Source organism: Halichoerus grypus, chromosome 4, assembly GCF_964656455.1.
Source record: "Halichoerus grypus chromosome 4, mHalGry1.hap1.1, whole genome shotgun sequence".
Lineage (NCBI taxonomy): Eukaryota > Metazoa > Chordata > Mammalia > Carnivora > Phocidae > Halichoerus > Halichoerus grypus.
Genome location: NC_135715.1, coordinates 3,278,138 through 3,350,018, shown reverse-complemented (window position 1 = coordinate 3,350,018; position 71,881 = coordinate 3,278,138). Strand labels below are relative to the sequence as shown.

The window sequence follows — 71,881 nt, the reverse complement described above, 5'->3', positions numbered from 1 at the left end:
GACTAGCAGCGTTCCTACAGATGGGAAAGGGTGAATCTGGAACATCCAGTTTCACAATCTTTAACTTGTAGTTGGCTGAACTGTAGTAAGAGGAGCAAGTCTTACTTGTTTTTGAGAATAAATACGTTACACTTTATACACACTAAAAAGCACATGGCTTAAATTATGTGTAAAGCACAGGCTGTGGAGTGCATACAGCTGGAAATATTTGGCCCCACAGTAAATGTAGCATATTTGGTCCAGAGCATTCGTATTATAAATATATGAAGTGTTTATGTGACCTGCTGGTTGCCATTAATGCACCACGAAAACCCAACAAATGGCAGAGTTTTTGACACAACCTCACTGGTATCCATGCAGAGAATATTTATTCGTGGTGTCTCTTCAATCCAGTGCCTTGGGAACTTCTCGGTCTTCAATTCATGAATTGCACGTGGGCTTGGTGACCCATGTGGGGATGAAGATAAATTAAGTGACATCATTCTACAAGACAGAAAGCAAATGAGACCAAATATATATGTGTAAACTCTAGTTACCAACCTCCTCGGTGATTCCCTCAAACATTTGACTTGCAAACCAAATGTAAAAATAACGTGACCAAGGGCCCTGACTCACTTCCGCTTGTCCACGGACACCAGGTCCTGAATATGCTCTGCCCTGTCTTCAGAAGCTGACACTATGGGAGACCTGAGCCCAGAGCAAGCTGCCGCCCTTCCCTCTCACCAGTTCCGGTGCCCAAGGACAGGAAGCTGCCTTGCCGGTGGATGGAGGCAACGTCCCCCCCAGATCCCCAGTTTCTTAGGAATCTGCAGAGTCCCCAAGTACCACCTCACTCTCCTGGATCTTGCAACAAAATACAAAATGTCATAAAGCAATTGTGCCAATGGTTCTCAAGAATTGCTCTAAAGTTTTATCTTTAGCTTCTAAACTTGGTATCTCAAAACTTCATTTACTGGTGCAACTCGAGCCTCTGTTCTTCACTGTCCACATCACTTGACGGCAACGGCTATGTGCGTATCCTGCTTACCATTTCCCACTCAAGCCAAAAACTATTCTGGCCACTTCTTTCCCCTATCCGTCTCCTCTAATTTTCTTTTCTTAGCCCCTGTGCACCTGCCTGATCATCTGTCAGGGAAAAAGCGGATGTATGTGGCTCTGAGTGCTCCGCCTCAGGGTGAGGGCAGCTGAGCTGGCCCCCATGGAACATTCTCTTTGCACGGTGGCTTGATGCTCTTTACAGTTGGGACTGAGGGCTACACACATCCCATGCTCATGGATACATTTTGGCCCAGGGATCATGTAAATTACAATATCTGGAAGTGTCCCCAGATTGCGCCAGGTGAAGAAAGTGCAAAAAGAAAATGCAGCTGCCAATTAAGTGAGTATATCGAGAGAACCTTACTCACCAGGATTTGGTTTTATGTGGGTAGATAAGGTGTGGTCGTCACTTACAACTTGACAGGTATGGAAGGGCTTGGCGGGGGCGGGGGGTGGGAACCCTCGAAGAAAATGACGGGCAAAGCTGTCTCTGGCAAAAGCCAATTTCCAGTTCCAGGGAAAATCATGGTTGGATCATTGCACTTCAATTCATGTATTTCTTTGTTTTAACTTCATTTGTGAAATACAGTGCCATCGTTCTACTTAATGGCATTATAAAATAATCAGTGAAACATGGTAAATTTGAATTATCTGTGCACATCTTGAATCTCCAGTAAATAATAGAGGAAGGAGAGGTGAAAATCTGAAAACATCCACGGGATAATGGAACCAGGAGCCATAATCAACCAGGTGTTTGTGGGGAACAAATCATTCCATAGACAACTTGATTGCTTTTTTGATGGAATTACAAGATTTACAGATGAAAGCAATGTAGTTGATGTAATACGTCTAGAATGACAATTAAAATACATCTGATACAGTATTGCACAAAATCCCACTTGCAAAATCCATTTGTGTATGTTGGGACTGTCACTGGAACAGAAAGCCTGGCAGAGGCTGCCAGTGAATGGGTAGGAACAGAGGGTACTATCTTCTCGTTCCATACTTTAAACACTAACTCACAAAAACAACAACAAAAATGACCTTTGATTCTGAGTTGAAAATCTGTTTAAAAATCAACAGTCAAAAGATTGTCATACATATTGACCTTGTTGAATATCTGGAATTTCAGAAATCGTGCCAACAATTGATAGGACTTTGGATCATCAACCACAGTTTCTTGAGCAAAAACAAAGAGTCCGGGGATCTAAAGAAGCATAGCGTTTGCCCTTGGAGCTCTAACTGAGGACAGTCTAATTGATGTGTTGGAGGCATTTGCTAAAAAGTGACTCACAGTGAAACAGAATGCATGCTCTGAGGACACAGCAAGAAACAGCCAGGAATTTCAGGGCAGAGAGGGATGTCAGAGAGAAACCCTAATGTGAGTGGCTTACAAGAGGTCCCAGTTGCAGTGTGAGTCCAATGGGGCAACAGCGTCTTCAGTGACCAAGCACCTACCACACTTCATAACATGCCTGGGCAGGTGAAGTCTAGCACAAAGCTGAGCAAATGCAGGACACATGCCGCGGAATAGAAATCGGAAAGCATAGGCTTCCCAGCTGCAGTGTGGGGTACTAAAGAATAGGAAGCGACGTTTTCAATTTAGAATTGTAACATCAGTCCAAATACCACGTGGCAGGGAAGAATAATGACCTTTTACAGCCTGTGAAGACCTGGGGATAGAATTCAATGCATATGAGGAAAAAAACGAAGCATGCATCTCCAGTTAAAAGGATTAATAAACCAGGAAATAGAATGAAAACCTACTACCCGGGTCTGCAAAGCTGCAAATGTACAGATGTAAACAGGGCTGACTACCCACCCAGGCTTGGGGACACGGTGTCGGTGTGGGGATCAGCCAGGCTTGGGGACACAGTGTTGGTGTGGAGATGAGCCAGGCACTGGGACATGGTGCCGGTGTGAGGATGTGATAAATAAAGGAGAGGGCCTGCTTCATTATACCAGAAAGAAAATGATCAGGCTTAAAATCAATAAATAATGATCATGGTTACAAACATATGGAGGAGATAAAAAAAAAAACAGAGCAAACACCTATAAGGACTGAAAGCGCTCCGCTCTGGGGACGGGACTGACGGACCGGGAGGAAGGGGTGAGGCAGGGAGTTGCTTGGGTTTGTCTACATCTTTCCTCGTATTGGATTTTGCTTCTATAGGCATGTATTATTTGAGTAAAAATAAACATCTAGAACAGACATCAAGGCCTACCTATGATAGAAAAAAACAGAAAGAGAGACAAAGACAGAGAAAGAGGAGGGAGAGAAAGACAGACAGAGAGACAGAAAGGAGGAAAACATCACGTGGCCGAGGATGTGTTTGGGGGAGGGTATTGTTGAAAGAAAAGTTCAGCAACGAGGGCCTAGACACATCACAGGGCTCTCAGACCGAAAATTCCAGATCCAGCCCTAGGAGCTGACAGACAAAGAAGTTAGAAGCGATGGTGTCTTCAAAGTTTGGATTCTGGACTCCTGGGAAAATCCTGGTATCTGGGGAGTTTTGTTTCTATTTTTTTTTCCCCTAAAAATAATACCTCTCAAGAGCCACTAGTAAAAGCAAAAACAATTATGACCATAATGTGACATTGTGGTGTGCCTATGGCCTCTGCCGGGTAATGACGTGGGCGCCTCCCGTGCATCCATCATGTGGGCAGGACACAGTCGTGAGTTTGGTCCCACTGACAGCAAGATGCTCTCCCTCGTGCGGTGGAAGCCCCCTTTCCTGCTTGCTGGGGACCACAGCTGAGAATGACCCAGGGGCGGGGCTTCTCCTCAACTGCCCTCGACCCGACGGGAGCCACAGGTTATTCCCACCTGCCTCTGCCTCCCAAAGAGGCAGCCTGCAGCCGGCAGCCGACCAGCGCAGGAGGACAAAGGCCCGCTCCGTGCCTCTAGCAGGGACCGATGCTGTAGCGCAGACCACTTTCCAGAGCTCCCCGTGGGATCAGTCATTGCTCTAGCCGAGAACACAGCCTTCCCCGGGGCCTCCTTTTGGTTCCCTCCCTCGCTTTCTCCCGACGGTATCCCCTCAGTGAATCAAATGCATCCAAACCGCCGTCCCAGGCCCTGCTCTAGGGAGCCTGGCTAAGAATGGAGCTTGCGGAGGAGGATGCGGCTGCACAGCAAGGTCAGTAACTCGTGCAAGGGCCCAGCTCCGAAATGACACAGCCGGGATTAAACCCAGGCTCGCCAGGGAGGAGCCCGAGAGCCGAGCGGGAACGAGGCCACCCTGCAGAGAGAGCAGGGATGAGAAGGGGCGCCGAGGCAGTCCCAGCCCTGGGTCTCCTCGGCCCTGCGGCCCTCCTGCCTCCTACCCTTCAAGCAGGTCAACCCCGTGAGGCCGTAAACTGTCATTGGGCTACATTTGGCCCCATTGAGTTTCTGCCACTGGCCACAAAGAATTTAAGACAGCATCCTTAACATAAATAGGAAGTTCAGGGGTGAATCGTTATCTTGTTTTAGAGACAAGATAATTAGCCTGTTCTCGGACACATTTAGGTGGAGATGCCCAAGGAACGAAGAAATTTGTAAACAGCACTTTGCTAAGAGAAAGAAGAATCAATGACATGAAACCTGGATATAAATCTTGGGCTGGGTACTGATGCTTTCCATTGAAATAAAGTTGTAGGAGGGGTGTTTCCCGGGGAATCTTTCAGGCACTGATATTAATAGGGCTGTCAGATCCTGTGAATAAAAAGAGAGGACACCTAGTTAAATCTGAATTTGCCCACAAACAGTGAACAGTTTTTTAGTATGAGTTGATCCCATGCAATATTTAGGGCAATCTACACTAAACATGTTTCATTGTTTATCTGAATTCCAAATTTAACTGGGTAGCCTGTATTTTTTCTAACAGCCCTGTTAGTAAGGCACCTTTGTAAGCTCAATCTCTGAAGCTGCCAGATACCACGATTATTTTGTTTTATCTTTTAAAAAACAATTGCTTTTCTAAGACATTGAGTAGGTACAAGATGACGATAAACTATATGTAGGTTATAAAGAACAGCGATGGAATGAGTGCTCTCATGCCCCCCGGCAACCACTCCCCATAACACGGGGGGCCCCCGTCCACCTTCCCCATCTCTGCACAGGCTCCCGCCATCACACACCGCCTTAGCGGTCTGCTCAGCATTACTCTTTTTTTTTAATATTTTATTTATTTATTTGACAGAGAGAGACACAGTGAGAGAGGAAACACAAGCAGGGGGAGTGGGAGAGGGAGAAGCAGGCTTCCCGCTGAGCAGGGAGCCCGATGTGGGGCTCCATCCCAGGACCCTGGGATCATGACCTGCGCCGAAGGCAGACGCTTAACGACTGAGCCACCCAGGTGCCCCGGCATTACTCTTCTAACTGTGCAGTTTATCATTTGCGTGGACTCCTACGTAAAACACGTGCAGAATAAGAAATCCTACAGAGAAACCTATACAGCCACCGTCCGGGGCAGGAAGGTGATCAGCGCCGACCCCCGGAAGGTGCTGGACCCTTCTCTCGTGGCATTCAGCTCCCTCCTCCTGCTGACAACCACTGTCTGGGCTTCTCATGAAAATCATTTTCTTGCTTTTCTTCACAGTCTTCGCATCGTCATGTATATTCCACAGCAATATAACTTCATGTTGCCTGTCCTTGAAACTTGCACAAACGCAATCCGTTACTTAAAGTGGCTATTCTGCATCACTGTGGCGGAGCTGCTGTCCCAGAGTACCACGGCTGGACAACCTAACCAACAGAGCTCCGCCACCCAGATTCTGGGGACTGGAAGGGCCAGGTAAAGGTGTTGGCAGGTTTGGTGCCTCCTGGGGCTGCAGATGGTCACCTCTGCTGGGTTCCTCATCTGGCCTTTTTTCTGTGCATTCCTGGGTGTCTCCTCCTCTCTTTGGGACACCAGCCATATGGGATTAGGGCCCACCCCAATGATCTCAGTTTACTTTAATTATCTCTTTAAAGGCCCTACCTCCAAATACAGTCATACTGTGTGGGGGAGGGGGAGGTGAAGCCCTTCAACAATTAAATGGGGGGAATGCAATTTAGCCCATACCACATTTCCCCCACTCCAATACTGTATTTGTGGAGTTTGTCCATTTTGCTGGAAACAGTAATAGATTGCTGTCTAGAATTCCGTTGTGCATCTCTACATAACTTTACTGTAACCATTTACAGTTGGTGGACATCCAAGTTATTTCCAGGTTTGCTTTTATTAAAAAAACACCACTTTGTACATTTCTTTCAATGCGTATCCTCATGCACAAATGTAATATATAAATACATTACACATGGTGGAATATTACTCGGCCACAAGAAAAGAATGAAATCCTGTCATTCACAAGATTGGACCTGGAGGGGTTATGCTAAGTGAAATGAGTCAGACAGAGAAAGACAAATACCATATGATCTCACTTATACGTGAAATCTAAATAACTAAACAAATAAGCAAACAAAAATGGAAACAGACTCAAACACAAGTAATAAACTAGTGATTGCAGGAAGGGAAAGGGGAGGAGGGTGGAAGAAACAGCTGAAGGAGATTAAGAGCTACAGACTTCCAGTTATAAGGTAAATAAGCCATGGGGATGTAGTGTGCAGTGTAGGGGATGTGGTCAATCACGTTGTGACAACTTTGCATGGTGACAGAAGGGAGCTACACTTACTGGGGCGACCATTTCGTGATGTATATAAATATCAAACTACTATGTTACACACCTGAAACTAATACAATATTGTATGTCAATTATTCTTCAGTTAAACAAATTTGTCATCATCAAGTTGTAATATTCTCTTATTGTTTTAGTATCTTTTTAATGTGTACAGCAACTATAGTTATAAACCCTCATTTCATTCTCCATAGCTGGACCCAGGCCTTTTTTTTTTCCCTTCACCAATGTTTTGGTAATTTATAACTATTTCTTTTTTTTTTTTTTTTTTTTAAGATTTTATTCATTTATTTGAGAGAGAGAGCGTGAGAGAGAGAAAGCACGAGAAAGAGAGGGTCAGAGGGAGAAGCAGACTCTCCGCTGAGCGGGGAGCCCAACACGGGACTCGATCCCGGGACTCCAGGTGAGCCGAAGGCAGATGCCCAACCGACTGAGGCCCCCAGGCGCCCCTAACTATTTCAATATATTCTGTATTGTGTTTATTAATTTCTTCTGTTTATATTTTTACCTTATTTCATTGAAATTACTTGGTAGTCTACATAATTCCTGAGATTGTATTCGCTGATTGATTTTCACCATTTCTTCCTCAATGCACATGAGGTTGTACACTTCTCACTAAGTTTTGTTTCCTTGCATCCTGCAAGTTTTGCTGTGCAGTATTTTCATTATCAGTAAGTTCAGAGTATTGTATTTTCTATGATCCAACTCAGATTTTTTATTTGACTCCTGAGTTCTTTGGTAATGTACTCCATAACTTCCAGATTTGCCTGAGTTTTCGGGTTATCTTTCAGTTACTGGTTTCTAGCTTAATTGCATTATGTTCAGGGAACATACCCTGTGTGATTTCAGTCCTCTATAATGTATTAACATTTGGCTTACCGGCCCGGCATCTGATTCATTTTTATGAATGTCTCGTCTATATTCTATGTTTAAGGGATGCTGTGTTCTAATATGAGCCTGCTTTCTTCATCATGTTGTCCAAAACTTCTGTATCATTCTGTGTTGTCTGCTTGTTCCAACACAGTTACTGAGATACATGTGTTAAAAGTCACCCACTGTGATTATCTGTTTCTTCTGTCACTTTTTTGCTTTACAGGTTTTGGCACATATGAATTATTAGGCACATGCAAATCCTAGGTGGGTTTTTTTGGGGGGGGCATGGGGAGCGGGTGTATTTAACCCCTTATCACTACATGTAACCTCTATCTATGTCTATTAATGCTTTTTGTTTTAAAATTTATCTTATCTCCTATTAATATTGCTACATCATTTTTCTTTGGTTAAATTTCACAAAATGCCATTTTTTAACTTTTAACATTAAATCTCTTGGAATGCTTATATCTGTTAGATTTATTTTTTTCATTCAGTCTGAAACCATCCTGGTTTAACGAGGCATTTCATCCCTTTATAGTTAGCAGAATGGCTGATGTGTTTTGATTTATATTTACTAGTTAATTTTATGTTTACTACTTGTCCCAGATTTGTGTATTTCTTCTTTCTCCCTTTTTAAAATTGATTACTTGTTCATTCCATCTTTTTCTCCATTTGTCTACAATTATGTACTCTCTCTATTCTTTTAGTGATACTCTAGAAATTGCACCAGACATGGCTCATTTACTCAAGTTCAAAGTTAACCAAAATACTCAACCATCTGAGATTATATACAGACTCTAAAACAGTGAGTTTGTTACCATCCACCCTAATGAGAACTGTTAATTTTTGACTAAGCAACTTCTCTCATGTCTTTAACCCCATAAGAAACCATAATTTTTGTTTTATCCACTCCATATTCATCTAGATTAACCCACATTTTTACCACTTTCTGCTCTTTATTCCTTCCTTAATCTCAGACGTACCATCTGGAATACCTTTCCTTCTGCTTAAAGTGTATCTGTTGGAATTACCCTTAATTAGAGTGTCTTGGAGTCAAAATCTTTCAGCATTTGTTTTTCTAAAAATATATTTATTTTGTCTTCATTATTTTAAGATATTTTGTTGGATCAGAATTACAGGCTGGCAGTATTTTTCCCAAAAAACATTGAAGATATTCCATTATCTTCTTCCCGTTATGACTGTTGATATAACAGAAAATTCTGCCATTCCTCTGGATATAGATTTTGAACCTGAAGTCCAGGGTTATGTGATTTTTTTTTATACTGCCCTTTTTGTGAGGGCACTGTTAGTGCTTGGCCCTGGCATTATGGGAGGCAAATGGTTTCAAACCCTAACCCTGGGGACCCTTCCTCTCATCTCAGATCCCTGTATTTACATGAAGACCAGGCATCAGCTACCGTCTGGAACCCCTGTCCTCTGTTAACAACCTACTCAACGCTCAAGCTTTTCAATAGTAGCTCTTGTTCTGGAATCTTCAGGGTTTCCTTGACTTTCTATTTAATTTTTGTTCTCCTTTTTACTTAGCATATCTAGGTATTTGTAACAGGAGTGTTCTACGCCAATTTTGCCGAACATGCTGCTAGAACCAGGAGTCCCAGTACCGCTATGTCTGTCTAGCTTGTATTTAAATTTTTCCAGAGCATGGCAAAATATGAGAAGCTTCCCAATTAATTCGGTGACACTTCTATAAGCCTGATGTATTTTTAAAAAATTGTACTCACAAAACAGGAGGAATTACCGGCCAATTTTCCTTATGAATAGAGATATTTTTAAAAATTAGCGAATGAAATCCAGTAGCATATTCCATCATAATACATCATCTTCAAGGAAAATTTGTTCCAAGAATACAAGAATTGCTTAATCTTGGGGTACATATCAATACTATTCAACACGTTTCGAAGAAAGAAGACTTGAAAATACTTCTAAGATAATATTAATTTTAAAAATCAGAGGATATTAATAGTCTTTGGAGAATAATTCCATTTTTATGCAAAAAAAATATGTATCTCTTTGCAGCCCTGTAAAAGGCCAAGATAAACACACAGAAATACTTACAGTGCCTCCTCCCAGGGGCAAGACCACAAGTGACTTGTTTTCTCCATAATATTTTCCTCAGCTTTCCAAAGTCTCTGCAATAAGGTAGGTATTACCCATCAGAAAATACCTCCATGGTAAAGTTTCAGAATCTCTTGTCAACCAGGCAGATCTAAGCCCTCAGTCTGGCCACAGAGACCCCTCCGATTGTAGGAATCTTCTAACACTTTTCCAAAAAAAGGACCTCTTAAAAAAGTCCTGCCACACCCAGACATCATGCTCTTTCTCTGAGCCATTTTATTGCTCAAATTCTTTGCTCACAGCATCTACCAAATCAAATGTTTTCATTTAAATACTAGCTTCATTCTGGGGGGTGCCCTTCTGGCTCGGTCAGAAGAGCATCAAATCTTGATCTCAGGGTCATGAGTTCAAGTCCCATGGCAAGTGTGTAGAGATTATTTAAATAAATAAAACCTTCAAATAAATAAATAGATATATAAATACTAGCCTCATCCTGTTCCCTGTAGTAGGACTTTGCCATCAGATACAACATGGAGTTCTTTATTTTTTTTCCCAGTCTCTATAGCCTTGAAGTCCCCTCACACAACTTGGTATTGAATTCAGTAATAATATGTCATTTTTCCTGGTGACTACTTGCACATCAATCCAAAACCAGCTTATGCATATCAAAAGCACAAACTTTTTCATTGTTTTCATATATTTTATGCTTTTCATTTATTTTATATTTCAGTTACCGGCACATTCCATAATTCAATACACAAAATCGATAAAACAGGTGGTAAACCTGGCTCATTGGATATTAGTGAAGAAACAGCACTCTTGAGGGAAAAAAAATATGAAAAAAGCCCAGCACATTCTTTTGGCTCTCCACTACAGCAAGACAAACAGCAAAAATAAAATTTAAAAGAGAAGTACACCACAAAACTATGTGTGCCTTCGGTGAAAGTAATCTGATACTAACTTAAACAATCAAAATGTGAAATACGCAGTCCATTTCCCCTCCTCCTTTCTTCCCTCCCTCCCTCCTTTCTTTCTCTCTTCTAATAAAGCCCTGATTATTGAGCAACTGAGGCAAAAAAGCTGAATGACCGACTTGCAATTTGCTGGGATGGCATCCACAAACATCACATGAGCTGTAGGCTCGTGCTGGAACCATGAGCCCAGCAGACACTTGGTTACCTAGACCATTAATGAGTACAAAAATCTATGTCCTTATTGAGAGGAATAAATCATTATTTGCAATGGAGGAAGCCCATCTCCCAAAAGTTAACCCAAGGCTGAATGTTATTTAATCAGCTACATGCTTCCTGAACAAAATAGAAATACCCGGGCATAGCATGCCACAGGAGAAAAGTGTGACTAACTTATTTCATAGGAAGCCTGCACTAGGACCTGTCTGGAGTGTCTAGTCCTCACTTGGCACCTGATAATGTCGTGCGGGTCTGTTCTTCCAGTCGTTTACTAGATATTCGTCCTGGGACGATGATTCCACTCTGTGTGCTGTAATGTACCCATACTGGGAGCGGGGACATCTGGTCTGCCTTAATGACTTCCCAGACTTGGTTGTGAGGCTGGCATATATGAAAAGGCTTTTTAAATGACCAGATTTCGTAGGTTAGAAGTAAGCGGTGCTCAGATGATGGCAGTGGAGAGACTGCATATACGTAAATCTGATTTAGTGTTGCTTTATCTCCTACCAAGAGTGAGGCAGGTGACGGGCAGGGGCGCTTGCAGCGGTGGGGACGACGGCAGGCTCCAGCTCGCGGCTCTCACCAGCAGCGCGTGTGAAGACAACCCTCCCACGAAGCGCTACCAACGCTGAACAAAGCGCCGAAAAGGAGGCAGGTAAAGGATTCACAAGCACCCAAGGCAGCCAAGACCTGAGAAACTCGGGCTCCAGAAGGAAGCTCAGTTCCACGCAGGGCTTTACCCTGGTGGTCTCTGCGATCTGTGGTCTCTGCAGGGGCCAAGCGAACAGGCAGGAATCTGCGGCTCCACATGTCCAGTGTCTTGCGGGTCACCTGCTGCCCACACACGTGTCTCCCCGGATTCCCGAGGGCACCCCCTGCGTGTCAGAGAAGCCCCCCGGGCAGAAAGTGAGAAGCATGTGACGTCATGGGGGATCGGCGTCTCCGCAAAATTCACGTCCACCCATAACCTCAGAATTTGACCTTATTTGGAAATAGCATCTCTGGACCTGGAATCAGGGTAGATTCAGATGGGGTCATACTGGGGAGGGTGGGCCCTCCACCCGAGTGTCCTTATGAGAAGAGGAGAGGACACAGACGCCCAGAGGCGGCCTCGCATGAAGATGGGGGCCAACCCCATGGCGAGGCCTCCAGAGCCCGGACCCCGGCTGCCCCCCACACGCAGGATAGGAGGTGCCATCCTCCCCCGCCCAGTTTGTACTCATTTGTTACAGCAGCCCTGGGAAACTCACAGACATGGTGGACTGCAAATAGGGGCTGGGGGCTGGGGCCGCGGATTCTCGAAGCCGCCTGAAGATCGAGCAGAGCAGGTGGCTGCCGACGACAGTTTGCTGCAGCGCCCAAGAGCTCCAACGCCCCAGTCCAACCCGGTCCTCGGCCAGTTTGGTTCACTTCCTGCTCTCCAAGACCAGGTGCCTCTTTCCACGGACTTCGTGTGCTCCGGGCCCTACCTGCTCCACCTTTCCCCTCTCTCCAGGATTCCAGATTGGTCAGGTGAGGTTGTGGCGCTCCCCAAAACATTTGACAGCTCACTGCACTCTCCCTCCTCTTGAACCATTGCTCTGACTTTACACAGGAAGACGCAGAACCCCCGACAAGCCAAAGGCTTGCCCAGGCTCAGCCAGTGGGGGAGAACAAGGGACCGCATTACAATCCCAGACCCTCCTGCTGTCACCCATTGCTGCATCCCTGGGGCTGTCTCCGTCCCCTCTGCGTTTCTGTCTCTGATGGGGTGAAAGCATCGTCTCTTTCGCAAGTTGTTTTTTCTGGGGACCAGGGCCATAATTGAAACTCCTGTCTCTCCCCTGATCAGAGGAGGGGAATTAGACCGATTATGCCTGCCACATGTCTATTAGGGAGCAAAATTACATTTGATCGCTAGAGATTCATTTGCAGCAGCAAAACTGACGCTCTTTTGTACATCTGACTTGTCACTAGACTGGTACAATATTATTGATTTAGACATTGACCCTATATCTTTGAGGGCTCCTTTACCCTAATGGTTTGTTTAGATTTATAAATCGATTATTTTGATAGCTCCAGTTGTACTAATAAACTTTCTCACATCGAGTGAAAATCGGCTTGCCGTGGTTTCATCGTCAAGCCGGTGGCCGGCAGCCCTGATTGAGCGCAGCCTGTGACATGCGGTCACGGTCGTTACGGGGAAGCTGGGCGCTCAGCCTCTGATTTACAACAATTTCATAGCCTGCTATCTGCTCAGTTTGTATTGTTCCTGGCAGTTAAACAGAAAGCCCTAATTTACAGAGAGGGAAGATTTAGAGTTTCTAGACTTTTCAGTTTTGGGAACGGTGGTTGCTGGCACTCCTTAAATTCAGAGCATGCTCCTCCCCTTTCCCCCACCAAGTGAGGTCTGCAGCTTTTACTTAGACTGAAACCCGTCAAAGTCAATGATTGGAGGAAGTTCCACAAACTGCCAATTCTCATTCCTTCTCTTCCTCCATCTTTCTCCAAATGCATCTACTGGCTACTTACCTCGGTTGTATTCATTGGCCTCAATCCTCCGCATCTCAGTGAGTGAACTGCCTGAAGTGAGTTTTTCTCAGCAAAACCAAATACATATTGTCAGGCTTTGATATGTATTGACATTGTTTCTTGTAAAAAATGTCTATGGATCACCTTTTCATCTATTTTCCTGTTCATTTGTTGGTATTCTTTGAGTCTGTTTGTCTGTAACTTTGATGATATTTAAATGTTGTCTTTCATTCACAAAAGCTATTCTTGAATCACTGTCTTCAAAACAACAACAAAATACTTTACAGAGATTATTGAGCATTTGCCAGGCCCAGTGCTTGCTACTGAATGCATGAGGGATCAAAGATTTAGAAACATAACCCCTGCCTTTGAGGAATTCACAGTCTGGTGAGAGAGCAAGCATATGAGGAAATAATCTAAATTCGTTACAAGTCAGTTAGGAGTAGGTTCCATTGCAAATAACTTGGCTTACTAAAGTAGAAATTCCCTATCTGTCCAGAGCTGATGTGGTGAATTTGCCACCAAAAACCTTAGGGACTCTACCTACTTCTAGTGCACCACTCCATAATCTCTAGGGTGCATGCCTTATCCTCATGTTCCAAAAGGGTTGCTAGAGCTCCAGCAATCACAAGTATATTCCAGTGAACAGGATGGATGAAGGACTATGAAGAAATAACAAGGGGTATACACAAGTTATCTATTAAGTAAGATTCCTAGACACTGTCGGTTAATACATTTGCTTACATTTCATTGGCCAGAATTCAGTCATATGACCACACTTGCAAAATATAACCTTACTAATCAGCAGCCACTTGCCCAGATATAATTAAGGATTCTATTTCTATTAAAGACACACACACACACACGCACAGACAATAAGGGAGAACCATTTGGTTGAACTGTATGAAACTGCTGATTTTTGACAGTTCTTGATCCATAAAAAAGTCAATTACACATAGTTCACCCTACCAGTGGTCTCTGCTACATGGTGAGTGCAAGACTGTGCGTGTAGAGAAGAGAGTGAGGACACAGTAACTGCTGGAGGATCTCCAGGAGGCTCCCGTGAGGATGTGATATTCGAGTTCATTCCAAAGGATGAGTTCTATTTACTAGAAGGCAGAGAGGAGTGTGGAGCCCAGCCACAGCCCGGATTTCCTGAATCATCAACTAGAGGCCTGAGCCCTGATGTGCATTTGGACGGCTTGCAGTTTAGGGCACATGCTAAGAAGTGGGTGGAAGATTTATGGGACTGGCCTGGAAGTGGGTAGTTGCCGTGCTATGAGGTTAGGTCCTGTAATCAGTCCTGTAATTAGTAAGGATGCAACGGAGTTAGATTTGTTTTCAGAAAGAATAACACGGAAGGGGATGATGAATGAAATCTACACCTTCACTTTTTTTTTAACTCCTGAAAAGGATCTTTTTAGATACTTGTAAGTGGAGAGTATCTAAAGACACATGCAGGTTGCAGTTGCTGGTTTTATCCTGCGCCTATTTTGTACGCCGTTTCCCCAGGGGATGAACGACACAGAGAGGGATGACCACCATCCCCTTCTTGCACTCAGGCAACAGGGGTCATCTGCCCGTGGAAGAGCTGGGCCAGCGAGGGTGCTGAGCCCTGGTGAAGCATGAGCCGCCCCCATCAGGGAAGTCCTTACGTCCGAGAGAGATGGCTACGGAGCCAAGCCTGGCCTGAGAGAAGGCTGGCGATTTCTGCGCGTGAGGGCTTCCCGTCACTGCGGCCCCGTCTCAGCTCTGGGATCTCAGCGCTTGCCCGCACAGCACCGCCCCGGCCCACCACTCCGCGGGAGCGCGCTGAGCGCCGAGCGCCCCCCCCACAGGAAGGGAAGCCCCGTGCGAGGAGGACGGAGGACAGTGTGGCCTTGCTTGGAGGCTGGGGTGGCCACGGCAACACGTCCTGGTTCTCCTGCCCCCCCAGCCGGTCTGCTGGAGCTGGAGCCTCTGCCGGGCCAGTCTTCTGCCCCAGACGCCCTCAGCAGTCTGCGGCACCCGGGGTCAGGGCAGACACACCCCCGTGTTGGGCCACTCGCGTCTTCCCGCAGCCCTGACCTTCCTGGTCCTCCTTGTTACGGCCCGGAGAGGCTCCCCCACCGCAGCCAGACACGCTGCTCCCTGAGCCAGCCTCCCTCAGCCCCATCCGTGCCCCTGCCCGCATCATCCCTCTCCCTCCGCACTCCCCCACTTTCCCAGCCTACCCGCTCCTGTGGACCCGTCAGGGGCTCTCTCCCGAGCAGCCTCGGTCCCTGCATCTTTCCCGCCCGCCGTCGGGTCTCCCTGGAAACAGAGAGCGGCGTGGCTCGAGGTCCGCACCGCACGCGCACCTGCCCGGGAGAGCGCGTGTGGAGCACCCCTCGCAGCCGGGGTGTCCGTGCGGCTGGGCACCCGTGGCCGCGGCCCTAGGCGGACCCGGGGCACCTGACGCCCCACCGGGCTTCCTCGGCCGGCAGCACTGTGAGGCACCCCAGCGCTCCCGTCCCTGCCCCGCAGCCGCTGCCCGCCTGCCGGCCAGCTTCCCGGCGCCCTTGTCCGTGGAGTACGAGCGGGACCGGCTTCAGACTCTGCGGGCCTCCCCGGTGGCTCGCCGCTGACGTCCGCGGCCTGGCTGTTGCGTTCCCGCACCATCTCGGGCCGGCGGACCCCTCGGTGCTGCGGGCTCACGCCCCTCTTGTTTCTGGCCGCAGCAAGCAATCATGCAGCCATCATGCAGGTTTTTAACTTTCTTGAGACTGGGCTTCAGATCTGAGACCTGCACTCGATGTGCTTCCCCGCGCTCTCTCCACCAGCCTCCACCACTTCGCCCGGCCCTCTCTCAGGCTCCCATCGCCCCCTGGAAGGCCCTTCCTGGGAGGGCTTTCCCTGGCCGCCCCGGCTTGCTCAGGGACCTCAGGACGACGCTCCCGCCGTGTCATCGGCTCGCAGGTGCGTTTAGTCTGAGCGCTGACGTCCTGGCTGCCCTCTGCGCGTTCAAGCTCTGGGTTCCTGCGTGCTCTCTGCCCAGGGCCCAGCCGGTAGCCGTGCCCGGGCCGCAGCGCACCCACGGAGCAAAAGCTTGTGTTGGGGGCCAGCATGATCTCAAGGCCAATTTCCAAAACCGCCTGATGCCCCTCAATTCCTTGAAGCCTGTCCTCCCCGCCCACAGAGTCTACTTGGCACATGGTGAGGGTTCCTCCTGCGGGAGAACTCCGAAGGGAGGGAGGAGAAAAGTGGACAGAGGGTCCCAGTGTGCCCAACATCCCTGCTGACTCGGCCACGTTCCTCTGCAGCTGACGCCCCCCGAGGGCCCCAACCCCCGCGGATTGTGCTGGCACCGAGCATTCACTCCCGGGGCATGACCCCCACAACCCACCCCATGGCACACTAGCAACGAGAAGCAGTTCTCTAGAAAAAGGTTGAGAAGTTCATGTGCTCATGGATTTAAACCGGAAGACTAACGCAGATTAGAACTTGAGGGATTCGCAGGCCTTGTGTATGCCTACCAGCCAAGACCATGGAAGATGTGGCCAGGAGAATGTGGTGATGATGGCATAACACAGGCCCGGGGGCCCCCAGAGCGTTGCTGCACGAAGTGGAAATGATGACATGCCTAAGGTGGAGGTTCTTAGCTAATCACGGCTTGATTTTTTAGGAAAAGAGAGAAAATGCGCTAAAGCGGTGATTTTGCACCTACAATGTGCCGCCAACAGGTTTTCCCAAGAGACCCTGACCTTGGCGGACGGTTCCCAGCATCAGAGTTGAGGAACTTAGAAGGATGGAAGCGAGGCCACGGAGGCGTGCTCGTCTGACAAGATGAAGGAGAGGCCTGGAAAGCCAACGTCAGGTGCCCTGGAGGTTCAGGGGTTGTTTCTCTAGGGGCATAGACCAGGAGACACAGGTCCTCGGCTCCAAGAAGCCAGTGTCCACCATGGGGAGGACGCACCCGCAGGCAGGGCGAGGGACGAGGGTGTTCTGCGTCAGCAAGCGAGCGTCGTGGAAGAACGGGAATGGGTCTGCAGAGACGAGAAGGCCCTGACTCACGGCGGGGGCGGGTGCCCAGGGAAGGAAGGAAGCGAAGAGAGCGCGCAGTGGCAGGTCCTGGGCGCGCGGAGGGCCCACACACTCTAGAACGCTGATGCTCTAGCGCCCATTTGATTCATTTAGACTTCTCTAGACCATGCTCTCTCTTACCTGTTCTTTCTCTTTCTCTCTGTCTCTCTCTTTTCTAATTTGTATTTTTAAACATGCATTTAGATTGTGGCTGTATCAATATCAAACATCTGAACTGGACCTGGATGCCACCCACCTGCTCACTCCTCGCAATCAAATGGGCAAATCCATCATGCGGCAACGGGCCTCAATCGGAAGAGTGGCCAAGGACGGATCAGCCAAGCTGCAGTCCAATTTCACATGCAGACACAGAGTCTCCATGTCCTTTGTAGCGGCAATTAGGTCTGGCATAAGCCATATTTAGCATTTCATCATATTGAACAGCTAACCGCCACTTCTCTCACCGTAGCTGCGTGAGAACATAAGCTGGGAAAGATTAGGCCTTTAGCATAAATGGGAAAAAAAGCACTGGACCAGTAAAGGCTGTTACTTTAAATGCTCATGGTCTCACTGGTCAGAGATTAACTCAAGTCTGTCACCTGCTCTGCGGAAAACCCAGGAGTGCTTTTAAAGAGAAGGCCATCTCCTCCTTATTAATATTTAATAGCAGTGGAAAATAGTGGGTTGTTTTGCTCTCCTCGAAGGAATTATATATTTAGAGTGTTGTGAACATCCCCGGTTTTAAGCTGTTTACTGCTTCATAAACAAATGCATTGGCCATCATTGGTTCCTGAGCTTATAAACCGTGTGTGTCTTTCACTCGGGACATTCAGCGCTCATCCCTGCTCCCGTCCACGTCTGTGGTTTCTGCACCCTTGGAGGGTGCGCCCCTCCATCACTGCTTCCTACCGCCTCCTTCCCTGGAGGAGAGCCTGTGCTCGGTCAGGAACACACTGAAGCCACCAGCGACCCGTCTGCCCACGTGGGCCTCGCCCACCGCCCCATCTAAATGGGAGAAGAGAAGGGAGCTGACATCACCCAACTATGCCCCCCTCGAAATGCACGGCTGAAGCCCTAATGGTGCGTTGGACCGTATCTGGAGACAGGGCCTCTCAGGAGGTAATCAAGCATAAACGAGGCCCTGCGTACGGGGCTCTAATCCAATGGGACTGGATTCTAGAAGAAGAGAGACACGGGGAGTTTGTGTGCATGGTACAAAGGCCATGTGAAGGACCAGCAAGAGGCCTTGCTAGAAGTGCCCCTCTGTCTGCCTCCAGAGCATCTCCAACTCCGTCCCCACTCAACACTAACTCCCCGTGCTCTCTTCCCCCAGCTCCTGGCAACCTCCGTCCTACCTGCTGTCTCTAGGAATTTGACGACTCCAGGTACCTCATATAAATGGAACTATGTGATATTTGTCGTTTCATGTCTGACTTATTTCATTTAGCAGAAAGTCTTCAAGGGTCATCCATGTTGTAACATGTATCAGAATGTCCTTTTTTTTAAAGCTGAATAATATTCCACTGTACACACACACACACACACACACACACACACACACACACCATATTTCATCCCATTCAGCAAATCACTTATATTTTCCAACTCCTTTCTCTTATTTAGATGACTTCTTTGCTAGGCTATTTTTTTTTCTTGTTCCTTAAAATCTGTTACCATCTATCCCGGAGGTTCTCCATCCCAGGGCAATTGTGCACAGTCCCCCTTCCCCACAGGGGACATATGGTGATGTCTGGAGGCTTTCCTGTCGTCGTGATGGAGGGTAACACTGCTGCGTCCGGTGGGCAGAGACCAGGGAAGCTGCCAAGCATCCTACGATGCACAGGACAAGCCCCCAACGCAGAGAACCATCTAGCCCAGACCGTCCTCATGCAAGGTTGAGAAACCCTATCTAGAAGACCCATATTTTAAATAGGATTATTTAGTGCCTCAACCTATGTGTTTCTTTGCTTCAGGATCCAGTAGACCCTTCTGAATACTCCACACCAGCCAAGAAACAGCGCAGCCCCCGCACCCCGCCCGAGCCAGCTCAGCCTCCACCTGTTTCCTGGCCCACAGCCAATCTGCGCACCTGAGCCCCCATCGCTCCCTGCACCCCCTCACCCCCTGCCACCCCGCTGCTAACGCTGAACTTCAAAATCGGTCCAGAGAAGACCCAATGGTCAACTACTTAGACTTTGACCAACAAGACTTCCTTTGCCGTCTGAACCTCAGCCGTGTCTACCTTCGGTCCTCTTGGTGGTTCTCTTTCTCCCCCACTGCTGGGCTCCATGGCTGTGCTCTCTCGAAGCTGCCTGACTTCACTGTAAATGTGTATTCTCTGCTTTTAACCTGCTGCTGCACTGCTGTGATTTCCCGAGGGTTTCTTACCTTGGCTTTTTCCCCCGACTCCTAATCTACAATGACCCTCCCCGCCATTTCTCTTCTCTTCAAGCACTCAACCCTCCATATCCCTTCAAGAGAAATGATTTCACCTCTATTTACAAAACAGATCAAGAGGCATAAGAGCCTCCCTCCATCTTCTTCTCCCTTTCTGAATGTCTTTATCCCGTGTCTTTCCAGTCTTTACAACTGCAGGGACTGGTTTCTCTGCCTCCACACACAGAGCAGAAATCTTGCTTCTCGCTGCCAAATCTCTCCGGGATTACTACTTACTCATCCCCACCTAGGTGCAAACTTCCAGCATTATTGGTAATTGTTGACCTCCTGGCTGGTGTAGTCTGACTTCTGTCTCCACCACCAGGGAGGGAGCGCACCAGCGAGCACCGTGACGTCCTCACTCCCACATTACGTGTCTTCTCTATTCGCCACCACCTCTCAAGAGCATTTGACAGGACCGGCATATTTCTTTTTTTTTTTTTAAGATTTTATTTATTTATTTGACAGAGAGAGACACAGCGAGAGAGGGAGCACAAGCAGGGGGAGTGGGAGAGGGAGAAGCAGGCTTCTTGCAGAGCAGGGAGCCCGATGCAAGGCTCGATCCCAGGACCCTGGGATCATGACCTGAGCCGAAGGCAGACGCTTAACGACTGAGCCACCCGGGCACCCCTGGCATATTTCCTTTTAAATTTGACTTCTGTGACCCTGAAATAACTTGGTTCCATTGGAACCTCTTTGGCTTTTCTTCACTTTTTATTGGATTCTCCTCCACTCCCTCCCTCTCCTCCTTCTTACATATTAACATTGCCCTAAACAAATTCTTTGATCTCTTACTGATTCATTCCTCTGTTTTCTTTACTAACAAAATCACCCACTAGCAACATCTCTTACTGTAAGACATTGAGAAAAAGGCCCATTTTTACTTTATTGTGGAGTTAAATTCAACGTGCCCATCCCTGTGAAATGTCCCCTCTGCTTCCCCATTTCTGCGAGTGGCGCCCTCATTCTCTCGGTCCCCACACCAGAAGCTCTCCAGTCCTCTTCGACCCCCCCTTCTCCCTGTCCCTTAGGGCCAAGAAGCCACCAACCCCCCCGCCTTCTTTGTTCCCTTTCTTTAATCTCGTATCTCTCCCTTCCTCTTCAGTCCCCGCACCACCTCCAGAGCCCAGGCCTTTTTACCTCGTGGCACATCTAACCCCTCCTAACGAGCTTCCTTGCCACCATTTTTCACCTTCTAATATATTTTACACAAAAGCAACTGTAAGGCACTTACTGCCTTGCTTTAAACCTCATATTCCTTGGCCTTGTCTGGCTAGCTATGGCAGGCGCTGGGTGGGCAAGAGCTGAGCCACGAGTCCAGGTAGAGACAGAGAATGCATTAGGTCTACGCATCTAGCTACGGAAACATCATCAAGATTTGAGTTTTCTAGCGATAAGCACTTGGAAATGTGCATCTGGGGAGTTGAGTGGCAACCAGGACACAGTCTGAAGGTGGCCAAGGATGTGTGGAGCATGCATGACGTTCACACAGAAGCCCGGAACTGCCCACGACGTCAGCCTGGTGGGAGCAGGGGCGGGCCGCGTCTGTATCCTTGGAAACCAGCAGGTTCAAGCAGGTGGGCAGTAGCTTTGGGGAGATACCACCGGCAGACGCTGAAAGTTGATTCATGGACAGATTGGGGCTTATTGGCGGAAAGCCCAAGCTCTGGAGAGGCTGAGCTCTGTTGGGGTAGGCTGGAAACACAAAGTATAACACACTGCAGGGACATGTTTGCCAACCTCAGAGCAGGAACTAGAGCAAGACTGGATGGCGAGCAAATGAACTGCTGAATTAGGACTTCCTCCACTCCGCCTGCTGGAACAGACGGCCATCACTGGATAGCTGCCATCTTTGCGGAAGAAGACGGAAACCAAAACCCATCAAAAATCTTCAGCCTCTCTTCCTTTTCTATAGGATAATATCCAAATCCCTTAGCGTTTCAAAGGGAACCGCCCCTGCCCAGAATGCAGACTCATTTATCTTTTTAATCTGGGATCCCACCTTCAACCTTCATAAATGCCCTATCTTGGTCAGTCCCCTAAGCCCTCAAATATACAGCTTACCTTTCCCACAATCCTTACCCTCTCTGGCCTATCCCGACACCACCCACCATTAAAATCAATTCGTACACCCCTTCCCCTGTGAGGCCTTCCTTGAGCAAACATGGCCCATCCTGTCTCCCTCATCAGGACTCCCTCCACAGCCACTGTATAATTTATTTCTCAATTAAACACATATGTATTACATTAAGGTAATCGTCTGCCTGTTGTTCTGAGCTTATCTCTACCTTCTCCCGTGATTATGTCTGCATTCCCCAATTAGAAAGAAAGGTCCTTGAGACCAGGAAACCGACCTCACATTTGCCTTTGTATTTCCCACAGCTCTCAAAATAGGGTTGTTTACCTAGCAAGTAATTGCTAAATATTTGATTTAATTGTCACCTATTCCTTTAAAACGCTAAAGCCCAAGAGCGAAGAACGTTTTCCTGTCTTCATGTTTTTAGCCCGTACATTTTGTGAGTTCCTCTCATTTCCAGCACTCTTCTGATAAAAGCTTTTGCCATAGTAACAGAATTTCCCGGTGATGCTCAGTCTTTAGTAATAAGCACGGACGCAGATTTCTTGGCGGAAGCTGGAATGCATACACTGACAATTAAAAAGCCAATATGTTGAGGAAATATACCAAATGATTATTTTTCTTTTGTTTCTCCTCTGAGTCTTTCTTTACAAGTCTTTTCCAAAAGATAAATATTGTCACTCATTTAACTGGGTATTTCAAATTGCTTGAGGTTTGGGGCTTTGCTTTTTATGTTTTTCTTTATACAAATCCAAGAGCTGTGAACAATTGAATCGAGGAGGTCTGGCAAGAATATCCTCAGATTGATACAAATTTATTTTTCCTTCCTTCAAGATTAGAAGGCCAAGGTGGTATGGGGCTCAGGAGGAGAGGGAATGGCAGGCAGAAGACAGATGAAGGCTACGTTTTTCTCTTAATAAACCACGATGTGGGAGTTACAGCACCCTGTCATGTCTCTGTTCCCCAGACTCTCTGGGGACGTGGTAATTGTTCAATAGGGTATTTATCTAGGTAAGTGAGGGGTCAGTCAAGGTGTTCCTTGAAAGAGAGTTTAAGAAGGTGCCCTGATCTCTGCTGGCCTACAGCCTCTTACTGCAGAAGGTCTCCCCTATTGTGCAGAGATTTCTGTTCCTCCCAACCTCGGGAGCCCCTGTGGATCCCCCTGCCTGACCCGCTCCCCTCGAGCGGGCGGCCACGGGGTTTCCAAGGCACCGCGGGAAGCACATCTCATCATGCAGGGCTTGCTTTCGCGCCCCTGCAAGGTCAGACAAGCCAAGTCGCTGATTGTCCCTCGAGAAAGTGTGACTTCCAAAGGGGAAGCTTCCTAGGGGGACTTAATTATAAGAGGCAGCCCGTGTTCTTTTTGGCTTTTCAAAATCAGCTGAGCTCCTTGCTGGTGGAGAAAAACAAGAACATATTGACAGATTGATTTCTTTTCACATACTGATTTCCATCATAAACAAAAAGTCTGTGCTGTTTAGAGGCAGAGGAACATGGGGTTCAGTTTGCTGTATTTCATCCTCATATTTCCAGGGCACATGTCGCATTCAGAGAGGGCACACGCTCGGACCAGGGCTGGAGACGGGGCTGTGGTCCCAGGACTCTCCCATTTCCTTATTTGCTCTTATTTGTTCCTTTTTCTCACCTCTTGACTTTGTTGAATTGATTTAGACTTTCTTTCTCTTTCTTTCTTTCTTTCTCTTCCCATCATTCATTTTTTTTTGTTGTTAGTTTCAGCGCATTTACAAACTTGGGTTTTGCACATGGGGGACATCATTTGTCCAAATGAACTACTCTTTGGGAGAAGTGAGATCAGTTAGGTGATGCAAAAACAAGGATTTTGCTGTGGCTGTGCCCTCGCCCTCCACCCCCCGGGCATCTTTATGGCAGGGGTCTCCAGAGCCAACTATACGGTCAGCGCAATGAATTCGAATCGTGCAACAGGTTCCTATAAGCACCAAAACAGTACTTTTGTCTGTGTGTTTGTCGGGTTCCTGTGGTTTTGATTACGCAAGCTAAACACTTCTGAACACCCCGTTTACACAGCAGCTTATCCAACTCAAGTCGCTGTAAATGAGCCTGGATCAGCCCTTCTAGGTTAGACAATGAGAAGACCCCTAATTTGAGGACATTCCCAGGCTTTTTGCTCTCCGTGGAAAATGACTGCCTCAGGAGGACAGTTGCCCTGTTAAAATTTCTGCACTGTGTCACACCAAAATGGGAACTGGTAGCCGGCAACTTGGAGAATGCCTTAGCACGAAAATGTTCCCATTTTTTTTTAAAGAGGAAGATTTCACAAAGATATTAAAAAATGGTTGTAAAATGTAGCATCTTTTGCTTGGCTTAATTTTATGTGATCAATAAATTTCTGGAGAAAAATCCATGTATTAGGAAACATAAATTCCCTTTATTGCTCTCCACGGAAGAATATCAATTGTGACAAGGTAATTGAAACATTTTAGTAGGCATCGGGAAGATTCTGGAAGGGTCCTCCTAGCGATTACATCCTCCACTGAAATCCTCACTTGACAAGTGGTAGCCAGGAGTTGGACGCCCAGGTCCCACGGTACAAACATGCAATGGCAAACAGATCCCTGGTGCTCAGTCAACCTATAGGCTGAAGTTAAGATTTTTCAAAAAAAGTGAGACCCTTCAACAATCCCCCAAAATAAACATCTGATACATTTGCCCAAGTTCCTTGAGACAGAGAACTATAAACAGCTAAGAAACTAAATAAAATTAAATCAACTGTGCGTAACACTCAAAAGGCAGCGAGGAAAGGAACAAGTCCCATTCAGAAAGCGGCACGGAAGTTAGAATGCTGGTGGGACACAGGCCCTGACCCTGGGACGGAGCTGCAGCAGGGGCGCGAGGGTCCACAGAAGTGACAATGGGCAAGAGGAGGTGGGCAGAGTCTGGAGGCGCTATGGGGTCTGGCCCCAGCAGCGAGGGAGGGAGGCTGCCATTCCCTGGCACCGGAGTCCGCAGGAACGACCGGACCAGGGGCCCAAGGCCAGCCCTACCTTCTGCAGCTGGGCCATCTCACTGAGTGATGCGCTGACTTACTCCAGGGGGATCCCAGAGTGGAGAGGCCCCGCTTCTCCCAAAGCCAGAAGCTCAGAGGCCAACGTCATGTCACTAGGATATCAGCAGGTGTGTCTTCCCCAGGAATGACAATGACAGAAAGATGTTCCCCAGCCTTGAAAAGCAAGTATAACATGGTAAAGAAGGTTGGACCAAAGAGAAAAGCTACTTTCCCTAGTAAACTAAAAAAAATAAAAAATAAAAAAGTGAGCTTGGAAAGGGAGAGGTCCCAGGGAAAAGCAGGTAGCATGTACTCTCGGACTTTGCAGGTGTCTGAAACCGAAGCCCAGAGCAGGACTCTGTCCGGCCCTGCACTCTGGCTTCAGCCGTCTTTCCATCTCAGCACACGATGCCTGTAACCAGAAACCCAGGAGTGCCCTCCCTCCGGCTCACCGTCTCAGCCCAGACCCCACCCCCAGGGGCCTGGCTGCCTCCTTCCCACCTGCTCTCTCCAGAGCCCCCACCCAGCGTATGTGTGTGTGTGTGTGTGTGTGTGTGTGTGTGTGTGTGTGTGTGTCATTTACCACTTCCTACAGGAGGCCACTCACTGATTAGGGCCCATCCTAACCCACCTTGTCTTACCCTGATGACCTCAACAAAGACCCTATTTCCAAATAAGGCCACATTCTCAGGTTGTAGAAGGACATGAAGTTCTGGGAAACTGTTTCAACAGCACAGCCCCCCAGTCTCAGAGACCCATCCAAACCTTCACGGTGCTCGGGTACACTGGGCCCCCCACCACAGTCCCCACCGTGCTCACCGCCCCCCTCAACCTGCTTGCAGTCCCCTCCGCCTGGGGCGCTGGCTCTTTTCAAGGCTCAGCTTCTGACTGATATGGCCCTTCTTCAGAGAGGCCTCCCAGTCACTCAAGTGGGTCCTTGTTTTTTAATCGATATTTGACTTCCTATTTCCTGTCCTTTTTCCAATTGGGATGTAATCTCTTTGAAGGAAGATCCAGGTCTGTCTCACCCTAGAGCTCAGGGCCAGAGGGGAGGAGCTCCGGGGATGCTGATGTGACCCGCTAATGTCCTTGTCTCCGGCTTGGTCTGATCCTGAATAAAGAGAGGGGAAGCCACAATGTCCTGGCGGCCACGTGTGGCTCCGGCGTCCCGTGGGCCATTCCCCTGCACTGGGGACCCGCAAACTTGTTTCACTACCGCCCCTTCTGGAGCCTTTCAAGAAATTTCTTTCTTAACCCCATCCCATAAAATGTTAATGTCACAGGCAGTCTGTGTACTTGTGTGTCCCGCCGCCGTTTGAAAGCCCACAGACTGCCGTTCTATCCAGGAGCTTGGGGCCCCCGGGGGCCCCCGGTTCACCTGAAGAGGATATCGCCCAGCTAAGAACTCATTTCTGCAGTCTGTGACTTCCCCGCCCTGTTTTCAGAAAGAGGTACAGGGAGAGCCGCTTTAGCTTTTGAAATCCTTCTCGATATTTCCTCACATGTGGCCGGCCTGACCTGCAAAGCCCGTGAGAGTCGTGTGCATCGTCCCGCGTGTAGAAATGTCGGCCCCTTCCCACAGACGACTCAGGGGTTTTGAAATGCGATGCTGGCCGAGCACGTTTCCTCCTGACCTTGTTGGGGACTGAGCGAGGGAGGCGACGGGGCAGCAAATGTAATGCTGATCCGGCTCCAGGTGACAGGCACCGACAGGCATCTGCGTCATAGGTGGGAAAGGAAACACATTATGCACGGCATTGGGAGAGGGATACTTAAATATCTTGGGGGTTAGGAGTAGTAAGTAAAACACATACTATTTCCTATCACAAACAGAAGGCGTGGAGTGCCTCCACAGCCCTTCTTCTGAGGAGGGGCCCAGCCTTCTGCAGGAGGAAGCAGACCCCACTGGGCTTCTTCCCGGGGGGACGCCTACCTTAGGTCCGTGCCTCTCAAGTCTGCGTTTGGCACCAGCATGTGGGAGCGGGCCAGATGCCAGTCCAGCAGATGGCTGTGCGACAAGCATATGTCCACTAACAGGTTCAGGCCCTGTCTCTGAGCATTAATCAGAGCCGGCCGCCTCTTGCGCGGGGCAGACGCTGCCCTCGGAGCTTGCCCTGCGTGCGGCGATCGCGCCCGGTAGGGGTGGGGGAAGGCTCAGCCTGCGCACCTCCCCACCACCACCACCAAACTACCCTTGCAGCCCGCGCCCCGAGCAGGTGCACGCACCCCGAGCAGGTGCACGCGCCCCGAGCAGGTGCAGTCCGACACACCAGCTGCCCCCCGCGGGTTGGACCCCCTCAGGCTCTTCCCTAGACCAGCAGCAGCGGGAGCAGGGCTCTCGCGGTGCCCAGTGGCCGCGGCCCACTCGGGAGGGGGCGGCACGTGTCCCGCATTGGGCGGCCTGGTTTGCAGTCCTGGCCCATCTCCCACCGTGAGGACGCGGCCGGCGCACGGGCCACAGCTGGGTTCTCATTTCGGCCCCGCTCATCTGGTTGTATTCACTCCTGACAAAGATGACAGATCTCGCAGCACGCGCCTTTTACAAAGTGGGCTTTCCTCCCTTCGTGGACTGGCGCAACCCCAGCCGGCGGGCAGCCCCATCCTGGCGCTCGGTCAGAAGAGAGCGTGGAAGGAGCCCTCGCGTAGTGGGGCCTGGGCCGGAATGGGAAGCCGCGCTCGGCGGCCGGGGGCCCTGCCTTCTGCGTTGTGTCTCCGTTTCCAGCGCGGTGCTGGGAGCTGCCTGCGGGGAGGCCGCTCAGCAGTGCGTGCTGAACGAGGGAACGAGGGAAGGAAGCGCTCAAAACCCCCTGTGTTATCCCCAGTGAGCGTGACAGTTTCTAACTTTTTCTTTACAAGAAATAGAAGTGGGAACATGGGTTAGGCGTGAGGGCTAAGGAGTGAAGATATAGACTTAATGGATTCTCCCAGACGCTGTGTGAGGAGAGTAAGCACACATTATGCCTCATTAGTATGAAATGAATGGTGGCCTTTGGAGTTTTTTTTTTTTTTAAAGATTTTATTTATTTATTTGAGAGAGAGAGAGAGAGCACATGAGAGGGGGAGGGCCAGAGGGAGAAGCAGACTCCCCGCTGAGCAGGGAGCCTGATGCGGGACTCGATCCCGAGACTCCAGGATCATGACCTGAGCCGAAGGCAGTCGCTTAACCAACTGAGCCACCCAGGCGCCCAGACTTTGGAGTTTTATACATTCATTTACTCAACGGTGTCCTCAAGAGCAGGGAATGTAGGACCGGTCCAGCCAGGCAAGGTTTATCTGAGCAACCCCAGGTCTGTGGTGGAGCAGGGATGAGGTTGGAGAGGCAGGTCAGGGCCTGGGAGGACCTTGTTTCCACCCTGGGGATGAGAATTGTCTTTAGCTTAGAGCCTTGGACCACATTCTGAGGGAACAGGGAAGGTGCCTGGAGCACCCTGCTACATGAACGTCAGCATCATGTGATTTGGAGAATGTCTCAAACATAGTTAATTACCCACATGTATTAAATATAAAGCCATAAATTCCATTTTCCCAAAGGCTAGAGTGAGCTAACTTTTTTAAATGGTCCAAATAGTAAATATTTCCAGTTTTGCAGGCCAAACAGTCTCTCTCCACTCTGCTTTTGTAGCGTGAAAGCAGCTGTAAAAATGTATCAACAAATGGTTGTGGCCGTGTTCTAATAATACTTTATTTATAAAAGCAGGTGGCTGGCCATATCAGCCCTACAGACCACAGTTTGCTCACTCTTGGTTTATAGCATTGGGACAAAACTGTCGTGGTCAACAGAGGGTTCGTGCATGAGATAGGACTCAGAACTTACGTAGCATATATGATGTAGGCCTTTCAAAATGTCAGTTCTACAGTAGAATATTAAACCACAGGTTTTCATTCTGAGGTGCACAGAGTCTTTGAATCCCTTAAAAAGTATAAGCAAAATTTTGTGTAACTACTTTTCTAAGGACCCAATCCACAGCTGCCAGGGCATTCCCCAAGTGTTCAAAAAAATAATAATGGAGGGAAAAAACCATGGGTTGAAAAGGAGACATCAATCTTAAAATGGACAATTTCTAGTTTCCTCTCTACCAACGATTGTGTCATTCACCCTGTCCAGCGCCCATCCGGACGAGCATGTGTTGAACCATTAGTGATGCCATTTTCTAATCTTTCCCAAATCACATTCCTGGACCCAAAACACTTCTCAGTTGAGTGAGGGGAAGGGGAAAGCCAACCGTCTTTAGTTCCAAAGCAAAGCTGTCAGTTCCTCCTTCCGTAATAGCAACTCTTTTCAGCTATGCCCATAAACCACAAATCCCTCAGGGTCTCATGAAACCTGGGGGTATTCCCAGGAGGATCAGTTCCCTTCAGACAGGTCAGGCAGGAAATAAGACCAGATTACTCATAGGTAGGGGACGGTTCTTAGAAATTCCTTTTTACTATTTGTTTCTTACTGAGCATGCCAAAAACCACACCTTGTCATTCTGGGAAATTCATTTTCCTCAGCCATGTAGCCAAGTCTCTAATCCCCAAACCGTGGCTTCTACAGATGATAACTGGGGCATTAAAAACTTACAGAACCAATTTTGAAAAACAAAAAAACACATGATTATGCCCAATGGGAAAAATAAAACAAAATCAAGGGCTAGTTGATGTCAAGGAGTCTCAGAATAGATGGAAGACTTAAGGCCTACAAGTAAAGATTTTCAAGGAATTTATATATAAAATCTTAATTAAAAGCCATATGTATTTTGATTTGTCACAAAAATAGAGATAGAGTTGAAGAATCCATATCTCACAATCTTGTAAAATTTTAAAAGATGAACAAACTCAGAATAACTAACACAATGTTAGGAAGAGAAGTTGGAGGATTGATACTAACTTCGAGACTTGCCATAGAGCTGCAGTAATCAAGACAGTGTGGTTTTGGTGAGAGAACAGACAAATAGATCAATGGAACAGAATAGAGAGCCCAGAGAGAGACCCACACACATATAGCCAGATAATCTTTGACAAAGAACAAGATAAATCAATGAAAATAGGGTAGTTTTTTCAACAAACAGTACTGAAACAACTGGACATCCACACGCGAATCTAGACACTGACTTTATACCTGTTACAAAACGTAACTCACAAAAGATCATAGAACTAAATGTAAAAGGAAAAACTATAAAGCTCCCAGAAGATGACATAGGAACAACTCCAGATGATTTGGATTTGGTGATGACTGTGAACAGAACAAGCACGATCTGTGAAAGAAATAATGGACAAGCTGGACTTCATTAAAGTCAAACTTTTCTGCTCTGCAAAAGATGCCATCAAGAGGATAAGACAAGCCACAGCAGATTGTGAGAAAATATCTGCAAATGACTCATCTGACCAAGGACTGTTATCCAAAATATACAAAGAACTTTTAAAAGTCAATAAGAAAACGAACAACCCAACTTAAAAAAAATGGGGAGAAGATCTGAACAGACTCCTCACCAAAGAAGATACACGGCTGGCAAATAAACACATGAAAAGACGTCCAACATCATACATCACTAGCGAACTGCAAATTAAAACAAAGAGAAACCACTGCACACCTATTAGAATGGCCAGAATCCAACACCATTTACTGGTGAGGATGTGGAGCAACAGAGACCCTCATTCACTGCTGGTGGGGATGCAAAATGGCCCAGCCACTTTGGGAGACAGTTTGGTGGTGTCTTAGAAACTAAACATAGTCTTACCACATGACCCAGCAATCACACTCCTTGGTATTAACTCAAATGAGATGAAAACTTATGTCCACACAAAAACCTACACACAGAGGTTTGCAGCAGCTTTGTTCATAATTGCCCAAACTTGGAAGCAACCGAGGTGTCCATCAGTAGGTGAGTGGATAAACTGGTGCATCCAGACAATGTACTATTATTCAGTTCTTTAAAAAAAATGTGCTCTATGTCTAAAAGACATGGAGGAAACTTAAATGCTTATTACTTAGTGAAAGAAGCCAATCTGAAAAGGCTACACCTTGTATGATTCCCACTATGACATTTTGGAAAAAGGCAAAGCTATGGTGATGGTGAGAGAGATCAATGGTTGCCAAGGGTTGGGGAGTCGGGGGAGGGATGGACAGGTGGAGCACAGAGGATTTGTAGGGCAGTGAAACTATTCTGTCTGATACTATAATAATGGAGACGTGTCATTATACATTTGTCCAAACCCATAGAATGTACAGTACCAAGAGTGACCCCTCATGTAAAGTATGTACTTTGGTTGATGATGACGTGTCAGTGCAGGTCCATCAAATATAACAAATATATCATCCGGGTGGGGGACACTGAAACAAGACCAATGGAGACCAATAGAATGTGTGTGTATATGTGTGTGTGTGTGTATATAAAGATTTATTATGAGGAATTGGCTCAGGTGATTATGGAAGCTGACAAATGCCAGGATCTACAGTCTACGAGCTAGAGACCCAGGAGAGCAAACAGCATAAATTCCAGTCCAAAGGGTGGCAGACTTGACACCCAGGAAAAGCCAATCTCCCTTTTGAAAAGCAGGCAGGCAGAAGGAATTCTTTCCTCTGTGGGAGAGGGTCAGTCTTTGTTCTAGTCAAGCCTTCAACTGATTGGATGAGGCCCACACATTATGGAGGGCAATCTACTTTATTCGGTGTACTGATTAATTGTTAATCTCATCCTAAAACACCCTCACAGAAATACCCAAAATAATGTTTGACCAAATATCTGGACACTCTGTGGCCCAGGCAAGTTGATACATAAAATCAGCCTACACATTGAGGTAATCTGTGCATTCACAGGGTGGGATGTATATGAAAACTCCGTGTGCCTTCTGCTCAATATTTCTGTTCGCCTAAAACTGCTCTAAAAAATAAAACCTGTATTTTAAGAAGAGATTAACAACTCAGAGTGAACAGCACACTTTTCAATAGGGTAACCTCTGACTGTAACTGTATGAAAGGTGTATGAATCTTACAAAAACAAATTTCACATAAATGGAATGGACGAGCCAGATTTACCAGACAATTGTTCAAAAGTGGCCCCCAGAGCAGGTATTAACTCATACCCCTATCACATGATAATAATCCTAAATTGGTCATTTAAATGCCTATGATGATTATTCTATTAGTATTATGGACGAGGATTTCTGGGTAGAGATCAAAGTAGATAGAGAAATCTTCAGTCAAGGCCATTCTGCTACCTGCAGTGTAGACAACAGGAGGGGCCCATGTAGAGGCCCGCACCTCAGCACAGAGCCCACTCGCTCCAGGGCATACAAAGGCCCTAAAAGCTTTGGTAACAATGAGAGAAGGTAGACTTTACTGACTATTACACCAGGTTTGATGTTAGATCATAGCTCCATAAAATCAGACGTTGGCAAATTATTGCCCAAGGCTCAAATATGGCCTACTACATGTTTCTGCAAATAAAGTATTATTGAAACAGTGTTATTGCCCATTTGTTTACTTTAGTCTGTGGTAGCTTTTGTTTTACAGCAGCGACTACAACATGGAGCATCTGGACACGAATCCTGTAAGATTTAGTGTCCAATCCTTTGTAGAAGAATCCTGCCAACTCCTGATAAAGTTCATCAATTGTTATTTTTTTTACAGGGCAATCTGTGCTCTTTTAATCTTATGAGGAAGAAAAGATACAACCTGTACTAAATGCGGCATGTTATCCTTAATTGGATCCTGGACAGAAAAGAAACATCAATTGAAAACCAAGTGAAATCTGAATGAAGTCTGTGTAGCTGGGTTAAAAGTAATAGAGCCGTGTTGATTTCAGCGTGCTGGTTACATAGGGAGCTAACATCAGGGGGCTTCTCTGTATGAGCCGTGTGAATGTTCTGAAATTCTAAAATTACTTCAAGATTAAAAAAAAAAAAAGTTTATTTAAAGAAAAATTCTCAGCAAATAGATATTCGAAATAAGCATTCAGAACGTAAAATTAAGTCTGTCTCCAATCATAGCAGCGCTGTGGCCATGAGTCATCCATTCATTTAGTCAATCAACATTTAAGAACTTACAACAGCAACGAAAAAACCTCTTTTACATAAGTATAGATGAACATCAGTGTGCTTTTCTAATTTGGGTAATTTTATCCAAGCCGAATATTGGAACCTGTAAAAATGTTTCTGGCCCAGGTAATGATATCAAAAGTAAAGGAAGAAGGGATGGAAGATTCTTCCTAGGGCAATGCAGACAGGTGAGTGGAGCTCCAGATTTGCAGGTAATTCGGAGGCTGAACAAATAAAGGCTTTCATTTTTAACCTTCCCAGAGGAAGGTTTAAAAAAAAAAAAAGTATGAAATGAATACTTCCTTAAAATATTTATGAGGGGAGAAGTTAAAAAACATCTTTGCACATCTGCCGCTTTGGCACGGGCTGTCGGCTTCCTCCCTTGGACGCCTTCCAGACCCCAGCACCAGGAAGGCATTAACCTAGAGTCAATCCAAATTACCGAGGCTCGGGGACCAGTCTGAGTTTGGGCTGCTTTGTGACAGCAGATCAGAGAGAACTTGTTTATACCCCTGACAGAAAGATCATGCTACGTTCAGACGGAGTTCTGGATGACTGGAAGCCAGACACTTCAAAAGGCGAAAGTGGGAATGAAGCTATGCTTGGGGGCTGAGTGAACGGAGGCGCTCCCACCAGCCCTCCAACCTCAAGCAGCTCAGACAGAGGCCACGGCTCCCGAACTGAGTGGCCAGCAGCGCTTGCCTTTGGAGATCCTGCAAGGTCCTGGGATTTTATTTTTAGTTTATCGATTGCACGAAGAAGGATGATCCTCCTCCCCTTTTCTTGCTAAGGAAATGCCCACCCTCGTGGCTTGAGCGTGTGAGGCCATGGCAGGTGCGCTGCGTGTCCGGTAAGGGGATGAGCATTCTAAGTGCCAACTGTTAGGAAGAGCCTGCCCCCGCTCCCTGCTTCCCAGAGCCCAAGGTCGGGCAGTAACCTCTGCGGTGACCACATGCATCTGCCCCCTCCTTTCTCGGTCTCGGTTTCAGCCCCCCGCAGACTAAGGGGGCAACACTGAACACCCTCGACTCTGAGATTTCAGGTAGTGTGGGGGGTCCAGTGACTTCTGGCACGCAGGTGCTCCCTCGGACCCCACTAGGCACTTCTCCTCCGGCAAAGGCTCCTGCTCAGGCACTTGGGCAAGGTGCTCCTGATATTCCATGTCCTGAAATGCCGAGGGCGCTCTTCGGAGTCCAGCCTGTGGAAGCCACTGTCCCGATAGCCCCTGCGATTCAGGGCATGTGGGGCCTCAGGAAGCACAGGTGAGTTTAGCGGGGGAAATGGTGTTCTTCGAGTTGTATTTCCTGTCATTCAGTGAGAGTCATGGTTTTCTCTCCCAAGCCGGAAATGAAGTGTTTCCTTATCGCCAGAGGCCTGAGACATGGGGTTAGAAGTCCCAACCCCAAAACTAATCCAGTGGCACATGGCATTCCCCAGAATTTGGACTAGATAGATGTGGGGTTCTTTCAGCACCATCCTCAAATGCCAAGGTCTGGGGTTCCCCTGACCTACGGGATCCCTCAAGTATGTTCTTTATTAGCCAACTGACCCAGCTGGGAGCAACCAGATGACCTCAGATGACCCGACCTCACGAGCAGCCGGCCGTTTGAAAACTCACCTGAGATTGGGTGATGGAGCTACATCTAAAATCAAAATGGTGCATCCTCACATTAGAAAGACAGAACTAACCATTTTTTCTGTTAAATTATAGGTATATGCATCTGCTCTTTCTGTGGTTCTTATTCTCTCCTCTTCTGGGTCTGGGATGGTAATACTATATGTAATTTACAAAAGTGTTTTTCCTGTTTAAGAGTATATTTTGCCTTATGCGACCACATTGTGATTTTTTTATGAATATCTTAAAAACCTAATAAAATTAACTGTACTGCCATTTCATGAAATGTGAATATCTCCTCAAATTATAACCTGTACTTTTGTGTTTTTCTACTTAGCTGCATGCTTACCTGTTCCATATCCAATGGCTTGTGGTTAAACATACCCTTTTGTTTAGAAAGTTCGGCTATTTATATATTCTTGTCTCTGAAAATTCTATAGTTTAATTCATTAATTAATAGTCATCTTCATACAAGGGCCCCGCTAATCTTCTCTGTTATCTAGTTCTACCGTACGGGCCACTGAAGCAAGCACTAACTAATACATTTTGAAGTTTTACCCTGTGTCTTAAGCTAGTCCTACAATGATGTCAAAAGTCAGGCTCTTCTTCTATCTGAAATTTCCAATCGTGTAAACTTATGTTTAAAAAATGTATAAATGTATATGTATAAAATTATAATTTTATACAATCTTACCTAATTTATCTGGTTGAGCAAAAACCAGAAAACTTTGCAAACATTACCTTGAAGCTAATGAGTGAGAAGAATGGATGTATTGGATTTGCATTTTACATATTTATGCAGCCGTATTTTTCTGCATGCATCTGGGTAGATACATAATGATGGACGGCCCACAGTCTCCTGAGCATGACGAGTGAAAACCACAGTTCAGTTGCATTTCAGAACTGGAGGAGTTCTTCCAGTCCAAGGAAGCGGTCGGATGAGAGTAATGTTGTAATACAGTCTGTGGTGAGTTCTTTTAAGACACGGCGTTCTGTTCTTGTCATTTCCTGTTCATCTAAACGTAACTTTTGCAATGAGAACGAGGTGGAGGTAGCAATCTAAGAAAATAATTCGTGAGAGAACACACAAAGAAGTAAACATAGATGGCTTGCACATGTTGAGGGAGACTAAGAACGTACCTTCTTAAAGATGTGCTGACCAAGTGTGAGAAAGGACCCCGGGGCTTTGTGTGCGTGTGTGCATGTGTGTGTGTCGGGGGGGGGCGGTGCACGCATGTGTGTGTTTCTATATTCATAGAAGACGAGCCAGAAAGTGCCCATTGATCTGAACTGAACCGGCTTGAACTTGGACACACTGGAATTGCATGAAAGGCATCCCCAGAGGTTGTGGAGGAAATGAACCCAAACCTCTGTTTCCAGTTAGGGTGGAATTAACTTGGTAATTGAGTCTGGCACAGTGACTCTGGGAGCTAGGAATTTTGATGGATGGTGTTCTGTGAGCTAATCCAGGCTGGAGTTTCAACATAAATGACAGGCTTGTTTCCAATTTCAGGGGAAGAGTTAAATTCTAGAGCAAGGATGTCTTCATTTCTCTTTCTCCTCCTCTTCCTCTTGAATTTAGAAATAACTTGCAATAGAAGAGCAAGCAGGGATTTCTCAATGGAGTCTCCCAAAGCAGTGGCGGCTAGCAGGAGGAGGAGAAAGGGCGGGAAGGAGTCCCAGAGCAGCCCTGCAGCAACTCACAAGGGGGTCATCTAAGGCTCCACAGCTCAGCCACACCGGCCTTCCGAGCAACCTCTTCCAGGGGCCACTCGCGATTCCTCCCTGGCTGCAGGCGGGGAGCCCCTTGATCCCAGGTCCCCCACAGGCCAGAGACAGCTATCATAGGGGGTCAGGGAGCCCTGGAGCCCCAGTCGGGTTCTGGGCAGGTGCTCTGGGGCACCAGGCTTGGGTGTGGGGACTCCTCACACAGAGTCCGAAGAGCTGCTCACTGGGCTAACACTGGGCTCTGCAGCTTGAATCTTGGCTGCTCGCACGTGAAGAGCTACGGAAATGTTGACCCTACTAGGACTTGCCTCATTTATAAAAGGGAGATAAACAGCAGTTGTTGTAAGGAAAACCTAAGACATTGAATGGAAAAGCTTAGGGCAGAGCCTAGCACTCATGACAAGTGGCTTTATACGGACCATGCGTTCCATCCAAACTCTCGGAAGGAATCAGGGGGCCCGGAAGTCTTGTCGGCCAGGGGGGCTTTCACGTCCCTTGAGGGGAAGATGAGAGCCAGCTGGAGGGCAGAGAAGGCGTGTCCCTTGTGGAACTGGTGGGAGGTGGCAGGTCATCGAGGGTGCTGGCCCAGAAGCCCCGAGTTCACTGGACTTCTCCAAACTCTAGAGAGAAGAGGGCCGCTCCCCACGCGCTCACACTTTCTCTTCGGTGTTTTCTCTTAGACTGTGGAGAGACTTCGGCTAATCCAGACAACAGGAACAAGAAGTGGGTCAGGTGGTAAAATTCCCTTTGCCCTAAGGTCCCGTCTTGTCTAGTTTTGATCTGATAGCCCTCCCCACATGTCAACTGCAGCACAGAGGCAGCTCACGACGACGTGGACTACGCCCTCGGCAGGTTCAGCTGCCTCTCGTCTTACAAAGCCCTCCCTTCCATGTCACCAGCTCACCCGGCCAGAGCCCCCCAAGCCCTGCGTGGTTCCTACTTGACACCTGTCTTCTCCCTCCTTCCCACTATCCCATCTTTGTAAGACACGCACACAGGAGAATTGGCCGTCCATTGCGTGGTGACAACGAGGATGAACAAGCAAAGTCTTTGTCCTCCAGTGTGTCAGCTGATGGCCGTGGGGTCAAACATCCAGGAGGCAAACCAGCCTCCGGATCACGGCCCATGCCTGAGGCTGTCCTGCAGTCGGAATCCAAGCATGCGTTTTTACAGGGTCCTGAGTCTCAGATTTGCAAGGCTGAGCTTTGGTGTGTGTTTTTAAAAGAACTGAGCCCTATGAAAGCATTCATATTAAAGATGAAATTATTTAATTTGACAAAGGAATGAGTCTCGGGAGATTCAGAGCGAAGCAGGCAGGACTTGGCACATTTCCTTTATTCTCTCTTATCTTAAGCCCTGTATCAAAGAATGTAAACAAAAGCTTTTCCTTTTATATTTATGTGCATCTGTCTAAGTTGGCAATATCAATATGCTCCACACGTAATGGTATATATTTGCTTACTGGGATAGACTGGATTAAAAACTGTTCATCTTTCTGGATGGGCTCTCGCAAGCTACAGATTCAGAAATCCTAAAAGCAAATCTTACTAGAGCAAACACATTTTTTCTCTAGCAGGGCTGTCATGGAAGGGAATGTGCTCTGGGACCGGTGCCCGTACATTTCAGCTATGATTTTAGAACATCATTTTAAAACAAATATATACATACACACACACACATATATATATGTGTATATGTATGTATGTGTATATATATATATATAAAATCTCTAAGTTCACTCCAGCTCAATTTTGATTTTGGTAATGGCTTGCCAACAGTAGGGAAAAAAATTACAAGTGGATCTGGTATTTGTCCCTGATGAATGCTGGTGCAGATAAACATATCCGCTTTCGATGACTAGCTTGTGAAATTTCTCATCACTGCTTTGAAACAACGATGGCCACCGCTCAGCAGCTTCCCTCACTCGTCTCAGGAGATGGATCTCCAAAGCATACTTAAGTGTTTAACCTTTTCAGGAAAGGGCATATTAAAAAGAGTCAAATTCCAGAGAAAATGGAGAGAATCTAATAAATATACATAGATTTTTTTTTCCTAGGCAATCAGTCCATTTTAGATATCAAATATCACCCAGTTTGTTGCAAAATGGACACTGCAGTTTTGAGCCTGCTCGTGGGGGCTGCAGCGGGCATGGTACATCGTGGGGCCAGAAGGAACAGTCGCCCCGGGATTCATCCCATTCAAGTCCGTAACCAAATTATTTGATACAAATATAGGAAGGATATCCAATGTTTGTGCAACCCATGGTGTCTACACACCCATAACCTGTAATCTTTACAGTGCTGGACCTCCAAGCAGGACGAAAGTATAATTTTTTAAAATGTAACTTAATGCATGTCTCTCTCTCTCTCTCTCTCTCTATATATATATATATATACACACAGACCCAAATACAAAGGTCAAGAATTTACCAAAAACTTAAAATAGTGATCTTACAGAGCTAATTAAAATAGTCATATGTACTCATATGGAATTACTGAAATAAATAAGGATAGAGTCCACAATTGAATATTGCTGAGTCACCAAAATAGTGTTGGACACAGTATTTGATGACGGAAAAGATGTTCCCCAAATAGTATTAACTGAAGATAAGAAAATCAGGTTGCAAAGTATGATTGTCTTTTTATAAAAGTAAGTCAAGCGCACAGATGAATACTGGAATAATAACCACCAGAAATTTAACCGTGATTATCTCTGGGCAGGGGAATTACGGGATGTTCTTTCCTTCCTTCAGGTTATCTGCCTTTTGTACTTTATTGATACTGACTAGAAGCGGCTTTTTTCATAAGAAGAACGGGTCCGTGTTCCTTCAGGGTGGAAGCTGGGCGGGAGGCAGCTTGCTCCTGGGACAGGAGCTCTAGATTTCCCCGGGAGCCTCTGACGACAGGAGCAACTTGCAGAAGTTAAAGTTAAACACAGGAGACTCTTTCTCTGCCAAGGGATTTCTCAGGAAGGATGTGCGAGTGTCAGGCAGTCCCCTCCTCCAGGCAGACCCCCACCACATAGCCCTGCTCCTGGAGCCTCGGGTTCCTGGACACGTCCACCCTTTCAACCAGTTTGATTCAGCCCTTCACTCTCCTTCTCTCTTCCTTTTGCCTTTCCAGTGTGGAGGCAGAAAGAAAGAGTCATTTGAACAGGGACCAGGGACACAGGTGAGTTATTTGTATAACCAATGTGTTCTTCAGGAAATATACAAACATTAAAAAAAAAAAAAAAAAGCTTAAGTCAATTGTTGAGGAAAAATACTTTGGGGCAAAAATGACCAAGATAGTAATTGTGGTCTTGCTTTTGCCAGATGCCCTTGGTGTGGCCCACGTTCCCAGCGGCAGAAACAGGCATGCTTGCATGCTTTACATCCTGGTTTCTTTCTTTTTTATAAAAATGTATTTATTTATATTAGAGAAAGAGAGACTGAGTGCATGAGCGGTGGGGGCAGAGGAGAGCCCAATGGGGGGCTTGATCGCAACATCAAGAGCCTGAGATCACGACCTGAGCTGAAACCAAGAGTCGACGCTTAACCAGTGATGCCGCCCGGGCGCCCCGCATCCTGGTTTCTGAGTGCCCTTCCTTAGAGAGGGACCCACAGACTCAGGCTGCCCTATAGGCAGAATGTGGTACAAGACAAGGCAGCTTCCGCCCACCCTGGGCTCAGGTGCTGCTCAAAGGTGTCCGTTGGGCATTGAGTCGCCCTGTGGCCAGGGCCCGAAGCCCCTCCCCACTTACCGTGCCCACTCCATCCGTCTCTCCCTTTGTGAATGCCATGGGCTAGACAAAGGCTGCAGGGTGACGAGACAGAAGTAAGTACTGTTCCATTCCTACTCTCAAGGAGTTCTCATCAAGTAGAGGGAGGCGGATGTACAAATACTTCCATAAAGTGTCGTTCCCAGACGTGGGTTTCACAGGTCAGTGAACGAAAATGGGCTGAGGGATAGACAATAAAGAGAGAAAGAAAAAGAAAAATGAGAGACCAGTTTAGGGTTGCCAGCTAAGGACAATTTTCAAAACGACAACAATTCCCTATACCCTTCTTGCCAAATACTACCATCATCTCATTATAAAAAAAAAAAAAAAAACATACTTTGTCACATGAAGAAAACCCAGGAAGAACATCATCTCAGAATACAGAACAGTCCTTGCCAGTTAGAAAAGCTACGCTGACCTACCACTCCCCCTGTCAATCTCAAGATCTACGACAGTCAACGTTTTTCCGTCTCGTGTGAGGTTAGCGGTGATGTGACACCAGGACAGGACAGGACAAGGCTCTTGGGTAAGGTTTGGTGGGACCTGTGCTGGGTTGGATAAAGTCCCCTCCAAAATCCATGTCTACCCAGAACCTCAAAAGGTGACCTTATGTGGAGAGAGGGTCTTTGCAAATGTAACTTCAAAATGAGGTCCTACTGGATTAGGGTGGGTCCTCATCCAATGGCTGGGCTCTTTCCAAGAAGAGAAGACAGAGGCACAGGGAGCACGCTCTTGAGGAAGGAGGCAGACCCAGAGGGACGTGTCGGCCAGCCCAGGATCCGTGCGCATGGCCAGTAGAAGCTAGGAGAGAGCAGGATCTCCCTCTGAGTCTCTGGAAGAAACAGCCCCAACAGCGCTTTGATGCTGACTTCTGGCCTCCAGAGCCGTGAGAGCATTTCTGTGTTTCAGCCCCTGGTTTGTGAGGCTGTGTTGGGCAACCCCAGGAACTGATAGGAGGATCTGTAAGGACACATCCGTTCACCTGGCCCTGAGGATGTGGAACCACTGAGAAGGTCTGTAGAGATGGGACGTTTGATATGCACCTTGAAAGAAAAATATCTTTCAACAGCCAAAGGGGGAGATCAAGGGTCAAGGGGTCAGGGCAATCTGGGGCCACAGGAACAATAGGAAAGTATGAACCGGGCCCAGGAGCATGCAACAGCCCTCATGGTTGACAGGCGGCCAGGATACGGCAGCCGTGGGGTGCGCTGGGCACAGAGCAGTGCAGGCCCAGTGGAAGCCAGGCTGCTGGGAGCAGGTCATGGGGGAACGGTCGGGGCTACACTCGGGCACCGGGTCTCGATCCTGCAGCCAGTGGAGACGCAGGACACTCTCCATTTACCAAGCTGACCGCTGTGAGGCGGGTCGTTTTTCGAGATTGGAAGGAAAAGGATTTCATAAAACTTCTGAAAGTCAGAGAAGTGGTCAGATCATCTGGCTGACGCTTCTTATGAAGGAACCTAATTGTTAGACATGACCCGTCTCCCTGAAGCATGACTTCTTTCTAACATCGAGGCACAGGGTCCCACAGCCTAGTGCGCATGATGGAAATCAGCAAATCTTACTGCACAATCAGTCTCGCCAGGCTCTGGGCCAGGCACCTACTCTTCATTTCCTCCTTCATAAGCTGGGGATCATCCTCATCATATCCTCATCAAACCTAACTCATAGTCTTATGGGGACGATGGAATGAAATTATGTGTATATATAGCACCGTGTCTGGAACACACGTAGTCAATGCTGACTGGTATCATGTTTATTATTCTTTTTATTGTTATGGGATAGATTATTTGTAGGGATGAACACCCGTGGCAGAAAACCAATTGGAAAAATCGATGATACATTTTACCCAAGAATAATTTAGTGTGGTCCTGAAAGGAAACATAATTCGGATTCCTTAGTGGGGCTCTTGTGTTAGTACACCCTGCCCGGGGGCTTGGCCAGACTCCTAACTGTCAGAATTTTCCTTTCGTCTGGTTCTCTTACGACTGTTCCTCTGCCTCGTTTGTAAGCAATACCAGCGTATGTCACAGGATCCGTGTCGCACAGAGGTGTCCTCATGTCAAGGCTGGCACACCGGCTTGGACCGTCTCTCTCCGCAGGTGAACAAAGTTCATGAGGTCACCGCCAACCGTGTTTCCATTGTTCTTGCCCTTGGGAGATTTCTCTTTTGGGGTCATCACCTTTTTTTTTACTGGTTGGCAAAGATCTACATAAATTAAGGCCAGTAACCATTTGTCAAAAATGCAAACATCTACCCTATCTATATTTGCCTTTTAATTTTGTTCCCGCTTTTGTTTTTTATTCATTTAGCCATTTTGCATCTCATTTTTACATAATCGAATCTATTGACTCTTCCCTCTGCAGGTTCTTCTATCGATTTATGCTTAGAAAACAGCCTTCTAAGGTTGGTTATACTTCTACTTATGTTTTAATTTAGACCCTTTTTTATTTTATGTTGCCTCTCTAATCCATCTGGATTTTTTCTGTATTTTCTTTGAAGTAAAAATCTAAATATTTTTGTCTACTGCTTTGTTGTGTTTTGACAAGTATTTCTTAATCCTAGCATTATTTACTAAAAATGCCAATTTTTGCTTGATTTTTAAAATGCCAATAAAAATAAATAAAATAAAATGCCGACTTGATCACTTGATTGATCAATTCTTTATCTACAGGCTGTCCTTCTGAAAATGCCCTTAAAATTATTGTCAAGATCCATAGATAAGGTGGGGAAAGTGGAGAGCTTACAGACTTGAAAAGAGAACGAGCCAGCGACGCTGGAACAGATCGCTCGAGGAACCCGGCTCTCCCACGGTGGCGGCCTCACCCTGGCTGTAGGCTGCCCCTTTGCTAATAGGTACAGGGCCCGGGGTTCCTTTTGCTGGCTCCTCGGCATTTCCTGAGTGAACATTAATCCCACCTGCAGCTCGCTGAGCAAGTTACTGCAGACTGGAGTGTTTGGCAAACGCAGAGTCTGGGCCAGAGAAAGCACGGAGAGCATGGGCGGGGCAGCCTCCCGATAACGCCTCGTTCCGGAAGGCCACGGCAAGAATCCTGAGAGGCCGCCCTGGGCCCTGACCACACTTGGGCAACAACCGACAGACTGCCTTCACCTGCCCAGGTGGGCTTCCAGGATCCACCTAACGGGTCAGTAAGAAGGCAGGAAAGGAGCCAGGGGACGGCTGGGTAGCGCGGCGCCCTAGAGTACGTCCAGCTGCAGATCCCTCCTGAGGCTCCTGGTAGGTCACAGCCACTGTGCTTCCATCCCGAGTCGAGGCAAGCATTAACTACCCCCCCCACCTCTGTCCCCACGGGCATCACCAGAGACACTGCTGATCATTGATATGCAGACCTGGGTGAGAAGGTCTCTAATTCTCACCAATCTTCATGCCTATTAATCCCTAGGGCAAAATAGGGTGATTTTTTATTAACACTATTCTAGAAATCAGCTGAAACTATTAAAGCATTTGTTCAAGCCTTCCTCTTCTCTGCGCTACAGTTTCCTTCCCCAAAAACTGCGTCCTAAAGCCACTGCGCGGGTTGGAGCTAGGTGGATGTCCGTGCTGGGGGGAAGGAGCCACAGGCAGGCACAGCGGGATGGGCACCTGAGGAGTCTCCTGGAGCCCGAGTGGGTATGGGGGTGTCCGAGAGGGCGTGGCGCCGCCGTAATACCAGTGCCCAGTGGGATGGGATGGAGGGGAGAGGGGCATCCAGAGGAGCGCGATGCAGTGGATGGGGACTGAACTGGGGGGATCTCTGGACTGGGAGCCTGAGCAGGGTGAGGGGGTGGCTCTGCGTTGAGGGAGGCAGGCTCCAGGCCGGAGGAGGAGTGGAGCTGGAGGGGCCGGCAGCCAGAGCCTGCCTCCACGCAGGGGGTGTGGGCAGTGCGAGCGGGGGGCTTACGGGTGGGGGCAGTCGACACGGGGATGCCTGGGCACCGACAGGGGGGAGGAAGCCCGCAAGAGGATGCAGTCTGGTGGGAGGCCAGCGGCATCTGGGGTCTCAACGCAAGGCTGATAGAAAACAGCTAGGGAGGCTCACTGCTGGGCACAGAAGTCACAAACGCAGACGGGGTCAAAGCTAGGGCCCTGTGGTCCTGGATTTGAACTGGGGACACGGGCATGAACTCGTGGTTTTCAACATAAATAGATGTGTCTGGATGTGGGCATAGATATGACTGTGCGTGTATGCATGCCCTCTGGCTCCATCCCCTGCGATCGGGTGCCTGGCACCCAGACCTCGCTTTCTAAACCCCGTTCTCCCTGCGGACACGGCACTTCAGGGAGCCTGGCAGAGGTGAGCCCACAGGCGAGGGAGATGACCTGCGGGCCAGCCTGAGGGGCTCCAAATCTGAGAATATTTGAGAACGTTTGAGCATCAGGAGAGGTGATGATGGTAGCAGACTGCAATCCGTGGGATGAAATGGGGACCGGGGGTCCCTCCCGACAGAGACCAATGCAGAAATACACACAGTAAGTGTTGGACTAGGAGCGGGACACGTTCAAGGTAGTGCCCCACACGATGCGAATTATTTACCAGGGAAAGGGAATGAGAAGCAGGCAGACACCACCTCCATCCGGTGGCCAGAAAGCATCCTCAGTAAAGGGACGGATCACTCCTGCGTCCTTCCTGCCGAACGCATGGACCCAGACGTGGGCACACGTCAGACAGACCCGAATTCTCCATGGTGAGAGTCCAGGAAGACTGAGAACCGTTGTGGTTCCAAAGTGGAGGCTATTGTTCAAAAGGGCATTTTTAGGGCGATGGGACTGCGGTCTGATGATTAGGGGAGTGATGGACGGTGGCTGTTCCTCTGGTTGGGTTGGCTCTAAGCAGCGGTTATTCGGGAGAACGTCCGTGTGTTTAGACAGTCCACGCGGGAGTGTTTGGGGTGATGAGACGTCACTGAGGCAAATTGTTCTCAAAGGTCCAGGAACGCTTCAATCTGTGCTGTGTTTGCAGCTTTCCCATAGGTGGTTTATACTTGTTCAAGAGCAATCACAGACGTCGGGAGGGCGCAGGGGGGACACCTGAGGCGGCGCAGCCCGTGCGCCCTCCCCCACCCCCGGGCACTCCCGGCTCCTCTTGCTCCAGCACCGGCCTGGAGGGCTGCCCGGGTCGCAGGACTGGCAGCCACAATGACACAGGCAGGCTCTAGAAGGCCAGCGCAACGTGCCAGTGTCCCCAGGAAAGGACAGAGAGACAGACAGATGACGCCGGGCGGCTGCCAACCCAGGAGGACTGGGAAGGCTGAGCGGCTCCCGCAGAGAGGGCCAGGAATGCGTGTCCTTGGAACCCAGTCCAGCGAACGCCCCGTGGGAAGATAGCAGGGGATCTGAGGACCGGGGATAATGACAACGTTAAAAATAACCAGAGCCGCATGGACGCCGGGTGCTAAAGCCTCTCCTCGCGCTACCTCCCGTGGCCACGGCGGCCGCCCCGCAGGCAAGAGTACCTGGTGCCCCCCCGGGGCCGGCGGGACGGCCGTGACCTGCGTGGTCACTCTGCTGTGACCACAAATACCAGATCTCTGCGTCCATTCCACCTCAACCAAAGCATTAAAATAGAAAGAAGTAAATGAACGGATGCACAACGTGGCAAAGGTCACCCCGGGCACCCCCGGCAGGGGACAATTCTCTGGGTGCAGCGAGGAGGCAGCGAGGGCCGTGCTCCCAGGCCTGCCCGCCCGAGCCCCGCAGCCCGACCCCAGCAGCCTCGAGGGCCTGCACAGCCCGTCCACAAGCGGCAGCAAGGACCCCCGAGCACGCCTCGCCACCACGTGCTGTGAGCGCCCGGAGGCGGTGGGACGGGCTCCGGGCTCAGCCTGGGCCTGGCAGGCCCGCTCTACTCCTCCTGGAAGCGCACAGCCTCCCTCCTGTGTCCCACCCCCACCGCCCTTCCTCGGCCCTCCTGACTGTGGAAGGGCCTGGGCAAGCAGGGACAGTCACATCCGCTCCTGCAGCTGGAGCCTCCGACCAGGGGCTCCCGGCCAGGGGCTTGCCTCGAACCTCCCTGTCTGACTACGCGTGAGGCCACTCACGTGGGCCTGTGGAGGGTGGGGGGCCCGGAGCCAGCCCCCGTGTCCCTCCCTCCCGCACACGTCCTGCCCAGGAAGGAGGCAGGGGGCCGAGGTGGAGGGCCTCTACAAGGGGCTGCCCTTCCATCCCTTCACAATGCTGTTCCAGTGCACATCTTAGGACAAGTAACCTAGTTACTTTTAGGAGCACGAGGAGGGATACATAATCAGGAACAAAGTTTCTTCTTTTATCTCCCTATTAGCCACTCCCAGTAACCCTGCCCCTTCTGGAAACTTCAGTTCCGCTGACCTCCCCAACGCCCCTGCAGAGGGCCCCGTTCAAAGCCACCCCTGGGACCAAACAGCCCCCCCACTGGTATTCACCGCAGTGACCACAGTAAAGACGCATGGTTTCCCCCAATATATAACTGGCACTTCTGGTACCTGTCATTCACAGCCCCTCATCCATGCAAGATTCCCACTATCCTCAGCAGAAGCCGCAGGTCACTTCCTGCATCTGAGAGCTTGACTGGCCACTGGTGGTCCTTCCCAACCCCTGGTGCTGACCCAGGCAGGCCCACTAGGAACTTTCGGGAAAGACCGACCCAAGGCGGGCCCCAGGGGATCCAATCCAGTCCTTCTATGTAGGGTGCCTCCTCTCTGGGGTCACAAGCTCCGCAGGCGGGTCTCCCCTGCCCCGGCCCTCCTCCCATCTGGGTCGGTGACATTTTCTGACCTTTATGGAAGGCTCCACTTCCCTTCACATTGGCGGCTTCACTACAGTTCTAGAACAACACTCTGCATTAGCCCAGGAAGTGGGCTCTGTGCACGCGGCGCCGACCCATGTGGACGTGCAGTGGTCGCATCAGTGTGCAGAGAGGTCCAGAAGAGAAGCGGCCACCCTGAGGAGCCCCCGGCTTATCAACCATGAAGTGCTTTGGGTCTCTTTAAAGAACAAACTCTGAGTTTTCCTAGCTCCGTTATTGGCGGCTCTGAGAAGATATCACACAGGTTATCCTGACTTTTGGCAACATCCTCTCCTTTTAGTCGGTGCCTATCCAGCCTGGTTGTAGACCACAACCAGATAGACACGGCTAAGTTTGAATTCAGTGCCCCTCTGCCTCCCTCCCTCCCTCCATCACCTCTCTCCCTCCCTCCCTCTGCCTCACTCCCCCTCTTTCCCTCCCCCTCCCTCTCCCTCTTTCCCATTTCTCTCCCTGCCCCCATCACCTCTCCCCCTCTCCCCCTCTCCCTCCCTGTCCCTCCCTCCATCTCCCTTCCTCTCCCTCTTTCTCCCTACTTCTAAGTAACAGGTTTGACCTGGAAATGAGAACAAAATTCTTTGATCAGCTCACTATGAAATTCACTCCTTTGTGGTTGTTTTTTAAAAACTGTGAAGCAAGTATGTATTCCTTATCAAATACCTCAGTGCCATGTTGATTGTGTGCGTGGGTCTCAGTCCCTAAATTCGCTGTAACCTTGTCCGTCTGGCTGGTTTCACATACCCATCCCCCCACCAGTTTGAAGCCGCGATCACTGTGGGCGGATGGCACGGAGGACTGCTGTGTATTTTCGGGTCTCGCGCACAGGGCCGCCTCGACGGGAGCCCAAGGACACCGGGGACCCAGCACCCCAGGACCTCGCTCTGCAGGCCCAGCTCAGCTCCACAGGAACCGCGGACGAGCTGTTACGCCACCAAATCCATTTGGCTCTATTTAGGAACTAAGCACAGGAAGGTAGTTATTGTACAAGATTAGCTTCCTGTAGGCCATAAATTGGCAGTAGCAGAAAAATACAGGATGAATTTATTAGCATGCAAGGTCAGCTGAAAGGAAGAGCAGGCCAGCGATCGCTCTGTTTGCTTTCTTTCAGCTCACCTCCCAAACTGCCTCGGGACTGCAAAAGACCCTTTAACTACTTAATGACTTCTTAATAGTTTTAAGCAAATTCAAAAGGCTGCCGGTTGCAGACGCCTGGAGGGCAGGGCTGCGGGAAGCTGTTAGGAATGCCCTTAGTACCATCAGTACCAGCGGTTCTGACACCTGATTACAAGCCCCTACCATCTCTGGCTTTGCGAGGGTTTGTTTTTGGTTTGGTTTGGTGGGCCTTATTTGGTGTTGATTGGCTAGGTCTTTACTTGGAAGCTAGAATTTTACATTTGGGAAGAAAAGAGCAGCTTCTAACAGTTAAAAAAAAAAAAAAGTGCATGCTTCTTTGGAAACACACAGTTACCCCGTAGTAGAAAGGTGGGATGCACTCCTTATAAAGACATTTATCTGTTCAAGAGAGAGCCAGCCTGCCTTACCTGAGCCTTTCCCCAGTTAGAAACATAACCCACCCTTTTTCCTTTTGATATTTTTTCAAATGGTTTAAAGCTGTCAGGTAAAATTAGGCCCCGCTAGTAGGAGACGAAGTATTTGGATCCGGTTTTCTAGTGCTTTTGCAGGAAAGGTTGTAATTCAAATTTTAATTATACCCGAGATCTGCAGGGAGTTCTGGGAGACCCCCCTCTGTGACTCCGAGGCCCTGGCGCCCCCCCCCGCCCCCCCCCCCGTCTCCAGAGCCTGTGCACCCCCCACCCCCCCCCACCGGGTGCACAGGTGGGACAGGCAGGGGTGCAGGAACAAGGGGAAACGGCCCCTCCTCTGCACCCCTTCCTGGCAGTGGAGAACCTTGTTGGGAATGTGCTTTCCTAATTTCTTCCGGAAGTGCAACACTTTAGGTAGTAAAAAGGTGTGGTGATCAACATGTTCTCACAAAGAAAGGGGCCCAAAGACATTCACTGAGTGAGTGAATCCCCCCTCGGCTTGTTGCCCACTGTTCCCTAGGGCAGCACCTGCTGGTGCCCATAAGCCTGGAGGGGCCCCCAGCTGCCTGCAGGGTCGGCGCAGACGGAGCGGGGTCCAGACTTCCAAGGTGCAGAAAGCCTCCCGCGGGGTGCTGAGATGCTATTCCTCGTATCCCAGGGACTGTTAGTGCTTCCCCAGTGGGTCCGCTTGTCCAAGCTGTGCTGCCCCTATTAAAAAGCTGGAAAGAACTCCCTCCTAACAACAGATCTTAAACAGATGTTCTAGATGTGCTCAGCTGAGCTCAGGCAAAGGGCCACAGAGCAGGTGGGTCAACCTCAGCTCAGTGCCCACCTGCTCAGCCGTGCGGGGGGGTCGGGGGGCTGGAAAAAACCCCACATCCTAGGACTTGCTGAAGGATTGGCTAATAGTAGCTTGACTAGACTCTCAGTCCTCCTTCACTCATCTGGGGAGACAAGGGTCCGGGATGGGTGCAAGTCCCAGCTGCATCTGGCCTCTGCTGGAGTCTCCAGGCCAGACTCAACTCCTTGTGACCTCCCCCAAGCCAGTTATCACAGTAAATCCAGAAATTGAGGGGGAAGTTCACATCCTAAACTGTGCCAGAGAGAGCCTTCACAAGGCCATCCGAGGCCAAACATCAGTTGGCAGGTTCTTCACTGATGCAGGGAGGTGCATCTCTACACAGCCCGAACCCACAGCCCCCAACGGGACAGCTGCTCCTTCCCACGTTGTTCTGATAGGTTCTGCCCATCTTGCCAACCTCTGACCTTCTGCCCAGTCCCCGGCTCCGGGCTGTGTCACGGAAGCCGCGTAGCCAGCTGGGGCATCAGTCCGGGGATGCAAAGTAGAGAACTTCGCCCCTCTGTGAACCCACGGAGGCTCCCGGCCTTGCCGCCTGTGGGGACGCGTCCCCCCGCTGACAGCTGATGTGACCTCCCGGCTGGGGCACACGCCGCCGCTTTGACCTGCCTGCCTCGTCTTACCCGACACGACCCTGCCCGCGCTCGCCCACTGTGATGATGCACCGAGCGGGTCCCGCCGAGTCCCTAGTCACGTCGGGGGGGGGACCCATCGCCCTTACCCAGGTCACAAAGGCACAGAACCCACCAGGTGCTCAGCCTCAGAGGAGCGCCCGGCTGCGAACCCACGAGGCCGGAGCACCGACAGGAGGAAACAGAACCTTCGGGACCGCCAAGCACGCCGTGTCTTGAAAGACCATCAGAAACGAAAGATTGATTCTTTTCACCTCCCCATCCCCCCTTGTGCACACATACGGTGGCTGGTTCTCGACTCAGGGAGACTGGGTGCTGCCCGAATCCAGGAGTAAGCAAATGCTTCTCTCGTGGGTGAGTTCAGAAAATCCTGTTTCCCCGGGCGCCTGGGTGGCTCAGTTGGTTAAGCGACTGCCTTCGGCTCAGGTCATGATCCTGGAGTCCCTGGATCGAGTCCCGCATCGGGCTCCCTGCTCGGCGGGGAGTCTGCTTCTCCCTCTGACCCTCCCCCCTCTCATGTGCTTTCTCTCTCATTCTCTCTCTCTCAAATAAAGAAATAAAAAAAAAAATCTTTAAAAAAAAAAAAAAAAAAAGAAAATCCTGTTTCCCCAACCCAGAGAGCACATCTCAGGGAAAGCCTGAAAATAACCGGGAACGCCCAGCGGCAGTCACCCAGCACAAGGGCACGGTCAAAGCCATTTCCAAGCCGACAGAACAGACAGACTGGGCATTTTAAGACACAGCAGTGTAGCACTGAGTGAGTGAATGAATCGCCGAAGAAACACAGGAGCATCGGTGGGCGATCTCCAGGCATTGCTGACCTAGGATTTAGTGCATTTAAAAAACAGTACATTGCGTTGGTATATTTAAAAAAGATCTTATCATGAAAGTGAAGGAACAAAATGTGGTTTACTGTACAATGGAATATTACCCAGCCATTAAAAAGGGGGGGGAGTCTAGATACAGACACCCACAGGGGTGAACTCGTATGAAGGAGGCCACATAAAAAGGCCACATAATTGTATGATTGCATTTATTTGAAATATCCCGGAATGCTCTAACTAATAGGGACAGAAAGTAGTTTCATGCCGGGGGCTGAGGGTACAGAGGAATGGGGAGAGGAGTCAAATGGATATGGGGCTTCTTTTTAGGATGATGTAGATATTCTGGGATTAGGTATTGTTGATGGATGCACAACTCTGTGATTAAACTGAAAACTATTGACTTGTACAGTTTAAAAGGGTGGATATTATGCTATCTGAATGATCTATCAAAAGAAATAAAATTTAAAATGAGGGCCAATGGCAGGTGGAAACAGAAATGACTCCCCTTGTCCATCACACCCTCACGTGGGGTTTTAACACTGCACCACTTTTATGCAAGAATCCCTTCCGGGGCAAAGGGCACAGATTTGGACTAATACCTAATGTCACAATAAGACTTTCTAGGGGACCTGGTTCACTCAGCACCCTGGCCAACTCACATGTCCCTTTTGAGTTTCAGTTTTAATGAACCTTCAGTGAAGAGGCATCTGGAAGGGACTGCCCACTTGGGCAAGACCTTAGCTGTTTGAATAACTTTGGCCTGGAAACCATGCGCGTTTGTCTGTCTCATTACAAATTCCAAACTCAATGAAATGTGTTTTCAGTTAACTGGTGTCAGGGGATTTTCATTTTGCTATCTATAGGAGAGGGCTTCCTTGCCAGCTTGAGCTGGATTTGGAGGCAAGCTGATTTCTCAACCCAGGTATGCCGACTCCGTGTTCCATTATGCACATTCCCCATGCCCTGATGGCAAGAGAGCCCCCTGGCTGGGAGCCCCAATTTCCACATCAGCCTATGTTGAGTAAGAAATCAGATTTCTTAATTGCTTAGACTCCAAGGACAGACATACAGGGGAAATGGCATGGTGTCCCTATAACCACAGATCTGGAAGACATGAAGTAGACCCAAAGGAGATAAGCAGAGGTAGAGACAACAGAGACCCCAAACTCCCCGGGGCCTCAGGCACTTCAGCGAGTCCACTGGACCCCGCCTCTACAGCGGCAGGTAAAAGAAACAGAAACCACGGTTGCCAAGGCCACCGCGCCCTGTTAGAACACACCCAGATCCCTGGTTTCACGTTATCCACCCAACCTCTGCTGTCCTCGCCCTAACGATCCGTGAGCATGCCCCTCTGCTTCCGGCATGTGTCTCTCCTCCTCACCTCCTGTTCCGACTGGCTGTGTTCACTCCCCATGTGCCTCCTGGGGGGGCAGATCCTCAATGCTCAGACCCCAAAGGAAACAAACAAAGGAATTCCTCCCACATCCTGCTGACTGACCATAACCACAGAAACCACCCACGTGACACCCTTTGAAAGGAACAGCAAGCACAGTGTGGGCCGATGGAAGGTTCTACTTGCTCCCTGGTTGGTGGTTGGTTGGTTGGTGGTTGGTTTGTTGGCCAGTTTGTATCTCAGCCGTCTCTGAGGGTCCATCCCGCTCTCCCTGAGATTCGAGGGCCTAGAAAAACCACCTGCCACACGGTAGAAATGTAACACGTGTGTGCTAAAGAAATGAATGGAGCTTAACGGCATTTTATAGCTTAAATCTGAGACATACATAAAATCAAACTGTAGGCCCCAGAGCTTCTTAGAGGCCAAGAACTGTGATTTCTGATCCCAGGGATTCCACCACAATGGTGTGCTCGTAGCAGGGAGTCGGACGATCTGGGCTTGTAGCCCATCTGCCCGGGATGGTCTGCTCGCCTCAGCAGGGCATGCCCTCTCCAAAGCTGAGCTTTTGGTCTGTAAGGGATGGGGTCAGACAGGCGGAGGCCCAGCACACAAGGGATTCGGGGGGTTGTGGGGGGGGGCAGTGTGCAAAGTTGGAAAGCAAACGAGAGGACAGTGGGGTGAGCTCTTCCCAAGGGAGGGGTGTGTGCTTCCCACGCTCCACGGACATGGGCTCGTCATGAGCCGGGCTCCTCCAGGAAAGCTGGAGCTCCGCCCGACACCGGCATCCCCCACCCCCGGAGCACAGAGCCCCCAGCGACCAGCAGCCTCTCGAGTGAGCTGAGCTTCCAGGACCATCTGAAAAGGGCAGAGTGTAAGTCAGCTCCCTCAGTGTCAGTCATCTCATGTGCAAACTAACATTTTGTGCGGTCAAAGTGTTCCAGGACGTGTGCAAGGGAGAAGGTGAAGCCGTTCCAGCATGAACAGAATTAACAGAAACCCCAGGGTGTGTGATCTAGCTACGGTTCCATACTCGAGCCTCCCAGAAATCTCCAGATTACTTCCTGAAAGCTCAAGATGTTATGGTAAAGACAATTAGCCATCCAGTTCCGTGGATCCCTATTACAAAACTACCAGCGAAGAAGGGACTGCTTTGTGATATTAAAAAGAAGACAACATTGCAAGTACACCAGATAAACAGATTTTGTTCACCGTGGGAATAATAACTTCCATTACTTTTGTAAAATTATAAGCTAAATCTCTTAGCTTCATTTCATTGTATTTGTACTTTGCAGAGTGGCTTAGTGCATGTGATTGGATACCATACGATGATGATCCCTTGGAGGGCTTAGGCCAAGTGTGGGCACAGCCGCCTCGCCGGCATCACCTCGCTGCGGGGTGGTCCCTGTGATCACCCCCCTTCTACAGGGGAAGACACCTGTTCCCAGAGCTGGCGAGGCCCGGGATGGCGTTTAACTCCAGTGTTCCGGTTCGAGCACCCCTCAAGTGAACCACTGCCCCCATAATCCCGGGACAACTGTCACGCATGGCAATTGGGGGAAAAAGTGTTTTTTACACATTTAAGTATATTGAGCCTTAGTGCATTAAGCAGAGTAAACTCCAAGCCTAACCCACGTCCCTGAAGTGGGCACCATCGCAAGCTCGCGTTACACCAGCTCAGCCCTGGATGACCTGGGTGGCCTCGGCCACGTCCCCAGCCTCTCTACCCTCGTGTGGTTCTCTGTGACACGGGGATGAGGTTGGCGCTCACACTGGAGTGCTGTGAAGATTAATGAGTTAGTACTTGCTGGATACTTAGAAGAGAGTCTGGCATATGATAAAGGGTCCGAGAGGTGTTTGTTAATCAGTGGTAAGTTCTCGTGGCAGTTTGGGCCCTAGAGGAAGGACGAGTGTGAGAGAGGAGCAAGCTCAGCAAGGGCGGCTTGTGTAGGTCAACCTGACTAGAGTGTGTGGCGCATCAAATCTTCCCAGATCTGCAAGGAGAGGCCTCGAACAAGGTGTGCAGGCTGGAAGCCACAGTTAGGGCTGGGAGCATGATGCGCCGAGGCGCCCTCAGGAAGCTGGCCTGGCAGCGATGCCGGGAGACACGAACATCTGAGAATCCAGGAGGCCCAAGGGGGCGGGACAGTGACGGTACATGCCGAGGGAGGGTGAGGAGGAAGGAGCAGGGCTCAGCAGAGGGCCTGGGAGGCTCAGCATGAAGAGGCTTGCGGGGCGCCTCTCAGGTTCCAAACCGGGAAAGGGGGAGCTGATCTGACAGCAGGACTGAACCCACGTGCTCGGAGCCGTTCACGTCACCGGTAAGAGCAGGTGTTGGGGTGGAGGGGAGGAGTTGCAGTTGAAAGAGAGGGGGCAGAGTCAGCAGTTGGAGATACCAAACCAGAGATTTGGAGGCCATCTGCCTGGATGAAGGGTGAGACCCTAGGCACGGGCGTGCTGTCTGGGACAAGCCCAGGAGGACAACTACAGGCAGGGGCTGGGAGGACGGGAAAGCCACTGGAAACAAGGAGCACGAACAAACCCGGGGAGCTCAGGGTACCAGGAGCCGACGGGTCAGGGGCTTTCTGGAAGGGCAGAGCGGTCCCCGAGTCAGACGCCGCAGACTTCAAGTGGTCAGCAGGGCTGAGGACAGGCCGTCAGCTCGGCATCCGTGTGGTCCCTGCTCACACTCAAGGGAGCAGTTCTGTTACTCGGGGAGCGGGGTAATAAATGGTAAGAGACAGTCCATGGGTTTGTGGTTCCCAAATGCAGCATCAGCAGGACGTGGGAACCTGTTAGAAGTGCAGATGGTCAGGCCCTGTCCCAGACCTGTGTGTATGTGGGGGGGGGACGGGCAGGTAGGGGTGTGGGGGGTGTAAGTGTGTGTGTGTGTGTGTGGTGTGCGTGTAAGTGTGTGTGCGGATGGTGTGGATATAAGTGTGGGGAGGTGTGTGGTGTAGGTGTAAGCGTGGGGGGTGAGTGAGAGAGAGAGTGTGTGTGAGATAGGAAGGGGGAATATTTCTGTTTGAAAAAAAAATCTCTGAGAACATATAACAAAAAGCTACCACAAATTCAGCCAAGAACGGAGAGGGTCTAGAGTCTATTCATCGTAACACTATCTACAGATATTTGCAAATAGTTTACCTGCACGCTGTACGGGGGAACAAGCAAAATTGGGGAAATCCGAACACGACGGGGGGAGAGTGTCAATGCCAACATCCTGGTTGTGCATACAGGTTTGCCGGGGGGAACAAGCAAAATTGGAGAAATCTGAACACGAGGGGGGAGAGTGTCAATGCCAACGTCCTGGGTGTGCATACAGGTTTGCCAGTCGTCCCCACTGGAGGAATCGAGGTGAAGGATACACAGCCTCTGCTGTAATGCTCTTACAATTCATGTGACTCCATACTTACCTGATTAAAGATTTCGGTGAAGAACAGTGAGCCATGATTTTCATATTTTTTAATGTATTTGTTTTGAAAATCAGCTCTGTGTACAGTTAACCACGGAGCTATAGCAGCGTACGATGCGATGAATATAAATGTCACCCTGTAACGCGTTAATTAGTCACCATGAAGACAAAAAGCAGCGAGAAGGATAAGTCAAAGGGAAAATTAGTGAAATTAGAATAGTAAAACAACATCCAGATGGATGAGCTAACGGATGAGAAAGAGGACTTAAACATGGGGAATCCATCCAGACACATACATTAGATAAATGTTAGGTACTTGGATCCTTGCTTGAAAATTAAGATAGATTCAAAGCCCTTTATTTGCAGTGTTATAATAAAAACCCTAGTACATTATTCAATTAATTTCTTCATCATCTCTAAGAGAACTATAATGTAGAGTTAAAGAAAAAAATAGTTAAATTATGTTCAAAATCCACACAAGCCTTATTTATGAATTACAACACAAATAGAAATTCTTTTCTGTTAGTCCCCCCGAACAATCGTAACATTAAATGCAAACTTGGCTAACTTCTTTCTCTCTCTCTGAATTGTCAGACTCTCTCGATGTTGTCCTAATAAGGGTTACCCTGATCACTCTTTTTTAAAATTGCAGACTCCCTGCCCCTGGTACATTCCCTACCCCCCATACCTGGCTTTACTTTTGTGTTGTTCCTACAGTGACCATATCTTAACATATTATATTGTAACACATTTATCTTATCTATAGTTTATTATCTGTCTTTCCCTTCCAGAAGATAAGCTTTAATGAGGGCACAGATTTCTGAGGAATGGGAGAGGTGTCTATTGATGTAAGTGGAACATAGGGTGAAATAAATATTTGTTTATTGAATGAATGAATTATAAGCATTCAATGGTGTGATTACCCCTCCAAATGTTTGGGGTAGGAACTGAAAAGGAAAAGAAAGAAAGGTCTGTTCTTGTCGGCACTGCTACCTGGATGTAGACAGGTAGTGAGCCCCTGGGTGAGAACAGAGGAGGGTGAGAACAGAGGTGAGAACAGAGGAGTCAGCCTCCCAGCCCTGCCGCCGTAGCACTGAGCCCCTACCGCGGGCAGAATACTGTGATGAGCGCAGGAAGGTATTACAATGTGACCAAGAGATGACCATGTCCTTGGTGGTTTCCAGTCTCGAAGGCGTGCAAAAACACATCCTCCAGTGACGACTCAGCCAACTAGGAGCTGGTCACGGCCAGAAAAGAGATGTAGACCAAAGCTACGTAATTCTGCCCCAAAGAGGGGACCCCCCGTGGCCTGGGACTGGGGCTTCGGCACCCGGAATGGGGCACCCTGCAGGAGAGCGTCCAGAGCACGGGCAGGCAGCTGCAGTCGTGGGGCCCGAAGGGGAGCTGAGCTTGCCTTGTGAGGCAGAGATGGGGACAGAAGGGCAGAGCTGGCTGTGGGCCCAGATAAGAGAGGGTTTGGAGGCCAAGGAGAGACTGGGAATTCTGAGGAGTCGAGATGGTGTGCAGGTAGCCAGCAAATACGGATTTATAATGCAGCATGGATTGCAACATCCAAGCGATAATGCGAGAGGTTCAACGGTGGGGAGCACGGGCCCCAGGTGCCGGGAGCAGGGATGGTCGCCACGATCGGGTCAGAGGAGGGGCACCAGAGCTACCCACTCCAGGGAGAGCTGTCCTCAAGTGTTTTATCAGCTCTTCCCCTATCCTAGCCGGATCGAGAGCCACAGGCGGGGACACCTACATTGGCCCATGTCCCGGAGACCCGAAACGCTCCTTAGATGTCTCACTTGGGCTTGGGGAAATACAGGATGGAAAAACACAGTTGTGTGCTCCCTGAAGATGCTGAAGGTATGTCTGCTGTAACCAACTGCACTTGACTTCCCCTGCAGCTCACAGCCTCAGTTTACCTCCCCGTATGCTTCAAGGCCTGGATTAATCTACAGAGGAGCATCTACTTGAGTTTCCAGATCATGACCATCCAGGGCAATGCCGTGCCTTCTGGATACCGTCACCAAGAGACCCACCAGCCTCCGCCACTAATCCCCACCGTGTTTCCAGCAATGGGAATGGGCCTGTGCCAGTTGGTCCCCACTCCCCAGCTCTCTGTCTCCCATCAGGAGCATAGGACACACGGTGAGGTAGAGGTCGCATCCCAGGGCCAGACCACGTTCCAGAGCAACGAGCAGAGGCTCATAGAAAACGTCTGCGTCAGTTCCTGGGACCGAACAGTGATGTCGGCCACATCACCACGGCCCTCCTTTCTGTTATGAGAGATGCAAAAACTTGAATTTTGCTTTACAATGGGACACACAAGAAATACAGCATATTTATTCAATTGGTGCTCCAGAGTATCGACGTGTTGTGTCATCTATTTGTTAACTTTTAAAATAAGATCCGGTAACACGTTTATTTTTCTTTTTCATGAGTAATCATGACCGATTACTATGTATATACCTAAAGCATAGACATTTTTAAAAAATTAGAGCTACAAAATCACAGACACCTGTAATTTGGAAAGAATGTCAAAATTGCTTCTTTATAATAAGCCCATATAGAACATAAAAAAAAAACAGGTTTATATTGTAAAGACGTATTTTTGTTTGGGGTGTTCTTGGGGGAACAGTTTTTTCTGTAATCGTATGTCACGGTCACCATCCCCTGAACTCAGTGTAGGCACGAACTAGTTATCTTGGTTATTCTTCCTAGAAATCCAGGCTTATTAATCTTATTCTCCAGCCGACGAAAATGAAGTCCATGGTGGTTAAAGCATGTCTAAGATCACACAGCTGACAGAAGCCAGACTGTAGGGTTCCAACTTGTAAGCACTTTCCAGAACATGCCTAGTGCGTGCGCACACAGACATGTTCACACACACACACGCACACGCACTGCCTGCAAAGTTCTGAATACCAAGTAGTTCATTTTCACTATTCTTTTTTTTCTCCCAAAAAGTTACTTTTTCTCCCCAAAACAGTAATTTCAAGCCCAGGGTTCTTCAGGATTAAAAGGGTATCTTTAGAACGCAGCCTGACTCATACACTTCCAGCTTCCTCCTAGCATACCTCTGAAAACCCAGAAAAAGATAAAAACGCAGCACAGAAAAGCAGGACTGCCCGCCATCCCGCTGCCAGGGTCTGGGAGGCGAGCCAGCTAAGGAGGAGGACAATAGCTTATTGCGCAACAGCGCACAGCCCATGCGGGCCGAGGCCTGGGAAGCAGAACAGGGGCAGCCTGGACAAGGGGGAGGCCCACGCCCCCACCTGCGGCTCTGGGCCTCACACGAGCTCCTCGTTGTGGGGGAGACTTGCTCATCAGTCCCTCTATAGCACAGCTGCTGGGTTTTGAGCAAAGTGGATGATAAATAGCACAGAATCCATCGTCTGTAAAGAAAACGTGTTCTAAAACCAAGGAGAACTCGACAGATGTCTCCCCTCGCCCACCCTGTGAGCACCCCGTCATCGCTGCCAACCGGCTGCCCCCACCTGGGTCTCTAGAAAGGCCTCCCTGCTCCGCTCTTGCCCCACCCCAGTAAACCGCACCAGGATCTGGGCTCTTTCCCAATGCCCCCGTTGGAACCTCCCTTCTCGGTGGCTCCTGCCGTCAGAAGCCACAGAGCTGAGCTCCCCTGGGTAACCTCCCTGCCCTCCGGTCCACCGCTGGTCCAGCTCGCCCTCTGACTCTCCTGCTAGGGTCTCCCTGGATACCTTGAACTTGTTCTCGGCTCTCCTCTCACTCTCCGCCCAGAATGTTCCCGCCCTGTCTCTCCTCCTTCGTCTGACCCGTTCCTTCTCACCCGTGAGCACGGCTCGCTCCCGCACCAGCCAGAATGGGGAGCACTTTCGGGCACGGCAGGCCCTGAGGACATCCGTCAGGCGGTATCACAGGCACGGGCCGCTGCGATCCCTTCCTCCTGCGTCCCGCGCCGTCACCCCCCGGGCATTCCAGCCACACACAGGCTCCCCGGGCCTGCAGCAGGCAGGGAGGGCACGGCTTCTGGCATTTTGCTGCCTACCAGCGAGCAATCCTGTAACCAGCAGCACCATTGCTGAGAATGGCGGGCACGCTACGGCTGTGGTTTTTTCCTTTTCTCTCCAAAATCCAACCTGGGTTTTGACATAAAAGCGCACACCTGCTGAACGTGTTGACAGACAGCGTGACCATGGGCATCGAGTAGAAACACATGTGGAGAACGTGCAATAAATGGCAGGAGGCGGGAAGAGGAGGGAACACAGGTGGAGACTGGCGGGAAAATCCAGCATTGACAGCACTCGGAAGGCTGGTTCTTGTGTGTTTTACACGGTGGTGAAGAGAGACAGAAGGGCGGAGATGGCGATCCGCTGATGGAGACATTCCCTTGAAGAGTTTCCATCTGTCTTGGTCAGATGTGTGGCTTCGACGCAGTGATATGTTTCTCCGGTCCTGGGGCTGGAAGCTGGAGACCAGGGGGTCCGGGTTGGTTCTGGGAGGAAACTCTTCCCGGCTCCTCGCTGCGTCCTGCCTGGTGGAGCAGAGCCCTGACGCCACTCCGTCTCTTATGAGGACACTCACGCCACCTTGTGTCCCATCCTCATGACCTAATGTGATCCTCGTGACCTCCCAAAGCCCCCCCCAGCCCCGCAATAGCATCACACTGGGGGCCAAGGATTCCACGTATCAATTTAGGGGACACAGACATTCAGTCAATGAGAGACGAATAGCTTCTCCCCCACGAGCTTAGGAGAGACGGGAACCGATAGAGGTGGGTCTGGGGCGGCAGTGACCCACACGCGGGGGCTTTGTCCTGGTGGTCTCTGTCACAGGTTTCCAATGACGCCTGAGAAGAACAGGGAGGGCAGCTTGGCAGAGACGGACAGAGGACCTGCCCGTGGCAGCACCAGTGCCCGGATGTTTGGACTCCCATCAGTCACAGCCTCGTCCCTTCAGGTAAGGACCTGATCTCCAGATGTGAGGGGACGGACGGCCAGAGAGCTGGGGGAGAGACTCGGGGCAGAGGGGGGACGCCCAGACCCCAGCAGGTGCTACTGTCCTGAGCACCCTCAGAGCACAGCAGGCCACCAGCCCCAGAGGGATCCCTGCGGGGTGTCTGGTGATGTACGGCGGGGTGCTGTCCGCACCCAGAGCACAATGCTGATTGAATGCTTTGCTTCATAAAGCAAGGAAGATCCGTTAGTTTAAACTACAAAATCCAGCGCATATGTAAGATAATGGGACCCCGTTCCCAGGACACTTGAGCCTAACTCAGCAGCTTTCTTCTCTGACTTGTTTTCACTGTATGTCAAAAAATATTTTCTACTGGGTATCACCGCATAACTAACCTGCCAGCACCCGGCTTTCATCGCATTCCCAGCGCCCGGGGTAACCCATCTGGGGTCCCCTCCAGGACAAACCTACAGTTGCCCCAGATGTTGAGCCCTCCTGGAATATATGGCATCCCAGAGCAAGGAACGGTTGGGCAAATTTCGGTCAGGTCTCAGAAGAGCTGCATGATAAGACAGACATGTGGCTGGAAAGAGAACCAACACCTCGTTGGGAATGGGGCGCTTGAGAAGGGACCTTCCCCTTGCTTTCCTGGCCTTGGATTCCACGGAATCCAGATGCAAGCTGCGTGGCTCTCTGGAGCCCCGAGGACGGAGGGGTTCAGGTACGGTCTCTGTGGGCCTCAGGCCCGCTGCCGTGGAACCGGGTGCCGGCAAAGGCATTGCTCCTGTGTGAGAAGGAACTTGGCCGGCAGTCAAGTCTAAGTTTGTAACAGGAGCAGGAAGGGGCGGGAGTGTTTTCAGCAGGCCAGCAGGTCGACTGGGGGAAAGGTGATGTTTACCGCAGGGCCCTGGTGGGACGCGTGGATTGTCTGCCGCTCAGGAGCTGGAGTCGCTGCCAGTCAGGCGCTCACCGGCCAAGACCGCTCTGCTACCTTCAGGCCAAAGGGGAAAGTGAAGCAAGCATCTGAAAAAATAGGAGATTCATATCTGGAGCCCACGAAGCCTGTGTAAACAGGAGTAAATGAAGGGAAGGGTTGAAGAAATAGGCTGGGCAAGCCGGCCCAGAAGTCCCTCTTTGACAAGGGGTCCCACTCGGTAGGATCTGCCCTCTGCGTTGGTTAAACAGGCTGGAATCCACTGAGAATGAATACTGAGGGCCGTGTCTCCTGACCTTGGGAGGAGGGGAGAGAGAAAGGGAAGAAGAGGAGGGAGGGGGAGAGGAGGGAGGGAGGAGGACTGGGGTGGGCAGGGAGGAGGGAGGCCGTACGGATAAATTCATATGCTATTGTATAGGGCTCGTTGTGCTTCCCGCGTTCCTCTAGTTTACGCTGCTGATCTTTGCCGTCTGCTGAGTAATTGCAACCAGGTCATGATAAATCTCTTGGAGCAAATTGAGCCTTTTGAGGCCAAATATGAAAGACATTGGACCGAAGGCACTGGGCAAATCCTGACTTTCATATTTAAAGGGTAATGTTGTAGCTGACATTTGAGAGTGTGACGGACCAGCCAACACCAGCTGAAGCATTGAACAATTATTTGGGGCACTTTGATCAATGGAAAGAGCAAATCTGCAACACACAGAAAAAAAACCAAAACCAAAATCAGGTAAAACCAATCCCTCCTCATTTTCGGTCACTCATTTCTAGGCACAAACGGTTTTGGGAAAGGGCCTCAACTCATGTTTGTGACAATCCGACTGAGCCATGATGTCTAAACAGGGGTTCTTAAAATTAGGGAGTGAAACATCACAAAGTTACCAAACCTAATAAAATACTGATATTTAACCCTATTTTCAAAAGTAGGGTTTTTCTTGGTAGTGCTTAAAAGTATGTGAAGACTGAAAGCATGGGATAGAAAGTCACTGTGAGCTAAAGGACACTTCAAAGGGTCCTTGAAAATCCAGCTGTCACGCCAGCCCCTCAGCTGTTTCCAAGGTATGCTAAGGGCTTGGTACTGCTCACTCTTCTCTTGTCGTTGTAAGTGCTTCCTGGCAGATCAGCCACAGAATGTGCCAAAGATTTAAGAAAAAGTTATTGGGGAATTTTTTAAACTGAGAACATTTTATACATTCTCTCCACTTTCTGTGTGTGGTGGAAAATGTCCTTGCTTTCTTTCAACAGTAGAAGAACCTTGGTTGAGCCTATGAAACATGCATGACCACGGGAGCTCAGTGGGAGGACCATGGTCCCCAGACGTCAATCAGTCCCTAGGTTCTGTCTTAGGATATGTCAGACTCCATGCTCCCTGCCTGCAAGATTGAGGCCATCCTGAGATCTCACAGGGCTCTGATGTTATTAATTACCTATTTTTTTTTAAATATTTTATTTATTTATTTGACAGAGAGAGACACAGCGAGAGAGGGAACACAAGCAGGGGGAGTGGGAGAGGGAGAAGCAGGCTTCCCGCCGAGCAGGGAGCCCGATGCGGGGCCCGATCCCAGGACCCTGGGATCATGACCTGAGCCGAAGGCAGACGCTTAACGACTGAGCCACCCAGGAGCCCCAATTAATTACCTATTTTTATCTTCTTCCCTGTACATTGTGTGAGACGTCACTTTTGAAAGAGGTATACATAAGTTATTTAGATAAAACATAAACAGGAACAAACAGGAACACACACCGCCCCCCCACCCCTGAAAACAACTTTGGTGTCCAGGAATATAGAGTTTAAAATCTCAGCTCAGTCCCTTGTTCAACCTTCCGTTCATTCAGCAAACAGTTAATGGGAGCTTCCTCATCTGCACTCGACACTACTCCAGGCCGGTAATAATGCAGGAGATAATATATTCCGAGGACCTGTTCCCATGGAACTGGCATTCAGGAGGGGTAAACAGGAGACAATGAGGTGACACTCAGTAATCCAGCGTGGCAGGTGGCAGCAAGGGCACTGGGGGAAAACAAGCAGGATATCAGGGATGGAGAGGGAGGGTTTACCTGGGCGTTCAAGGAAAGCCTGAAGATAAGGTGACATTTAAACAGGGAACTGAAAGAAAAACTCAGGGCAAGGCAAAGTATGGGTTGCCTGGGACAAGAGCATTCTGGGAAGGGATGGCAGGTGTCCAGCCTGGGGCTGGACTTGCTCTTTAACCTCCTAGAAGGACGGGCCCACACGCCTTTGTAGCTCTAGACATTTAAACAGCCTCCAAAGGACCTCTTTCCTGAGAGGAAGGTAAAGTCAAAGTCCTTAGGATTGACCTTCTCTGTCTCTCCAGAATTCCCGTGCTCCCTCCAGCAGACACGCCTCATCCTCAAGCTCAGATGCCGGTTCCCAGCATCCTCGAATGTTTCCACTCACTGGCTTTTGGTGCTTGGCGGACAGAAAGTTCGCTAAGATTGCAGGTAGCACGTCTTCTTTGAGAAGTTACCTGGCTCCCGCCGGGGCTCATCTCAGTAGCTTCCTGACCAACACTGCCTCACTTGACCCATTTCCCCTTGAAACCAACAGCCAAGAAGCACATGCGTGAACGGGAGCAGGGTCCTGGATCCACCTGCACGGGGCTTGGGGCCAGCAGGCCTGCTCAGGGCACCTGGCCGCAGGGTCCTCCGCAGAAGGCCAGCTGTCCATGGTGCTGGGGCAACATCCCACACACCTTCCCAGTGACACCAGCCCCGGGGGAGACTGGGGGGCTGCCCAAGTCCGTTTCACAAAAGATTTACGCTCTGTCTTTGGCAGACTGGTTCCACCTGATTCCTTTCCAGAATAACGTTTCCAGAACGTCCGTCATCTCTCCCTGGGAACGGCAAGGAGGAATCTCACCCCGTTCCAGGCCTCAGTCCGCCATGGCTGGCTCGCTCAGGGGACCGTTACGAACGGCAGGGCACCGACCCCCGCATCACGATGGAAGAAGACGTCATGCCTGTGCATGCAGAAATAGTCCATGGCCATTACTAGAAAGTTACCTTTTCATGGAAACGCAGGAAATGCAACCGTGATTCCTTGTGCAGCGAGATGGTGCCAACCTGCGCGTGAAGGTAGGCGTGGAGCTCCCACCCGCTCGTAGAGCAGTGCGTTTCCCTCGGCAGCTGCGCCCCGGGTCCCCGGGGACAGAACGTGCTGTCAGGGAAGAAGCCGTCCCTGCGGGAGCAAACACACCTTCTCCCTCACAAAACCAAACCCAAGGTTGACGCGGGCAGGGCGTTTATCCGCAGCTCCTGTCACCGGCCACGCAGCCCTGTCTCGCCCACGGAAGGAACGTGGCAGGTGGCCGTGCCGGGGCTTTACCTTTGCTGCTTGACAGAAGCGGTCACTTAGCGTATGTGGGAAGGAATAGCAAGAAGGAGGATGGGCTTCCATAGAGTTTGATGGGTTAGATTTTTGAAAAAATGTCCAAAGCATATGTGGCAAAATGCTAATAATCTACAGCGAAGCTGGGTAGTGAGGACATGAGTGTCCCTGTTAGTCAGTCTTTTCATATGTATATATTTTAGTAAAAATGTGTATTTAATAACTCATATATAATAAGTAGTCATTGATATTTAATAATAAAATACGTTCATAAACACACCACTGGATGCTTTGAGCTTCACTAGTTCAGGAGGCTAAATGTATCTGTGTATTTGTTCGTTTATAACATTCGTAGGAAATGTTTAGACTCCTCCTTTCTCTGCCCAGAGGTTCTCGGAAAGCAGACCACATACGCCTTCACGTCACTGTGTTTATGTGTTGTTAACGGCTGATATCAGGAGAGGATGTAATTAAAACTTCCATAACAACACACCTTCCTGCTTCCCTGCCTGGGAGGAGACCTTTCTGCCCCGGTGCCAGCATTCACCAGTTGTGGGGACACGTGTCAGCGGGGCGCCCCATCCCTGCGCCCCTGGGTCAGGAGCAGCTCGCCGCCTGGCCCGGGTTACAAGCACCTGTTCAGGCCCCAGACACGCCCACCGTTTCCTGCTCTGTTATTCCCACTGTCTTCTGTGCGTTCTGTGTAAAAGCTTGCCTGGTCCCAACACGGCAAGCTGTGGCTCGGGTTGTGATGTGCACTCGTGAACGACGATTTTTCCCCGCCTTTAGCATAACCACGGTGGCCACCTGCTGCTGCCTTCTCCCGAGCCCTGTTGGAGCAGCGAGGCCGTCCGAGGTAGTGCAGACCCGGGTCCCAGCAGGTCGGGTGCGCCCCTCCATGAAGAGCTAGTGCCGGAGGCCTCTGCTGCCTGAGGAGGCCTTGGAGGGGGCGGGGGCTGGTCCTTCCAGTCCTCTGTGCCCAGCACTGCACCAGGGGACAGGGGAAAGCTGAGACCAAAGCCAATCAATCTTCATTCTCCTGAAGTGGTTCTCACCATTACGTCAGCCCCCAGGTGGGAGGAGAGGGCACCTGCCAACCAGGAAGTGTCTTCGCAGATAGGAGCTGGGACTGGCAGCCCGTCGGGAGTGAGCAGTCACATCCTGTGCGTGCGAGACACGCTCCCGCGCCAACCTTTGCGAGGAGACAGAGGCATTTCTCGAAGATGGATCTGCTGATTGGAATTTAGCACTTTCCAAAGAAAAACCAAATAACACCTTTGTGCCTATTCCCAAATTCTAGTCGGGACTTCTTTAAAGAACTGAAGAAGCCCTAGGAAACCATCCAAATGCAAGATCTTTCCACGTTTGCTTCCTGATTTTTCATAACTGCCACACCGACCAAAACATAACAGAAAAATGTGGGTGACTTGACCACGGTCTTCCAAAGCTTCCACGTCTCAGGAATGACTTTCCTTTCCCACCGATAGTTCCGTGTGATGACCTGCGAGCCCAGCACACCTGTGCGCAGGTGAATGGCGCGGTCGCCAGATGCCACAGACCCTAAGGGATGTGCCTGGTTATTGCCCAGGCCGGCCTCATGTTGTCAAACCCGGTCTGTTTTTAACACGTGGGTTATGACCCACTAAGTTGGTCTGATGACCTGCAGATAGTCAGGACCCCGCAGCCTGAGAAACAGTGGTTCTGGGTCAGCAGGGTGAGGGATGGTGAGGACACCCCTCCTCTTTCCCCACCCCCCATCACCAGGAAAGTCCCGGCATCTCCTAAGAGAGGCATCCAATGCCTGAAGCATCAAAGCTACTGAAATCAGTGTCTCGTGTGTAGACACTCTGGCAGCTTTCTTTGTTTCGTGAAAGTATTAAAAAAAAAAACAGTTTCCATAAAGGCAGAAGGCGGATGTATAAAACACTCCGCCGTGCTCGCCACGCTGTCCCTGCTCCCTCTGTCCTCCCAGGTCTCTCTCCTCGAAGTCAGAGGTCGGCCGACTGCAGCCCAGGGGCCAGGTCTGAACTACACCTGCTTTTGTGCGTTCGTGTTGGAACACAGCCACGCTTCTCAGGGGAGGTTTCCGGGCTGCAGGGCAGAGCCGAGCACTGAGGGCAGAGAGCCCTAACTCACGAAGCCGAAGCTATGTACTAGCCGGCTCCGTGCGGAGAAGCTCGCGCACCTGCTCTGAACCGGCTCCATGCCCTTGGGAGAAGCCGGGCGGCACAGGACTCGGAGGCTGCTCACCTGGGCGGTGCAGGGTGCTCACAAACTGTTTCCTGGGGTAACAAGAGGGTGGGATTACTTCCGTTGCCAGTGATGAGTGAGAGCAAATAAATGATGAAGTCAGACTCAGAACCATCACCTGTCTTATTGGTTTGCCACGGACACGTGCCCCCACGCTTTCTTTAACACAAGGACACAGGAGAGTGACTGCAGGCTCCTGGGATCGTGGTCTGTTTGGTTGTCTCCTATTTAATTTTTAAAGCGTATGTAAGATTCATAACCTGCTTTACACTGTATTTATGTTTAGATTAAAATTGTTCACCACCCAGTAAAATGCATGGTTCTGGGAAAGTGATGTTTATACCAGAGCGTCAAGGACCCCATAACAACAGGCCATTATTGTCCTTCTTGGGGCTCCACCTCTGTCTGAAAACCATGGCCTTAAGGCAAAAGGAACATTTCAAGCACTATGACAAGCCTCCTGAGGACCTTTGAGTCATGGCTGCTAAGGGCGGGGCTGGGGGTGCCACGGGGACGTAGGCAGTAAGTCCCATGGGTGAGGAATTTAAAAAAGAATCACAAAATCCACTAAGATTCGTCTGCTTTTATTATTACCATAAGCTAATCATTGCAAACACACTGATCAAACCCCCCATGCACATAAAAGCCTTCGTTGATCTAAGTTCTGAATAGCAGCAGCTCCACTGTGGAGCTGGGTGTGTGTGTGTGTGTGTGTGTGTTGAACTGTGTCCCCCAAAACTTACATTCAAGTCCTAACCACTGCTACCTGCGAATGCAACTTTACTCAGCAAGAGCGTCTTTGCAGATGCAGTCAAGCTAGGATGAGGTCATCTTGAAGCATGGCGGGGGGCCCTCACCCAATACGACAGGTGGACAAGTGTCCTTCCGAGAACAGAAGAGAAGCAGACACACAGGGAGAAGTCCACACGAGGATGGAGGCGGATGTTAGAGCCACACGCCTACCAGGCCGGCGCCACCAGGGACCGTGGGGGGTCCCCACAGCCGGGAGGCGGGCCCGCCCAAGGAACCCTGATCTCAGCCTTCTGGCCTCCTGAGCTGGGAGACAGTAAAATTCTGTTGTCTCAGCCACCCCATCTGGGTTTGTTACTGCAGCCCCAGGAACCAAATGCAGATATGGAAGCTCGCTCAATGCATTCATATTTTTCTCCATTTAATAAACATCGTCTTCTACATGGAGCTGAAGCTGGAGAATTCAGGTTCCACGGTGGGCCCTGCACTGGGCACTCAGCTTCCTGCCTTCATCTGGAGGGAGGCGCTTCATGGTGGCCCCTCCCCGGGGTCAGGTTCACTCCACCCCCTTTGCTGATGCAGATTCGAGTGTCTGAACCTCCTGTTCTAAACAGGGAGCGACCGTCCAGTAACTATAAGGACAAACACCACTCGAGTTATTTCTATTCTCTCTTTCAAGGGGAGCATTTCGAGCTTGTATTTATGGTTAAAATCTAAAACAGTGAGACAGGGGCAAACGGCAGGATGGAATATTTTTGCTTGGTAAAGGCAAATTCCAGTCCATAAAATATTTTAAGGAATTTATACTATTTAGCTGCTTTTTTGTTTTTTGTTTTAAGACTAAAGAACAAATCAAGAATACATTATCATTACTGTTTATTACACGATCATCCCTAAAACTACTTGTGTTATATGGAGGAGGGGAGTGTTAGGAATCACCTGTCGGGTGATATTCTGGGGGCACCCCTGGAGGCAAGCAGCCCGCTGCACCCCTAATATCACCCCCATGGAGGACTACCGCCGCTCTTCCCTATGTGCCTATAAACAAGCATATGGCGGCAGGCGGCTAGGTTTGGGGGATACAGAGGTTACAAAAATAAGCACATGTGGTCTCTGTCTTCAAGCAGCTTGTAGTTTATGGGAGACACTAACATGTAAATGGTTATACACATGGTTTCCAAACCAGTTTGTGCATCTGCCATAGATGGAATGTTTGTGTCCCCTCCTAAATTCGTATGTGAAACCTAGCCTCCAGTGTGGTGGTGGTAGGAAATGGGCCCTTGGGGAGACGATTAGATCAGGAGAGTGCAGCCCCCATGAAGGGATGAGTGTCCCTTCCTTGTCCCTCCCACCGGGTGAGAACGTGGAAAGAAGGCTGTCTACGAACCAGGAAGGGGGTCCACCTCACCCGACACCAAATCTGCCGGCACCTTTGTCTGGAACTTCCCAACCTCCAGAACTGTAAGAAATAGGCTTGTGTTATTTAGAAGCCACACAGACTGTGGTGTTTATGTAGCAGCCCAGATGACCAAGACTACATCAGAATCCACTACAAATCTTTTTTAAAAATGACGTAGGCATCTACTCTGGAATACGGTTTTGTAGATTCTTATAAAGTTAAACACACCCTTATCATATGACCCAACAATCCTTCCCCTGGACATTTATCCTAAAGAAATAACCATGTGTGTTCACACAAAACTCTGCACATAAATGTTCATAGCAGTTCCCTTCATAAGTGCCCCAAACTGGAAACAACCAAAACATCCCTCAACAGGTGGATGAGTGAACAGGTGTCCCCTTGGAACAATGGAATACAAGTCAGCACGTGGATGGATCTTAAAGGCACTGTGATGAGCGAATGGAGCTAATATCAAAAGGTCATATTCTATAGGATAGCGTTCGTAGGGCATTAATGAGAAGACAAACCTGAGATGGAGAATAGATTCGTGGTGACCAGAGGCAAGGAGGGGGAGTGTGGCCCCACAGGGACAGCTGGAGGGAGCCGAGCGTTGGGGGAGATGGAGCTGTTCTGTCTCCTGGCTGTGGTATGGCCACCAGAGTCTATAAACGTGTCAAGACGGGTAGAACCGCACACCAAAGGAAAAATGTCATCCTACCTGTATGGTGAAAATCCAAGGGGTAGAGAAGTAGGTGAAGGTGGGACCATGAAAAACTGCAAAGAGGCTTTAAATGAATTTTGAATGCAATGCGGAAACAAAAGATGTTTTAATCATGAGAGAAACACGATTAGGTCTGGATTTTAGTGGGATCGTTCTGCAGATAGTAGGGAAGAGGGATCGGAGAGGGTTACGTCGAAGAGAAAGGAATCAATTAGTATTCCACTGCAAGAGAGATCAATTAAGGACAAGGGATAATGAATTCAGCTCTGGACATACTGAGTTAGAGACATTTACGGGGTGCTGAAGCAAAGATGTCTACAGGGCACTGAATATATGAGTCTGAAGCTCCAGAAAGAGGTCTGAGCTAATTGTAACAAGTGATAGTTGAATTTACATGTAGGCTGAAGTTGCTTTTGGCGAATCGTATTTATGTTGTCCCAGCCTTGACTTTTCCACTTTCTTTCCCAAAATAGTTGCCCCTCGCTGTCCCACCAGGGTGTGGCAGAGCCCTGGCACATATGGGATTTCCCAGAAATTGGGGTAACTTATCCAGGCCTTCCGATCTCTTCAAAACTACCACATAACTTTTAAAACGTCCTATACGTGTTTCAAAAATGTACAACTAATCTAGTATACAACTGAAGTTATTGTTTCCAGAGGGTTAAATTGCCATGCCTTAAAGCCTCAGACTAACAGCTCACTCAATTCTTTCTAGGTAAATCTCAGCAAATGAAAATATATATGTATCGCCAACATGCCAAACTTGCTTCCTGATTTATAGATTTATTAAGAATTGTATTTTGCTTAGCAAATTTGGAAGGAAGGAGAACGTTGCCTCCAAAAATGCAACAAAAGGATAACTAGTCTAGAACTGAAGCTTTAGACATTTAAATATAATAAGGTCATGTTTGGGGAAAGTGGGGGGTGGGGAACGAGGTTGGGATGCTCTCTTCTCATTTGAAACGAAGCTCATTTTAGAGGAAATCTGCTCTTTGTGGTTCTGCTTTGGTCATCCCTCAACCAGAAATGAGTAATTTTCCTGTGTCCATTCTCACTGACTCCTAAACATATTCTGCTAATGGCTCACTTTGAACCTCAAACATCTTAGTTTGAAAATGTAGAAACTATAGAGGTTGTGAATTTGTTGCGATTCAGGACCCAAGCTGAAGAATAACTGATAGTAGGGGCGCCTGGGTGGCTCAGTCGTTAAGCGTCTGCCTTCGGCTCAGGTCATGATCCCACGGTCCTGGGATCGAGCCCCGCATCGGGCTCCCTGCTCTGCAGGAAGTCTGCTTCTCCCCCCCCCCACTCCCCCTGCTTGTGTTCCCTCCCTCGCTGTGTCTCTCTCTGTCAAATAAATAAAATGAAATATTTAAAAAAAAAAAAAGAATAACTGATAGTAAACCGTGGAATACAAGAAGACCCAATGGATTCAAATCCACTGTTCTAAGTCGAATACAATTGTAAGACATTTTAAGCAGCTGCTCCTTCCGACCAGAATCCCGAGAGAATTCCCCAGGGCACACTGGACAGAGCTATTTTTCCTCCTTCTTAAATTTCTGGGTTTTTTTTAGAAAAGGATAGATATAAATACTTAGATGAAAACGTAACAGTAATGGAAAAGAAAAAGTGGGAAGAGCTGTGGAAGAGACATGTTCAGGAGCCCCCAGGTGAGCCTCGGGGAGGCTCCGCACTCAGAGTCAAGAACCCACACAGTTTGCCCAGAGCCAAATATGGGGGCAGCCAATAGACCCCCTGTGGCCAAGTGACAGAGGACACTTTCCTCTCAAAGGTAAAGCCCAAACCCTGTTTTCTAAAGAAAACAAATTTCCCAGGGAGGTTTTGAGGCATAAAAGGAGCAGATCAGAGCTAAGTACCCCAGCCCCTCACGCTGGTGTGAGGCAGAAAGACAGCAGGGCGGCGGGAAGGGAAGTTTCTGGAGTTGTCACCCGGATTGCAAGCCCGGGCCCGGGATGCTGAGGCATCTTCAGGGGTCTCAGTGGAGTGTTTCCATTCTGGGAGGTCATGCACCCCTCAGGGCCAA

General features: G+C 49.1%; 2 long non-coding RNA genes across 3 annotated transcripts; both read left to right on the top strand.

Moving 5' to 3' along the window:
- Nucleotides 1-33,974: 33,974 nt before the first annotated feature.
- On the top strand, nucleotides 33,975-37,551 carry LOC118531145 (uncharacterized). Its single transcript, XR_004915007.2, has 3 exons — nucleotides 33,975-34,209; nucleotides 35,393-35,529; nucleotides 36,971-37,551. It is a non-coding gene; the product is annotated as an uncharacterized LOC118531145 (long non-coding RNA).
- Nucleotides 37,552-54,249: 16,698 nt separating this feature from the next.
- On the top strand, nucleotides 54,250-64,975 carry LOC118531144 (uncharacterized). 2 transcript variants are annotated; one of them, XR_013446839.1, is made up of 3 exons: nucleotides 54,250-54,399; nucleotides 60,311-60,434; nucleotides 64,163-64,975. It is a non-coding gene; the product is annotated as an uncharacterized LOC118531144 (long non-coding RNA). The 2 variants fall into 2 exon arrangements; XR_013446838.1 differs by lacking the exon at nucleotides 54,250-54,399 and adding an exon at nucleotides 54,440-54,801.
- Nucleotides 64,976-71,881: the final 6,906 nt, after the last annotated feature.